The sequence below is a fragment of the Vitis riparia genome, chromosome 1, assembly GCF_004353265.1.
Source record: "Vitis riparia cultivar Riparia Gloire de Montpellier isolate 1030 chromosome 1, EGFV_Vit.rip_1.0, whole genome shotgun sequence".
In the NCBI taxonomy this organism is placed as follows: Eukaryota; Viridiplantae; Streptophyta; class Magnoliopsida; order Vitales; family Vitaceae; genus Vitis; species Vitis riparia.
In genome coordinates, this window is record NC_048431.1 from 17,104,186 (window position 1) to 17,169,172 (window position 64,987).

General features: G+C 33.6%; 2 protein-coding genes across 2 annotated transcripts in view; both read left to right on the forward strand.

Moving 5' to 3' along the window:
• Positions 1-7,316, forward strand: part of LOC117916721 (heat shock protein 90-5, chloroplastic) — an 11,208-nt gene extending 3,892 nt beyond the window's left edge. Inside the window, exons 12-19 of the mRNA XM_034832874.1 lie at positions 3,736-3,828; positions 3,982-4,059; positions 4,140-4,394; positions 4,790-4,892; positions 5,026-5,200; positions 5,299-5,404; positions 6,640-6,729; positions 6,837-7,316. Of these exons, the coding sequence (XP_034688765.1) occupies positions 3,736-3,828; positions 3,982-4,059; positions 4,140-4,394; positions 4,790-4,892; positions 5,026-5,200; positions 5,299-5,404; positions 6,640-6,729; positions 6,837-7,043 (1,107 nt within the window). The 3' untranslated portion in view covers positions 7,044-7,316. The remainder of the gene's footprint in view (positions 1-3,735; positions 3,829-3,981; positions 4,060-4,139; positions 4,395-4,789; positions 4,893-5,025; positions 5,201-5,298; positions 5,405-6,639; positions 6,730-6,836) is intronic.
• A 24,397-nt stretch (positions 7,317-31,713) lies between these two features.
• LOC117917597 (DNA-directed RNA polymerase 1, mitochondrial) lies at positions 31,714-56,909 on the forward strand. Its single transcript, XM_034833927.1, has 19 exons — positions 31,714-32,727; positions 35,788-35,997; positions 36,336-36,469; positions 36,593-36,659; positions 36,797-36,855; positions 46,619-46,736; positions 46,910-47,023; positions 47,205-47,336; positions 47,419-47,835; positions 48,287-48,337; positions 49,810-49,880; positions 50,761-50,845; positions 51,178-51,330; positions 51,530-51,604; positions 53,099-53,188; positions 53,294-53,341; positions 54,604-54,718; positions 54,855-54,958; positions 56,079-56,909. Exons 1-19 carry the CDS (start codon positions 31,945-31,947, stop codon positions 56,187-56,189), a joined length of 2,937 nt encoding a protein of 978 aa, XP_034689818.1. The 5' UTR covers positions 31,714-31,944; the 3' UTR covers positions 56,190-56,909.
• Positions 56,910-64,987: the final 8,078 nt, after the last annotated feature.

Genomic DNA, 64,987 nt, shown 5'->3' on the forward strand with positions numbered 1-64,987 from the left:
GTCATTTAATTGGAAAGGAATATAATATGGGACAAATTTTGTTTTTTAGTTTCTATGTTGGGTTTTGGTCTTTAAGGAGTTTGTAGGCATTTCATTAGCTTAGTTGTTATTGTGGGGCTACTTACTTGGGAAATAAGAGGATAGTGGAACTTAATTTTCAGTGGATTTCAAACTTAATTTTCTTGGATGTTCTCCATGTAATCACAATGAACATTGGAGAGGTTACAAAGGACTATTAAGATATCCTTGTTTGAACTTATTCTAAGCTTGCTAGATTTAGGCTTGCTATAGAACAGGAACATTTGTCCTTTTAGAGGATCTGAAATTGTCACCTTCCATGGGATTTTAATCTTATTGTAGAGGGATATTCTTCTATCATCATCTCTTGGGTTCCATGTGATGGTTGAAGCTCTTTGCTTTTGATTATCATATGGCAAGGCATTTGATAGTTTCCTGTCATGGAAACCTACATTGACTAATGAGTTGTGATGGGGATGAATCTCCAGGGTTGATTCAAGAAAAATGAAGAAAAGTAACTGATTAAAATTATTTAGTGTCAAGTTTAGTTTTAGTTGGTTTTTTGTTTCTTATTTAGAATTTTTAAAGTTTTCTTTAAAAATTTCCTGTACTTTAAGCTTTTCATTTTCAAAAAGCTACTATTATATAAAAACTTCGTTCTAAAAGTGTCTAAAAAAGCCAATTTTCTAAAAAGTCTTTTTTGAAAGTTTCAATTTTTTAAATATTATTTTTATCGAAAAGATCTTTCTTTCTTAAGTGGGACTCTTAAAAGGTCTTAGCGAGACTCTTAAGGCCCTATTTGACAACAATTTTTGAAAATGGTTTTCTATTTCCAAGAATAAAAAATTAGAAAACATGTTTGACAACTAGAAAACAGTTTACTATTTTTAAAAACAAAAAATAGGGTGTTTTCAAAGAATATCTTTTAGTTGTTTTTTATTATTTTCACTTGTTTTCTAAGGTTTGTTTTAAAAAATAATTATGCAAATATAAGAAATGATTAAAAATATAAAATTACAGATAGAAGTGATTTTTAAAACATATTTAAAAACATAAAAAACATCTTAAAAATATTTCAAGTTCTCAAATAGGCTTTTGTTATGCAAAACATAATAGAACAATTTTCAAAAATTGTTCTTAAAAATTGATTTTCAGAACTATTTTTGAAAACATTTCCCAAATAGAGTTGAAGTTCCTGATTTTTTTTTCCCTGTAGTTTATTTTCTTTTACCTGCTGCCATAGTTTTAGTTTATAATTCCTCTCCTTATATCCTAAAAGATTGAAGCGCTAGTGCACTCTTATTTGATTGTAGAAAACCATCCAAGGGTTGTTCTACATCAAGTTGTCTGATTGAGTTAACTGAGTTGGAATTTCAGTCCTCCGATCTTTTGTTGGAAACTCCTTTGTGAGGGTTTTGGGGGTATATGCATATGCCCCCAATCCTAGGATGGTTGTCTGCAATCAAATAAGGTTGTGCACTAGCGCTTCAATCCTTATGAGGGTTTTGGGGTTACACACACGCACACACATTGTTTTGGCATGTGGTTGTTACCTTCTTCTTGAGGCAGGATTCCTCATCTCACTTTTGCTCTCCTTTGTTTCTTAACCAATTTATTTACCTTTTTCTTCTTTACAAACACATTTCTTACATATGCATAAATTGAACTCTTGGTCAAACAGCTTGAAAAGGATGTACATCCATAACAAGTTCTCATATTCAAGGAAGTAGGAAACATGGAGTTTTACATGAACACATTAAAGAAATATAAGTATGTGTCTCCAAAAGTAGAATTGATGTACCACTTTCCATCTTTGAAGCCCTTAAGAAATATCCCAATTTATGTGCCCTGATGAGCCTCTAAAATAAAAAGTAATATATTGATCTCCATATTGAAAGCCTTAAGGGACAAGCAAAATAAAATTGAGATTAAAACTGAATGTTGTCCTATTTGGAAAAATGGCTGCTTTCTCGGAGGGAAGAGGAGTTTTGAAAGGTGGTAAGAGTTGGTTTGCAGTGGAATCTAAGATGTTCGAAATCTCCATTGAAGAGATCCGAGGCAAATGGAGAGGGATTATTTTGGAAAGGAGCAAAGGTTTTTCCTCTTAGATAAAATTTGGAGAAAAGAGCTTAAGTTATTTGTTGGAAGGTGTGGAAGATTGGTGCAGAGGAGAGTCAAGTTCGAAGTGCCTTAAGGTTTGGGAAGAAGGAGGAAGAAAGTTTAGGCTGGAATGTCATTCAAATGAAACTGGTAGGTTTTTGCTTTGCTCGGTGAGGGACTTGGAAGCTAAGAGGAGGGAGGGCAAAGATAAAGTGGTGTGGACAGCTTCTAGAAGTGGAGCTTTCTCAGTCAAGTCGCTTTATTCTATTCTGGTGCCCGGTGGTGCTTCCTTGTTCCCTTGTGGTAGTATTTGGAGGGCGAATGTGCCTCCTAAGGTAGCTTTCTTTGCTTGGGAGGCTTCCTGGGGCAAAATCTCAACTGTGGAGCAACTCAAGAGGAGGGGGTACTCTTTGGCAAATAGGTGTGTTCTATGCCTTTCTAAAGAAGAAATAGTGGATCACCTTTTACTTCATTGTGTTAAGACGCGGGCATTGTGGAGTCTTCTTTTCTCCCTTTTTGGTGTGGCTTGGGTTCTCTCTGGTTCAGTTGAGGAAACTCTCCTGGGGTGGCATGGAGCGTTTGTGGGGAAAACCCGTAAAAAGGCTTGGCAAATGACCCCCTTATGTATATTTTGGTCAGTTTGAAAGGAAAGAAATTTGTTAACTTTTGGGAATGAGGTGTTTTCGCTTTAAAGACTGAAATATTCTTTTGTATATAATCTTTGGTCTTGGGTTAGGGTGTTAATAGTTTTGAGTCCTTCTTCTCTTGTTAGCTTTTTTGAGTGGCTAGGCTGTAAGTAAGGGTAGGGGTTGTTGTTTATTTCCTTCTACCTTGGTTTCGAGTTTGTGAGCTGCTTTTGTATACTCCCTGTATACCTAGACACTAGATTGGTGTTTCCTCTTCCCGTTTTTTAATATTATTCTCTTTATCTATAAAAAAAAAAAAAAATTGAGATTAAAAATAAGTTGAACATGTAACATGTCACTACTTGATCTTCCAAATCACTGACATGCATAATATATGGTAATTGGGAAGTGGTATAATCATGGGAATTAAATGATTTCATAGATAGGTTTTCTTCTGTTTCTGAGGAAGGTAGAATCAAATAAATTTAAGTCTTTTGGTCTGGTAAGTGAGTTTTCTGATCTTTAAGTAAAAGATTGTACAATTGGTAATGTAGTTTAATACATGACATAAACATTAGTGATACATACATTAATGTTTGTTTCAATGATGACATGAAAATTGAGACAAAAAACTCTCGAAAAACTATATACTATATCTACAGTTGTAAAAATATTATCAAATGCTTGCTTTGATGTTTGCATGTCAATAATGTGATATATATTCAGTAACACTAAGACATAATTCATTCCTCATTCGCACATTTTTTAAAAATAAAATAAAAAAGGTAAGCACTTTATAAGTGTTGTGACAAATGTGAGATACAGGTGGAATATCCATCATGCCAGGTATTGGTAGCAAGAAGTTCCCTACACATCATGTGCATTTCATTTTAAGATAATCAATATTAGTAGTATTATCCTATATATCATGTTCTGTATACAATTTTAGGTTTCTCACTGAATGAATTGAATTTTGGTGCTCAATTTGCAGTTTCCACGGTACTTAAGCTTTGTGAAAGGTGTGGTGGATTCAAACGACCTTCCTCTCAATGTTTCGCGGGAGATTCTGCAAGAAAGCCGAATTGTAAGAGTTTGTTTTTGTATTCATATCAATGCAAGCAGTTGTAAATGAATTTTTTTTTTTTTTTGATGTTTTCTTTTCAGAATTTGTCTCAGTTTTCAAGGATATATTAAATATTTTGTATGGTGTTTTCATTTTTTTAAATCAATTTTACAGGTCAGAATTATGAGAAAGAGACTTGTCAGGAAAACGTTTGACATGATACAAGAGGTTTCTGAAAGTGAAAACAAAGAGGTTATGATTAAACCACACTTTTTTCTTTATTTGTACATGTATATGAGATATGCTGCTGACTGTGAAACTACTTATTCTAGGATTACAAAAAATTCTGGGAGAACTTTGGAAGGTTTCTAAAGTTAGGATGCATCGAGGACACTGGGAATCACAAGCGCATAACACCACTATTAAGGTTCCACACTTCCAAAAGTGAGGAGGAATTGACTAGCTTAGATGATTATGTTGAAAACATGGGTGAGAATCAAAAGGCTATCTACTACCTGGCAACAGATAGCTTAAAAAGTGCAAAGACTGCACCATTCTTAGAGAAGTTGGTTCAAAAGGATATTGAGGTATGCTCTTGACACTATTAAGAGGTTTTCGTCTGCATGATGTAGCACATGCTCATAAACTCCAATGCCTCTGTATAAGCTAATAGAATGTGACTGAAAGAGGAAAACAAATTGTTATCTAATACTAAATAACTGATTCATATTTTTCTATGAATTGTCAGTCGCTATCTTATTAAAATGAGTAAGGAAAAGGTTGGGCTGAAGTTGGTCTGGATACCTCCAGTATTGTTGCAATTTTCTTCATATTTTCAAATATATTATTTTTCTTAATTTTTTTTATTATGTTCCTTGCTCTTTTTTATTTTCTATTTTTAATTGAAATTATTCCTATAGTCGCTGGATATATATTACATTTCCTTTCTTTTGGATGCCTGATGTGGTTTCCTTTTTCTTAGGTTCTATATCTAATTGAGCCTATTGATGAAGTTGCCATCCAGAACCTGCAGACCTACAAAGAAAAGAAATTTGTTGACATTAGCAAGGAGGATTTGGAGCTTGGTTAGTACTTATTTATTTCCACTGATGTCTTAGGACAGGAATTAAGATATGTTCTAGTATTGCAGTTTCTCTTTTATGGTGCTTTTAGGTGTGCAAGGTGTCTCTTTCCTCATGATATGAGTTGTTATACCAGGTGATGATGATGAAGTCAAAGAACGGGAAACCAAACAAGAATATAATCTTCTCTGTGATTGGATAAAGCAACAGCTTGGTGATAAGGTTGCAAAAGTCCAAGTCTCAAAGCGTCTAAGCTCATCCCCTTGTGTTCTTGTTTCTGGCAAGTTTGGATGGTCTGCTAATATGGAAAGGTAAGTCTTTCAATGCTCAGAATAAGGACCAGATATATGCAGCAGATCATAAGCTTCACGCATGAAGGTTTTGATGAGCCTTTTTCTCTTTTTTGAAGGTTAATGAAAGCACAGGCTCTTGGAGACACTTCCTCTTTGGAGTTCATGAGGGGAAGGAGAATATTGGAGATCAATCCAGATCATCCCATCATTAAAGACCTAAATGTAAGGCCATTCTCCTCAATGCTGGTTGATTTTACTGATGCCAAGCTATATTCCTATGGAATTTGTAATATTTAGATATTTATCCCCCGATTTGTATTTGTTATATATATGTGTGTGCGTATAATGCAGTAACTTTTACTTTTAAAATATGGCTAGAAGTGGTCTGGGAAAAACAAATTGGAGATGACTAAGAAACATAAGGCCTAAAAACACACTAATTAGAATTTTTCACAGTTGTCAGGGGACATTGAGAAAATGTATGGAAGAACTCGGAACTATTAAGAGATGCATAAGCACTTTTAGAAGTTTTAGAAGCATTTCTGGTCTCTTGGGCATTTTAGAGCACCAGAAGAAATGCAAAGCATCATTTACTTAGTTTTTCTGTAGATATTTCCAGATCAGGCTCTCCATATGATGAATGGAGTTTGCATTACTTAAATCGTTCAACAGAAAATATGGCTGTAATGTGAGTTTGTTGTTCACTTTGTGTTGATAATGAAGTCTTGTTACTGTGTACTTTCTTTAAGAAGACCTGAAGAAAAATAACCTGGGACACATTCTTTGCATCACTTAAACAGAGTAAAAGGAGGGGAAAAGCCCCCTATGACTAATGCAATATTTGGAAGATACATATAATGCATTGGTCTTTCCATTTTCCAATTTGATCTGATCCATTTGTTCATGACTTCATGGTGCTATTTACTTGATTCGAAAGAAGAACCAAAAAAGAAAAAGGCCAATGGAAGGAAAGAACATAATGGTATTCATATTCTGAGTACTTTTTTTTTCTTGTTTTGGCTGCTATTTTAAGAGAACCCTGAGTGCTTCATTTAACACATCTTTTTTTTCCTTGTGTTATTTTTTCTTTCCAAGAAAATCTGGCCTAAGTGCATAGGTACATGGTGAAAAATAGGAGAGAAAATAGTGAATCTGCAAAACGAGATTGGGGCAGATAAGTAACTTGATGAGTAGAGAAAGTTGGAATCTCACATGTTTCTTGTATTAGCGGTGAGATCCATGATTAGAATGCTGGAATTTCCTGATCTTGGTTGTGTTTAAGGACATATAATAGAGACCCAAACTAAATAAGAATTCCACCTAGAAATAGTGAGGATTGTTTTAGAACTGACTCCTTGGTATCTTTGTTGGACATGGTAAGAGTTATGATGAAGCTGAAAATTAGATACTGTCAGTGACTCTGTCCAATGTTTGATTTTGGCTGTTTCATTTTGCAGGCTGCATGCAAGCTAGAGCCTGATAGCAGTGAGGCCAGGAGAGCTGTGGACCTTTTATATGATACAGCATTGATTTCCAGTGGATTCTCTGTAAGTGCAAATCAAAGATCTTTTTACAGGGTTTCTTGTAGCTTAATTTCTGTAACTTAAGTGTGATTCACCTTTATAATATAAAACTTTTGGGTTCAATGAAACAGCCTGACAGCCCAGCTGAGTTGGGAAACAAGATATATGAGATGATGTCAATGGCTCTTGGAGGACGATGGGGACGAGCAGAAGGGGAAGGGGAAGAGGAAGAGGAAGAGAAAGAGGCTGAAGTGGTGCAAGAGGATGCTACAGAATCCGAGACACAAGTGATTGAACCATCAGAAGTGAGGGCAGAGAGCGATCCTTGGAATGATTAATGATTGATAGAATAATTATTTATATATTAAAACTTAGCATTATTTGATGATTAGTGAGTAGTGGAAGGCATGGTGAGGGAAGTGATGGCGGAGAGAGTAGGTTCTGATAAATTGGAGGTGGGAAAAGAACAGTATGTTTGTGGTGTTAGTCTCTTTTCCTGCAATCCAATACTGTTATAATTTTGTATGGACTCCATTGGAGTTCAATGGCTACATGCAACCAAAATCTTTGCAATTTTCACCTTTCTTATGTTGGTGGGATCTTTATTTCTATTTCTATTTGAACTACAGATCTGGGTTCTGGAATGGGGGTTTGTGAACTGTGATGAGATTTTGCCACAAAACAAAGGAGAGAGCACCAAAATCACACCATGGACTTCAAATTCTCATCATAAAAAGAAAAAAAAGTCATCATCAAGTACACTATTGAACTATCATAAAAGATCTTATACATACACTATAAACATCATAAAAATATAGATCTTGTCAATGTATTAGATTAGCAAAATTAAAAAAGAAAAAAAAAAAAAAAAGCACTACGAATATTAAATAATGATGAGATAAAAATTATTTAAAAAAGAAATAAAATATAAAGCATAGAACTTACATGTTAGATGTGAAAAAAAATGGCACATAGAGATGTTTTGGATTCTTGAAGAAAATGTTTATGGTATTGTAACTTTCTTTATCTACATTAATATATTATGAAATTGTTGATAATAATATTGAAGAACCATGTCCATATGATTTGTTAGCTGATCATCATTCATCAATAAGAATCAGAGATTTCAGACCTAATCGAGCCATTGAGAGTTGTGATCCTTACAAAATTTCAATGTCATCTTGTTATCTAGTGAAGTTGAAGAAGTCCATGAATCATCTCAAGAAATGTAGAGTAAATGTGTTGAGAGTAGTCCTAAATGGTAATAATCCATGACCTTTTTCAACTTTACACTATGACAATGCGGAATTCAAATTTTATATGAATCATAACCCTTAATGGCTCCATTAGACAAATAAAATATGGTTTTGATCCATATATCATTATGATCTAGTGATAAAATGGAATTGACCTTCAATAATATTATTAGCAACTCCATAATAGACAATGAATAAAAAAAAACAATTATAACAATATAATTAAAAATAATATCCCCTTCGGTTGTTTTACCTCATTAATTTCTTTGATGAATATTCCTCCCAAAATAGATAATTAACAATAATATTTAAATGAAGATTGGATGGACACGTGTTACATTTTGAAAGAGTTGCATGGACAAGTGTTTCATTGTGAAGGAGCAGCATGGAAAAGTGTCATACTATGAAGGGAATGCCTTTTAACGTGTTGTTGTATAAACAATCTACACTTTTTGCCATTTATCTTCTATTTTGCCATTATTTACGATGAACCATCATGCCACAAAGTTGTAAACATGATCATTGGTGTTATTGTAATTATTCAAATATAAAACTATAAACCTAGTGTCACAACAAATTTTGGGAATCTTAGATTACTCAATTCTTAGATCTTGTAAGGTACATACATACTATTCCTAAGACTCTTTAGATCTAACATAGAGAAAACATATGACCAAAAAAAAAAAAAAATCATATTATGATAGATCTAGAGATAGAAACTCATACCTACAACCTGAATGTTCCTAAATCAAATCTAATTCAATGAAGGTGGTCTATAGGCATCATAGATCTTGTATACCCAGCTATCTTTCACTTGATCTGTTCTTTCATAGGCCTTAACACAAAAAAAAGGGTGATCAACTCCCTTTCTAGAGAGGTAGCTAGGATTTGCTCTCTAGAGTTTGCAATACAATGGCAAAAGTTGAGGCCTAAACCCATAAGAGGGTTTATATAGGCTTTCTTGTGAGTATAAGTGACTTGAACCCCACTTGGGTCATATCTAGTCCACTTGGGTCCTAAAATTAACTAGCCCTATTAGGCCCAATTACTAATTGGTCCAATCTAGAAATATCATTTATAAGATTCAATGCATCCTTGTGTCATTGCTAAAATACCCTTATGTACACTTATGAATTACAAACCTAAAAATATTCAAATAAACATGTCATCATAAATCAGGAGCTCGAGTGAGAACCATTAGGACCCATAGGAAAATACTAGGTCCCTCATAATTCAATTTTGAAGTTGACTCAACATTCTACTAAAGAAAATCAATTACACTCTAGTATCTTATGATATTATAATGAGGCAAATCTCAATTTTGTGATATATTATCCACTGCATGCAAATACCCTATGAATTGGTGTATAAAATTTAATGAGGTATGTGTTGTTAACCCCTCAAGATTACCTCTCCAATTCTTGAGTTAAAAATCCTTTTATTATGTGATCAACTAACATACTGTAGCTCACAAAGAGCACATGTCAATTTTCACTTAAGGAATTATTTTGGTTATAATTTGTCCTAACCACACGTGCTTATGATTACTCAATGGAATACACTGTCTTAATCTCATAAGATATCATGATGTCTCTATCGAGAATACCTATTACTACAAACCTCTATCAATAGTAATCCAATTTGTAAGGAATATATGACCACCTTAGGGTCTCACCCATAGGTCAAAGTCTTTTGTTGATTTTAGCACAAACTCAATATTCTTTCAAGGTTGAGATTTAATACAGTATAGTAGTTTGGTGAATCATGACTATTTGATGGCTAATGTAATGATTTATCATAGGTCCTATCCAATGTGTAATCATATTTAATAGTGCACTTGTCATGGGAAAACCATCCCGATGACCAAGATAGGTCACCCCTCTAATTAGGAGATAATGCACTATAGTCTTTATTGGATTACCCAAATCCATGAATCGATTATAAACAACTTTTCACCTTACAAAGAATCCATGACTTAGATAATCTATTCAAACCCTAATGCACCAAAGTCATTTGCAATACAAGTGATAGAGACGTGAATGCTTATATAACTAATTAATGCAAATAGAAGAGTCAAGGGAACTATAATCATAAATAAATAAATTTATTAAAGAAAATAAAATATGTTATATGATGTTGTGCTTTCTAGAGCTCTATTTTAACAAACTCCCAGTAGCTTTAAATCAAGTTGGGAGTAAATTTGACACTTATATTATCCCTATATCCATCAAAGACATTAGTAGATAAAGTTTTGGCAAAGTGATCCGCCAGGTTCCCCATAGAAGCAATCTTCTCCACAATGACATCTTCACTCATTACTATCTCACAAATCAAGTAGTACTTTTTCTTTATGTGTTTACCTTTTTGGTGGTTTCTTGGTTCTTTAAACTATGTTATTGCCCCATTGTTATCACAAAATAGTATCAAAGCTAGTACAACTAAGGGCACTACCCCAAGTCTCATGAGGAACTTTGTGAGCCAAATGACTTCCTTTACTACTTTAAGAATGACAACATACTCGGCTTCCATAGTGGAGTCAACAATGCAAGATTGTTTCACATTTTTCCAACCCTACCACCTAGAGTGAACACAAACCCAAAGGTAGACTTATAAGAGTCTCTATTAGACTGAAAGTTTAAATCTGTGTACCTAAGGGGTACTAACTCATTATAATGATACAAAAGCATACAATTTCTCACTCTCCAAAGATACTTGAGTATATGCATAACTGTTGTCTAATGCTTCGGTCCTCGATTAGACTAATACTACTTACCATTCCGACAACAAAGCAAATATTTGGTCTAATACATAGAATCACATACATAAGGTTACCTACTACTATGGAATAGGTGTGGACCCCGCATTTTAGCTCGATGACGTAACTCGCTTTTTGTTCATTTGGTGAAAATATATAATTTTTAGAAAAGACTTGGAGTCACCACTTATTTTTGTTTTATTTTTTTTAAGGGAAAACAAAATAAGAAAGAAACCCCTAAGTGTGACTCCTTATTAGGAAAAGACGGTCTGTGAAAAACCAAACCTGGGTTTGGGGGTCAGGTAAAAACCGTAGCACCCTTCTAAGCCCCTAAAAATGGGTCTCTACTAAATAAGGTGAAACATACATGGAAATTAATTAGGATATCAATAGATACTAAAATGATCATAGTTCAAAAGCAAGTCATGATAATGAAATGATAAACAAAGTGAGAGTGAGAGTGTACTTTGGTAGTAGGTAACAAAGCGTTGTCATGGAAACAAGGTTAGTGTACAATGACAAATGTAAAAAATCTCACACAAAACCAAATCAAAATAAAACAATATTAATCGCACAATTTACTTGAATTATTTTTGAAAGAAATGTCATGAATGTTGGGCCCCCACCAAAGCTCAATTTATTTTTCATGAATTTATCTCACAAATTCCATTATTTTTGAATTATGAAAATCACCTGCATGCTTATTAAAAATCAAGGAATGCGAAAAAAAAAAATATTTTAAAATCAAAGGAAAATTGTGAAAGTGCTTGCTTGAAAGGAAATGTAGCAATATTAAAAAAAAAAAAATGGGATTTTTAGTGACTTTAGAACCCTAATGAAGCATGAAAAGTAGTAGAAAAAAAATATTTGAAAATTGGAGTGAAATTAAAATTATTTGAAAGAAAACTAGATGATTCATGCCCAGTTGGGTATTTTAATAAAAAAAAAAATGTTTATAAATCCTATGACCTTATACTAGCGTAGCAAAGCTACTATAGTATAGCAGCTCTAGGGTTGAACTTTGGGATGGGTTTTCACTCTACCAGTGATAGACTAGATTATAAATTAAATCTGATGATTTCCTTTGTCAAAAACTTAAAGTTTAAAAGAAAATAAAATTTGTTTTGAAAGTGGTGTTTGGAACTAAACTAACATAGAACTAGGTAAAAATGGAAGAAAGAAAGTCTCTCGGAGCTAAAGGTTGCTAGGATCAAGTTCAGAATGCAAAGTGGGAAATTCCGGATTTTTCTCCTTGTATTGGGGACAACAACATAAAGAATGGTTGTTTCCCAAACCGGTATAGGTTTAGCAATGAAGATTTAATCCATAAAAAGTCAATAGAAATGGTAGTCAAGTTCCATTAATGGCTTTAGACACTATGGGTCTTCACCTTGAGCCACTTTCCAATGGCTCGTACATGATAACTAATGGTCTTATGTGGATCTAGCAATAAGTATCCACAGAGACCTAAAAGTTTATCATGTATTGGCCATTCAAAGTGATTCTAAGGGATTTTTAAAGCAAAACTTTAGATTTAAAAGCCATTTATGAACTCCAACTACCTGTATTTAAGGCACGAGAGTTTTCCACTTTTGCATCTGGACTTTTCACCTACCTTCCTTCACTCCAAGAAACCAAAGGTTTAGCCTCTCATCCTCTGGGAAAACATCCTTAGAGGTTGTTTGGCTTCCAAGAAAAAGAAAATAGAAGAGAGAAAAGGAAAGCAAAGAGAGCTCTGTATTTTTCCCCCAGAGGAAAATTTCACTCAGTGTAAAAATATACAAAAAAGTCCCCCTCCGAGAGATGATTTCCACCCATCTTATAGTCTTTACAAAGCAAAGCCTATGATTGGTTAATTACAGGGATAAGAAATGAATTTACATCAAAAAATACAAAAGAAAAGATCTCATGTGGAGTCGTTAGAACAGAGGAGATTTCGCACCAAAGTCGCATGAACAATACAAGGTGCGAAATTCGCACTCGCATGGGCTGGTGCGAAATTCGCACTTGCATGAACAGTACAAAGTGCGAAATTTGCCATTTTAAGCTCCTTATACGAATGGCAATATACCACTATAGGTACTTGATTTGTCAGCAATTCCGAGCCGGTTCCGAATATGGGATTCTTGAAAGGTGATTTTGCACGATGAACAAAATAGAGCCTCCCAAAGTGATAGTGCACGGCTACAAAAATTGCTTCTTTCCTCTGTTTTTCCTCTTTGCTTCTCTCCTTTACTTGGCTTGTCTTAATGATCCAAAAAGCTGTCAAAACACTAAAACTAGCCACAAATATGATTAGAAGTCATTGCTAGGTCCTTAACATGCCAATTGGAATAAAAATGGAGAACTACTACACAAAAGTGTTTAAAACATAATGAATTAAAGGCTCAAAATAACACTATTTGGGTAGTAATTACTAGAGTTTTGAAATTTATTTGAAAATTGAAATCTTGAAAATTAAACTTAAAAAAAATTGAAAATTTGAAAATTAAAAGAAATTTTAAATAATTTGAGAATGAGATTTTGGAAAATTAAATTTGCATATTAGAATTTTGGAAAATTATTAGAGAATTGAATTTCGAAAAATTAAATTTGAAAAATGGAATTTGGGAGAATTAAATTTAGAATTTGAAGTTTTTTTTTGAAAATTAGATTTTGACTCCTAAAAATTAAAAAAAAAAGTTAATGCACTAGAGAATAGTCATGCATAGTCGTGTACACGGGAGAGAGGAGAGAGAGAGAGGGGGGGGGGGGGGGGGGTTGAGTGCGAAGATAAGGCTACTTTGTGAGTGCTATGGACGTGTGAGGTGGCCATGTGGGTTGCATGGGTGCTGCACAAGGTCGTGGTCAACTACACTGACAAAACTATGCGTGGGTGAGGCTCAGTGTAGTAAAAAACACATGCTCTCTATGAGAAACATAGGCTCCTCAACCCATAATTGCACCATGTCGTTTATGAGTTGCTGTCAATACCCTGCAGTTCCAAATCTTCCTTTGACTTCTCATTCTAAGCATGCCCAAAAGATCATTACTACCTCATGCCCAACACTTGAAAAAACTGATGATGTTGTATGTGGTGTCGAATATGAGACGAAAATGAGGAATGTGGTGGTGAGTTTGATGGGCATCAAGGATAGCAAAATGGGTATGGTTATGAATTTGGTGGGTATGAAGGATGTAGAGAGATGAGGATGGCCATGGGCTACATGGGAATTGGTGGATGACTATGAGTTGCATGGGAGTTGGGGAATGGCCATATGGTGGCCATGGGTGAGCCGTGGGCGACATGAAGTTGAGGGATGGTCGTGGACTACATGGTGGTGGTGTAGAGGCCATGGGTGAGCTGTGTGGTGAGGTGTGGGCTGTAGGTGAGCTGTGAGGGTGAGGTGTGGGTTGTAGGTGATGGTGTGGAGGCCATGGGCGAGTTGTGATGAGGTTCGGGCTGCATAGATGAGTTGTGAGGGTGAGGTGTGGGCTGTAGGTGATGGTGTGGAGGCCATGAGTGAGTTGTGATAAAGTGCAGGCTACATAGGTGAGCTATAAGGGTGAAGTGTGGACTATAAGTGATGGTGTGGAGGTCATGAGCTGCATCATTCTATCCTATATGCTATTTTAGGTTTAAACTCATTTTTAACTTAAAACATCTGAAATCAACCTGAAACCATGGAGATGGGGCACCCAAGACTCAATGAGGTGCCTTAGTATTAATATATAAGAGAATTTCATTTGTAATTGCCACTTGTAGATAGAAAAGATGGATAGATACCTAATAAAATAGGATTTAATGGCAAGCACAATAAACCCAATGAAAGTTTGTTCAAAACCTCCACCCAAATGCGCCTCCCAATAGAAACAGCAAGACCAACAAAGCAAAACAAACTTCACTAGAATGTTAATGGCAAAATTAACTCATGACTTCATTTGCTACCAGTTTGCTCACTTCTTTCCAGAAACCATCTAAATCTTGCAAGAAGATGTTCAATTGGAAAGTCCGAATGTTTACTTCAAAACAACATTACTAAATATATCTTCACCCAACCATATCATGCTCAAAAAATCATTCCTAAAATATAGCAGGCAAATACAACATTAGGATGTCCAACCCAAAAAATGTAATTCCATGTTATAATCTGTCTTTCTATAGTTTCCCCAACTAAGAAATAACAGATACATGCATGGAGACTCTAGGAAGAACTATCATCCAAACTGTAGCATTGTTCAGTATCGCTTCACCACTCATCAAAGTAAAAACAATAACAAAACCTATGAATATTTAGCGGGGGCTAGACAGTAACACATAATGGAAGTTCCTGAACTTCCATGCATTCACACCCACCATGGAAACTTGGAAAAAGTAGAATTCCAAATTAGTTACTAATTAACCACCCAAGTTAAAGAAAAAAAATATACCTTGGAACCAAACCATTGAGTCTCATAATGACTGTGTCAAACCACACATCTGCTTATGAACCGCTTATTTCGAAATTCAATAATATGCATGCCCACAAATTAAAGAAACCAGAGGAAACCAAAAACTAACAACCACAACGCTCACCACCAAACATAATCTTCTATGAAACAATGCCAGAAATTAGGAAAGCTCAAAACTCCAGTGTTTTTCCAAGTTACTACAGTGGACTAGAGATAACCCAACCTCACTGATGGTTACAACTTAAAATACTACCATCTGATACTAGTGGATATTCAAACTCCTCTTAAACCACATAATTTGATGATTGAGATTCTTAATGCAAATTCTTCATGAAATATCATGAATAGATAACATCTAAAAATTCATATTTGATTGAAGCCCACACCATTCACCTTTCCAAAACAAAATGTCTGACCATGGTTACAAACAAAGCCAAGGGCATGTGTTTATTTTTAATGATGCAACAACCGATTAGTTCACACGACATGTATGATATCTCATAGTGGAACTAAAATAGAGTCAAGTTAATTTCCAGCAAAATCAAGAAGAATAGAAGATAAAACAATGACAACAAATCCATAGTCATTCCAGAGATCAATGAAAGTTAAACATATGGCCTGATATCCGCACCCAAAATAAACAATAACATCTAGAAACAAGATGGAGAAGATAATGAATAGGAACAATGGTGAAAACAGGGTCCCTACCTGAAAAAAAAAAAAAAAAAACCTCCCCTCAAGCGAAGCTTGCTTGGCTTCAAGCTCTATCTTCCTCTGCTCTCTCTTTTTCTTTCTCTTCTGAAAATTTTTTTTTTTTTTTCCATTTAAATGTCTCCCTTATTCTTATATCTCTCTTATCTTTCTCTGTTCCATCCCTAGAAAACTCTTCAATCCTCCTCTCGTAATCTGCCAACATTTCCTTTCCGATGGCCTTCATCCACCTCCCCACCAAACTTCTTTAATTTTCTAAAAAAAAAAAAAAACAATCTTCTTCTTTCTCCTCCCATGGTCTCTTTTACTTTCCCACCATTTTTTTTTACCTAAATAAAAAAGTATATAAAATAAGCATTTTAAAAAAATAAAAATAATAAAATAAAATAAAAAATAAAAACATAAAGTAAATAAATAATAATAATAATAATAATGATAAAATAATCAAAAATAAAAATAAAATATAATAGTAAGAATAATAATGATAATAATAAAAATAATGATAATTAAAAATAAATAAATAAATAAAATGACAATAATAATAATAATAATAATAATATACAATGACTATATATATATATATAAGTAGATATGAAAAGGAACAAATAAATAAATAAATATAAGTACGCAACACGTATTTATAAAGAAAACATGCAAGCTATGTAAGTCATGCAGACCATGTAAGCCATGCAAGCCACGTAAAAATGCAATCCATACCAACTATGCAAACATGCAAAAATTACCTGAAAGGCGACCTAAGTGGGCCTAAGGTGGTGCTTAATGTGCCAAGTATATCTAAATGAGTCTAACAAGGAATGAAAAAAAAAAACCTAAGTCCAAATTAAGGATGCCCAAAATCATAATGGGGTCAAATGAGTTCTTCAACCAAAGTCTCCAAGGTGGTGTCTAATGGGCCACCAAGGAATTGTTGTAAAGTACCAAACGAACATGTAATAAGACATATGCTAGTAGGACAAAATGGAGGGTTTACAATAGGGTGCTACATTCATATGATCTTTCTCCTCGGATGTCTTCAGATACTAATCCTAAGGAAGAGGTACTCCATGCCTGAAAGGTAGCAAACCTTTCTCGGAGTCCTACATCACATATTTGACCATAAGCTTGTCAATGTAGGTGGTTTGAGACAACACAATTTCCTTATTCTTTCAATCTCAAAGGTCCTTAATCCCAAGAATATATTACGTCTTACCCAAATCTTTCATTTGGAATCGAGTAGATAACCAGATCTTGGTTGATGATAATAACCTTACATCATTCTCAAGTAGTAGAATGTCATCAACATACAAGATAAAAGAAAAAATGCCACCATGCTTCATTTCATCTACTTGTACACACAAGGCTCATCCTCGTTTTGATCAAAATCCAGAGTCTTGATTGCCTGATCAAAACACTTGTTCTAGAAGGAAGAAACTTGCTTTTAATCCATAAATGAATTTATACAAACTTGCATGCAAGATGTTATTTGTATTTTGCTATGAATTCATTTTGTTACATCATATAGAGGTTTTCATCAAGATAGTCATTCAAGAGCATTGTCTTGATACTCTTTAGTCATATCTTATAATCAAGATGTGTTGTAATAGATAGAAATATTCTGATGGATTTGAGCATGACTATTGGTGAGAAGGTCTCCTCATAGTTGAAACCAAGTTTTTGACTGTAACACTTTGCTATAAGTCTAACCTTATATGTCTCAATATTTTCATCTACCATTTTCTTCATTTTATAGATCTATCTACACCCTATGGGTTTTATCTATTCAGGTGCTTCTACAAGATTTCAAACTTTGTAAGAATACATAGATTCTAACTTTACCTTCATAACTCCTTGTCATAGTTTAACATCAATATTGCTCATTGTTTCATCGTAGTATATGGGATCGATCTCATGTTCCTCTAGAATGGCCTCAAAAGACTCTCCCAAATATGTGAACATATTTGATTGTATACCAAGCCCACGCTTAGTATGATGAGGCTTTCATGTACTAGAACTATTAGGAATGGTTGGTATAGAAACCTATGGACCTATAGTTTTCTAAGCTATTATAGGAGTATCTTCAAGTGTTCTCCAGTCTATATCCTGTTTTACCATATTACTCATCATATAATCTTCTTCTAGAAATCTTACGTTTATGCTAACAAATACCTTTTAGTCGACTTGCCTATAACAATAATGTCATCTTGTTCCTTTTGGATAGCCTACAAGCTAATAAACCTCATATCTTGCTTCCAACTTGTCTAACTTTGGTTTTAGCACATGTGTTAGATACCCGCTACCTACATAACTATCCTCACATCAGAAGCTAGAGTCGAGTACATGTCCTCATCATTCAAACTTCTCTTTAGTTGAAATCCTTATAGAGAATTATAGATATAGTTAGTGGCTTTGGAATCTATCCACTAAGAATTGGTGGAATCCACCACTAAACATGATTTAGCTAAAAGCAAATGAGACATACCTTGTTTTTTCTTCAAGAATTATGGGCACTCATTTTTCCAATGGTCTTTCTTTCCACAAAGAAAGACCTTATTTTTTCCTTTGCTCTTCTTACTCATTTCTTGAATTTTCCATTTTATTTGGTGCTTTCAAAATTGTTATTCTTCTTTTTGCTAGAAAAACCTGAAGAACCCTTGATTGCCATATGATTACCACCCTTCTAGTCTTTTGAGAATCCCCTAAGTCATTTGGAGTTCCCTCATTAGTTCTAGTAAGCTTATTACTAACTTATTTATGGTATATTTAAACTGCCTGAAGAAAGTTGGTAAGGTTTCTAAGACCATATCGACCTCGATTTCCTCGCTGATTTCAACTCTAAAAATCATCATTTAGTTAAAGAGTCTGATCATACTAATCGTATGATATCTAATGAAAGTTCATTTTAACATCTTAGTGTCCATTATAGCCTTAAGAGTAGATTGTCTAGCTAGTCTGCCCTTACAACCAAACATCACTTCCAAACTCAAGAGAATATCATAAGTTGTGGCCATAGACATGTGTTGTTGTTGCAACATGTTAACCAAAGATCCAAGTATGATACACTTGGACTTCTAATTCGTCTTATGCCAACTATGATATGCATTCTTTCTTCTTGTGTGGAATGTTCATTAAGGGTATTAGGATTAAAATCCTGAGTTGCCCATTTTAGCTACTTTGATGTGAGTACTATGTCCAAATTTCTTTTTCAATCTTCATAGTTTGGTCCAACCAATTTATTAGTAATGAGAATGACATTAATAGGATTTTATGATGTGATTTCTATAATAAAAAAATAAACCATGCACTAATAAATTGAGTATTCACCACAAAACATGTAAATAAATTTAGGAAAAAATTAGAGCTATTAAGACTACATATCATTTTGCAAGATATCCTAGTATCATAAAAATCAAGCCTATGGTAGGTATCTCATGACCTTATTACTAGTTAAAGACCCTCTTAGATTGATCTTTCTACCTTAACCATGGGAAATACCTAAGGCAAAATTAACATACCTTTTTAGTTTGACCCTTGGATTATGAAAGTAGGAGCATAGTGGGTGATTCAACCACTTTGTATCCAAGTTAAGTGTATAACCATTACTCTTAACATCAATGTCACTAAGTAAGGAACCACACTATTGAGGTGGTTGCTCCCACTATAGACATATATAGTCTCGTTCATATGAAAAGTCTATATCCCTTTATTCCTTAGGCACAACCCACTATTGAGTTAGTGATGAACCCAAATCAAAATAAGCTTGACAATGGAGGTCATGGTCTTTGATGAGCATGAATTAAAGTCTATCCTCATTCTCTCAAGTTTGGAAAGCTTGCAAGACCACCTTAGGTGTTGTTCTCCTTCTTTTAGGGGGAGAACATGGAGAACCACCTAACTCCTAACAAGAGGAAAGTTCTAAAAAAAAATTTTAAAAATAAAAAATAAAAAGCAATCCAAAATAACAAGATCCAATTTTAAATAAATAATATTTGGAAATAAACCACTCATGAAAATTTATTTTCTAAAAGAAAATTCAAAGTTACCAATTGAAAAACATTTTACTAGATTTCCCATCATATGTAAGATGAATAATGATGAAAGATAATAAATAAAAAAGTAAGATTTCCATGGCCTTAGGGATTTTGTTGCTTATATATAAGTAACCAAAATAAACTTGCGACAAAAATTGGGGTTGGTGATCTTTTAAAACCCCTAAACTATTCCTAAAACCATAAAACTATCGTTGGGGCCACCAAGAGCATTGGATGGAAGTCTAGAGCAATTGATGTAGCTTTGGGCACTGGATACAATGTTGGAAAGGCACTTGAACACCCGATGATTAATCAAGCATTGATGTAAAAACTACAAAATTTGAGAGTGGATTTCTACAACTTTGGTCATTGTTCCTTCTAAAAAAACCTCATTTTTTCAGTAAAAGAATCTTCATGGGCACCTTGTGATTGATTGAAATGCCCCCATGCTCTTCATGGGTTACAAATATTAAAAAAAAAATGGATTTTTATGTAGAAAAGAAAAATCTTATACTCCTTTCAAACTAAAGTTTACAACTGATCTGCGAAAGAAAAAAAAATTTACAATCACTAAAATTTTTTATACCTCTTATGGGGTTTATAACCCATCTAGAAAAGCAAAAGCAATCATCAATCACAAGTCATTAGAATATTTGAAATTTATTAATATACTTTCAACTATTCATTCATCTTTGGGGCTATGAGATGCATAACATACCTTGCAAGAAAGAATAAGCACAACCTAAAACAATTATAAGATGTAAAAACCTAACCTATGGCTCTAATACCAGTTGATGGAAATTCTAAATTACTCTATTCTTATACCTTAGATCTTGTTAAGTACATGTAAATACTCTTAGGGCTACTAGATCCTATGCATAGTGGTAACAAAGCGTATAAAAAACTATTATAGGATATAGATTACATGTTTAGAGTGAATACCTTAGATTTGGATGTTCCCAAATCAAATCCTTGCAGTGAAGATCATAATTTGATAGCACGATAAAGATCGTAGTTTGATAGCGTGGTAGTCAAAAGCAATCTCATAAACCTCTAATCTTTTGCTCAGTTATTCCTCCTTGAAGCTAGGCACTTAGACAGTGGACATTTGAGAGTGAAGAATAGGGTTTTCTCTATGGAATATAGGGGAAAATGATGGAAAATTGAAATCTTAAACCTATAAGGGGTATTTATAGAGTTCCTACCGGGCTTAAGTGACTTAAGCCCACCTATGGCTTGGGTCACTAAATCTAGCCCACCTATTGTTTAGGAAAGTTAATCTAGCTTACCTATGGCTTGGGTCAGTTAATCTAGCCCAAAAAAGTGTCCTAATTAATTAATTAACCTAACAAGACTTCAATTAATCAATTAGCCCAATCCATAGATACCATTTTCACTAGTTCTTGTACAATCTTATGTAATTACTAAAATGTCTTTATGCATGTAAGTGAACCAAGAGTTGACCCAACCCTTATAAATCATGTCATCAAGATGTATGAGCTCAAATGGGGACCAATGGGATCCATAGGACAATACTGACTCCCTTAAAATCTAATTCTAAAGCTAACATCTCATTATAGAGAGTTAACTACACCCTAATACTCTATGTATATTACAACAAGACACAAGTTGTTCAAGTCACCTGTTATTTGTTGTATACAATTTTCTATGAATTAGTGTTTGTAATCTAACAATGTGAAAATTATCAATCTTTTAAGATTACCTCTACTATCTTTGAGTTATGGATCTTCCTATTATGTGATCAACTAACATGCCCTACTTCACAAAGAGCTTATATCAAGTGCTACTTAGGAAACTACTATAACCATAATTTACTTGAACACGCATCCTTAGAATCACCCAAGGGCACATGTACCCATCTCAATCTTATAAGATATTATTGTGTCTCTATTGAGAATACCTATTGCTACCATCTTGCATAAAAAATGATCCAATTCATAGAAAATATATGATCACTTTAAGATCTCACCCATCAGTCAAAGTCACTATTGGCTTTGACACAAACTCAACGTTCTCTCTCAAGGTATAAAAAGTAATAATAATAATAACATTTTAGGATCAAGAGGAAAGTCATTAAAGAACTTTACCTATGATTTGGATGTTCCCAAATCAATTTCTCTCAGTGAAGATGAAGAATAATAATGAATATGAAAGTCTTGTCCATCCAAGATTTTCTACTCGATGACCTAAACCACGATCTTGACACTCCAAAGTACGGGCTTTGGAATGGAGGATTTCTTGGCTCTCACTTTCTCTTTCTTTCTCTAGAAATGGAAGACAAAGTCATTAGGAAACCCTAATCCATAAAATGGTATTTACAGGGTTACCTATTGGGCTTAAGTGACTTAAGCCTATTAAGGCTTAGGTTATTTAATCTGACCTAAAATGAATCCTAATTGATTAATTAATCACATAGGGTCATCTAATTAATTAATAAGTCTAATCCAGAGACCTTATTCATTATCCCATGTGCAATCTTGTTTAATTATTCAACTAAAAAGAATCAACTGCACTCCAATACCCTATGTAAATAACAATGAGAAGTTCGAGTTTGTGACTTACTATATTCTACTTGCAGACTCCCCATGAACTGATGTCCATAATCTAACAAGGTGGTACTATCACCTATCAAGATTACCTCTTCAATTCTTGAGTTACAGATCTCACTTATTATGTGATCAACTGACAAACCCTAACTCTAAAGAGCATATGTTAAATTCCACTAAACGAATTGTTGTGGCCACAAATTTCATGATCACATGTACTTTGGATCACCCAAGATGACACACTGTCTCAATCACATGAGATATCATGATGCCTTTATTGAGAATACCTATTGCCACTAGCCTCTATTAACAATGACCTAATTTATAGGGATATACAATCACTTTAGGGTATCATCCCTAAGTTAAAAGCCTCTTGTTGATTTTAACACAAGCTCAATATCCTCTCAAGGTTCAGAGTCCATGCAGTATAGTAACTTGATGAATCATGACAATTGATAGTCTTGCATCATGATTCACCATAAGTTTTATCCAGTATACATCACATATACTAGTGCACTCACCATAGGAAACTCATCTTAACAACTAAGACAAGTCATCCCTCCAATTAAGAGGTGATGCACTACAAGCTCTATTGGATTGCCCAAAACCATGAACTGGATGTGGACAACTTATCTACTTACAATGAACCCATGACTTGTATCTTCTATACAACTCTTAATACACACAAGTCATGTACAATATACGAGACATGAGCTGAATACTCAAATCAATCTCAATACACCAAAATGATGGCAATGAAATAGTTAAATCTAACTTTGTTACACCATGTCTTGTTTTTAGAGGCTCAATACTATTATGTCATGTTAAAAGCATGACATAATGGATTGAATTTGGAATTCATTATTTATTTAATGATGTTTCAGTTTCACTTTTATTTATTCTTATTCCATGTAGTATACTTTATTAACATTATTGTCTGCATTTTGCATTATACGTGATTTAGGTGCATTAGGAGTTGCACAGAAGATCTAAGTCATGGGTTCCTTGAAAATAAATGACTTGTTCACAATCCTTTCATGGGCCTAGGCAACCCATTAGAGGCTATAGTGCACCACCTCCTCATTGGAGAGATGGTTGGTCTTGGTTATTAGGATGGGTATCCCATGGTGAGTGCACGACTTACAGTGAGTCATGACTTAAGGCTATCAAGTAGTCATGAACTCACCAAGCTGATTCATTGTATTGTCTTTTAACCTTGAGAAAATATTGAGTTTGTGCTAAAGTTAGCAATGACTTTGACCTATGAGTGAGATCGTAAGCTAATAATATATTCTTTATGGATTGGGTCATTGTTGATGTAAGCCGGTAGCAATAGGTATTCTTAATCGAGGCACCATGATATCTGTTGGGATTGAGACAGTGTGACTCATTGGGTAATCTTAAGGAGGTGTACTCATGGAAACTATAGCCATAGTAGTTCCTTAAGTGGAACTTAACATAGACACTTTAAGAGTTAAGATATGTCGATTGAACACATAATAAGAAGATCTGTAACTCAATGATGGTAGAGGTAGTCTTGAAAGGCTGATAATTTTCACTTTGTTAAATTATGGACATAAGTTCATGGAAAGATTGAACACAATGGATAGTAGGTCATGGACCTGAGTACTTGGTGTCTCGTTGTTATTTATATAGGATGCTAGAGTTCGGTTGATTTTCTATAGTGTGATGTTGAATCAACTTTACAATTAGATTTTGAGGGAGCCAGTATTCCTATAGGTCCCAATGGTCCTCACTTTGAGCTCATATACCTTGTTGGCATGGGTTATGAGAGACGGATTGACTCTAGGTTCACTTTTGTGCATAAGGACATTTTGGTAATTATGTAAGGTTGTAAGAGATAAATGAACAAGGTCTCTAAATTGGGCTAATTGATTAATTAGTAAACTCTATTGGGTTAATTAATCAATTAAGACTCGTTTTGGGTTAGATTAAGTTACTCAGGCCCTTATTAGGCTCACATTACTTAAGCCTAATAGGAAACCCTATAAATACCCCCTTAGGGGTTAGAGTTCTCATAGTTTTTCTAGAGAGTTGTCTTCCATCTCCAAAGAGAGAAAGCAAAAGTCATAGCCTCCACCATCCTTTCCATTCCCACCGGAAGTGTGTTAAGATCAAGGTTTGAGTCATCGGGCGAAAGACTTTAGGTTTACGAGACTTCTAGGATTTTGTTATTCATCTGCACCACGTGGATATGATTCGGGAACATTTAAATCTAAGGTGTGGTTTTCATTAGCACTTTCTAAATCCCTTTTAAAGTTTAAAAATGTTATTTTTCCACTATGCATAGGATTTAGAAAAGACCTAGGATAGTTAGGCATGTTTTGAACCTGATCCAGGTTTTTCCTATCAAATCCCAACATCATCAACTTGCAAGGAAATCATGTCTTAGATCTTCCATGTAACTCCTAATGCACCCAAGTCATGTATAATGCAAGAGATGTAGGCTAGAATGATCTTAAAAAAATAATGCATGGAATAAGGATAGATAAAAGCGTAACTAGAATATAATTAAATAAATAATAAATTCCAAATTTGTTACATCATGTCATGCTTTTAAAGGTTCTATCCTAACATATACATCTCCTTAGAAGTCAAAGGTACCGACTTGGTAATGTAAGTAAGATATAGTCTGCAAGGCATATCCCCAAACAGATGTGGTAAGTGATGAGAAACCTATCATCAATCTTACTATGTCTATTAAAGTTTGATTTCTTCTTTTCTTTACTCCATTTTACAATAGGGTCCCATGTACATTCAACTAGGATATAATCCTAATGTCTTATATGAAAAAAAAAAAATGAGTAGCAAAAAGATATCTAGATAAGATAGATAAGCAAAAGATTAGCTAAAAAAGTTATGACAAAGTATGGTGACTAGAACCATAATATACAACCATATCCAATGCTAGTATATGATGAATGGTATAAGTCTATAATGTAAATTTGATCTCACCCTCGACCTACTCATCAAACTCTAGGATGTTAATAAATGTAATGTCATCAAGTGCATCATCCCTTGAAATGTCAAGCTTGGGGGTTTTCTCATCATCTACCATCTTTAACATCCTTTAAGGGCTAATGCATGTTAACTCTATTGAGATAGTTGCAAACAACCAAGCCACAAATTGAAACCTAATCAGATAAATATAAAAGATTCAATACCTGAACAAATTTAAAATGCCTAAAAGTACTAAAAAGAATGAACAAACCTAAAAGATAGCAAAAATATCATAAAAGCAATTTAAATACGCTTAAAACTAAAAGAGGATGAGCTAGGTTCTAAGGCCTACCCTACCCTAAAGAGGAAAGTGAGGTAGCAACCTATCCTATACCTACTCTCTCAAAAACCATTACAAATTGGATGACTCATTTGTCTATTTGATGCATTACTTTTATGATAACAATAAAAGTAACTAACCTAACAGAAGTTAGAACCTAATTCTATTAACATCTAAAATTAATAGATTATCTAAGTAATTATCAAAATATGAAAAACCAAAAACAAAAATAGACCCCATATCTAAAAGCTTCTCAAGCTTTGTCTCATTTAAGCCACGATATACTATCTATTCTTTATGCCAAATTTACATTGAATAATTTGCTAATCATGATTACCTTCAATGTCATACTCACAAGAAGCATTGTCAATATATTCAATATGAGTTTGATGAATGTCACCTTATTCACTATTAATGAGTTCATTGTTAATGAACTCTTGCACAATTTCATCAAAATTTTCAAATTGAAGATCTTGTGTAATGTAAGAAGGTCTATCATATCATGCTCATCATTATTTTCTATTAAAGGTAAAACTAATTGAACAGTTTTTACATTATCATCAACCATGTTATACATATAAAGTATTTGTATCAAGCTCAAACTTATTTAAAACTTGAGTTGTTAGGTTAGTCGATTCATTGAAATTAACATTGAATTTTTCTAACTTGGCAATGATTGCTTTTGAATTATTCATCAAATCTAGTTGGTGTTTCATATATTCTTTAAACACATCCTCCAAACCTTGTTGATCTTCTAGTACTATTGAAAAATCAGGAAATGATGATGCAACTAAGGGAGATTAGAGATTTCCCATCCAATTGGAGTTTACATCACATTTCAGTTATCTCTTCATAACTAGGTTTATGAATTTTTCTTTTTATAAGATTATCAAGTACCATCATGGCCATAGTTGGTTCCATTTCAACAAAACTTTCCTTGTTTAAAATGCTTAAAACTTTGCAAGACTTTTCAATTAAAATATAATAAAAATTAGAGATAACTTGCCAAAGTTCAAATATGTGCTATGGAAAAGAGTTCAATAACATGGACTATCTTTCCTAACATTGGCATATCCCTTCATTATCAAATTGTTTAAAATATGAAGTGTTTTCCATAAAAAGGGAGACCTATGTAGAGAATTATACTTAGAGCTAGGAAAAAAAAATTTGCCAACTAGATTGAAAACCAAAATTAAAGTGAGTTATGAAGTTAGAATGCTAAGCATTGAAAAGTGAGAGACGAATAAATGGAGGGCTAAGATAGTCTCTCCTTAATTTATAACATTTAATAGAGTCGAATTAGGTGATTTCTTTTTACTATAAAATCTTATACAAGCTTGGGACTTAGGTAATCCCTCATTGCATTGTAAATTGGTGCAGACTCAAATAACATTCCAACATTGTTATATAAATGTTGTGTTTGGTATTCCATTGTAGTATTCAAATTTTGGACTTTAGCAACTTGACTTCAATGAAAATCCAAACACAAAACAGGTGAAATCCAATAAAAGAAAATATAAATCAGAAAAATAAAAATCTAATCTAACTTAATAGAAAATAATTAATTTCTCTAAACTATAAGCAACTAAACAACATTGATTCCCGACAACAACAACATTTTCTTGACCGCAACTCTTTGTCGTAATTAAAATACTAAAGCCAAAATACATAATAACTCTAACCAAGAAAAATTAGAGTTACCACACTTTGTACTATTATGGCTTGTCGTCTTTTGGGATTAGCTCTAATGTGTTAAATTGTTTTTATATTAGAAAGATTAATTATTTGATAAAGGGAAAAATATTCTAATTTAAATAAATCATAATAAAATATGGATAAAGATTTCCTAAAATAAACCTATTTAAATTGTAAAATTATTATTATTTTTAACTCAATTAATCAAGTTAGGGGTTCTACAATTCAACTTTGAGTATAGACCTTTAGGCGAAATAAAAGTTTATAATTTAATTAATTTTATGGCAATCATAATGCATGATGTAATGAGGTCGACCTAAATTCCAATATTGATATGGATATATTATTATTTTTTCCTTTCTTCAAGGCCTCATTGGGTTTTAGTAGTAAAGTTTTGAACGAGACAATTTTAATGGTCAAATCATTTAGGCTATGTTTGGTAAATAAGATAGAATAAGATAAGATTTGTATATTTTAGGATATCATATCCTATTGGATGGAATATGTATATCTTATGATATGATTTTCAATGGGATATGATATCATTGGAATATTATATATAATAGAGTATATAATATCTAAAGGTACCATATATCTAATGAGATATTTTATGTTATGTTTATTTTTAATTTGTGTAATGAATAAAAAAATGAAAATGTATTTTTCAATTTTTCGATATTTGTTTAAAATAAACATTATATTACATTCAAATATTTGCCATCAAAAAAATATGAAATTTCTCTTACATGTAGTGATATTTAGAAATTGTTTAATAATTTAAAATTTAGCAAATAATTATTTATTTATTAATAATATTCATGATTAAAATATTTAAAATTTATAAATAAATTTTTTTATATTATATTATTCAATATATAAAAATTTTATATATTAAATAATATTGTAAATTATATATATATATATATATATATATATATATATATATATATATATATATATATATACATATTTTATAACTATTTTTAGTCCTTATTTTTAACTACAAATTTAATTTTTTTAATAAAAAATTGTTTTACAAAATAAGTAATATAAAAAATAAAAATTAATGAAAAATATATATATATATATATATTTTTTTACAACACTTTTTTTTTTGGATCTCCACTCCTAGCCTTTCACATCTTGCATGATTAGTTATTGCTTGGCTTACTTTTTTATCCTTCTTCTTTCTGCACCATGTTTGGTAATGGTTGGAACAACATGATGAATCGCTTATTTAGCGAGCTCTTTTTACTAAGGGTAGGGACAATTTTTGTTAGTCTCAGCATAAAGACTCGTACTGGATAAGTGTTGGGAACCCCGAATAACTCTATTCCCATGCCTTGGATCTTGAAGGGTTCAAGATCCTCTAGATCTAATGCAACATAAAATAATGACTTCAAAAACCATTATAGAATAAAGATCTATAGATTAAAGACTCATACCTATGATCTCAATATTCTCATATCAGCATCCATCTATTGAAGAACATGCTTGGAAAAACTGGAGTCCTTCTCCTTATGTAGCTGCCGATGTGCGCATCCTATGCGATTCTCGTGCATGCATCTTGTGCACATCTTGTGCATTATAGCTCTACATCCAAGGAGGTTTTGTACACCCTAGATTTTTCGCCCAATGACTCAAACCATAATCTTGGCACTCTAAAGTGTGGGCTTTGGAAATTATGAGGGTATGACTCTCTCTCTTTAGAGGTGGAAGATGACTAACTGAAAGTCATTAAAAAACCCTAACCCTTAAAGGGGTATTTATAGGGTTGCCCATTAGGCTTAAGTGACTTAAGCCCATCAAGGCTTGGGTCATTTAATCTAACCTAAAACATGTACTAATTGATTAAATAATTAGTCTAATCTAGAGACCTTGCTCATTAACCCCTGTGCAACATTACATAATTATCAAAATGCTCTTATGCACAAGAATGAACGTAGAGCCAATTTTGACCCTCATAAATTGTGTCATCATGGTATATGAGCTTAGAGCGGGAACCACTAGGACCTATAGGAGTACTGGCTCCCTCATAATCCAATTATGAAGTTGATTCAACATTCCATTAAGAATCAACCGCACTCTAATACACTATGTAAATAATAACGAGACAAAGTTCGAGTTTGTGACCTATTATTCATTGCATGCAGATTCCCCATGAACTGATGTCCGTAATTTAACAAGGTAGTGTTATTACTTATTAAGATTACCTCTTCAATCTTTGAGTTACAAATCTTACTTATTATGTGATCAATTGAAATACTTTAGCTTCAAGGGCCATATGTTAAATTCCACTTAAGGAATTATTGTGGTCACATATTTCATGATCAAATATCCTTTGAATCATTCAAAACATACTGTCTCAATCCCATGAGATATCATAGTACCTCTATTGAGAATACCTATTGTCATTAGCCTCCATCAATAGTGACTAAATCCATAGGGATATATAACCACTTTAGGGTCTTACCCGTATGTCAAAACCTACTATTGATTTTGGCACATACTTAATATCTTCTCAAGGTTGATAATTCATGCAATATAGTAACTTGGTGAATCATGACATTTGATAGTCTTATGTCATGATTCACCATAGGTTTTGTCCAGTGTGCATTACATACACTAGTGCACTCACCATGGAAAACTCATTCCGATGCCCAAGACAAGCCATCTCTCCAATTAGGAGGGGTTGCATTATAGTCTTTATTGAATTGCCCAAATCCATGAATCGATTGTAGACAACTTATTTACTTAAAAGGAACCCATGACTATCTTCTGTTCAACTTCTAATATACTCAAGTCATGTACAATGTAAGAGACGTGAATTGAATACTCAAATCAATGTCAATACACCAAAATGATAGCAAAGAGACAGTGAAGTCTAACTCTATTACATTATGTCTTACTTTTAGGGGCTTAATCAAATAAAGTGCTTATTCACGAGCACTACCTTTCCAACTGCCCTCATTCCCTAACTGCTTACCTATTCGTGCTTATAGCTTAATCGGAGGTCCAAAATAGAGTGTTGTCTGATGGAAAAACATAAGTTGCCCATATCAAGTGTCTCTCTTACTGCATTAGTTAGATATGAACATCCAACTTACTGTCTTAACTTCTTAATAATTGTATATTCAAATACCAATATCACACATAACTTGGAGACTATTCCCACTCTAAAATACTAGCCTAAGCCTAAGTCCTTTTATTCCTTCTTCTTTTATTCCTTCTTATGTTGCTATAAATCAATGCCTTTGGTGTCTTATTTGTTTTTTATTTTTTTATTTTTATTGTCTGTAATTTTCTCTCAATTCCCATGACTTCAAATCGTATTTAACTTCCATATTAGTCATAACTCATATTACATTAATAGTCAAGATACTTTTATTATTATTTTTTTATGTTCAATATATAACTTCAAAAATTTTTTACGTGCAATATTATATTTTTATTTAATGTAATTGGTGATATCAATAAAATTTTAGAAGTAATATATTCATAAAATTTATTGTTACAACTTTACAAAATAAAATATCCGAAGAATATTGAAGGCAAGAAAATATTGTGACTAAAATAAAAATAACAAAAAATATTAATATAGAAATGATAAAAACTAAAATGTATATTTAAAAAAAAATTAAACAAAAAAAATATAAATGGGTAAAGTTTTAGAAAATGATTTAGAATGAGAATTATCTATGATAAATAAAAAATTTTAAAATATAATTATAAATGAAATAAATTTTAATAGAAGAGTAGATTTTTTTTTTTTTAAAAAAAAAAATCTAATTTTTAATTTTGAATATAAATATAATTTGATTTAATTTTTATTTAGTGATAATTAACCAAGTAATGCTATAAGATAAAGTGATAGAATAATTTAATTAGAAATTTTTATTATTAGGAGGGTATTTATGAAGCTATTAATAAGAATTTGAAGATTAAAGAGAAAATTTTGGCTTAAAGTGTATACGAATAACCTTAGAATCCGTTTGATAGTGATTTTATGAAATATTTTTAATATTTATAATACTTGAAATTTTTTATTACTTAAGTATTAAAAATGTTAAAAACGCTTTCTAGAATCACTTCTAAAAAAACTCTTAATTTTGTAAAAAGGAAAAAAGAAAACATCCAAAAATGAAATGGATTTGATACCGGTTGAAAGATGTGGTTGGCAGTGGGTCAACCCGTTTTACAAAACCCGTGACTCGTCATCCGGTACCTCCAATTTACGGGTTAGTATAGAGGGAGGGGGGTGTAGGTTTAAGGAGGGTTTAAGGCGGCTCTGTCGCCGTACTTGTTGCCTGTTGGAACCCCTCCTCTCGATCTCGAACCCTTCCTAGTTTTATTGCCCTCATTCTTGCTCCCTTGATCTTCCGATTCTCAGCTCCTCAAAACTTTCTTGGCCAATTCGAGAAAAGTTTGATGTCTGCCATTGAACTGCTAGCTTATATATCTTTCGTAATCAGTTAATCACAATAATCCGCTGAGAATGTGGAGGAATTTAGCAAAACATGCCTATACGAGGAGGCTGCAACTCTCCTCTCAACACTCTTCCTTCTCTCCTTCTAATTGCACCAGTCGTTTTTATTTCCCTGATAAAGCCAGAGCTCTTGAGTCCCAAGACCATGTATATTCTTTGCGCCCAGTTGCAGATCTTAGGCGAATTGGGGTACTATCTTTTCAGAAAGATGAATTGGGAAGACCCGGTTTTGGGGTTACCAAAAAACCTGTTAATTTTTTCGGATTGTTCGGTTATCAGAAAGGTTATGCGAGTGCTGCGGAGGCCATTGCTTCAGAAGAAGATATGTCAGGGGTGGATGAAGTTCAAGAATTAATGGAGGAAGTGAACAAAGGAGACAAGCTCGAAAAGCAGCCAAAATTGATAGGTGGGGTGGCGCAAGGCAAGCACAACGTGCTGCGGAGGCGACAAATAAAGATGGAGACAGAGGCGTGGGAAGAGGCAGCTAAAGAGTACCGAGAGCTTCTATCGGACATGTGTGAGCAAAAGCTCGCCCCTAATTTGCCATACATAAAATCTTTATTCCTCGGATGGTTTGAGCCGTTGAGGGATGTAATTGCTGCTGAGCAAGACTTGTGCAAGCAAGGGAAGAACCGGGCTGCCTATGCCCCCTATTTTGATCATTTACCAGCGGATATGATGGCAGTTATTACAATGCATAAGTTGATGGGGTTGTTGATGACAGGGGAAGGCAATGGCAGTGCTAGAGTAGTTCAAGCTGCTTGCCACATTGGTGAAGCCATTGAACATGAGGTGGGTAAGCTTAGAGGTGTTCTTTTTTTTTTTTTTTTTTCTCTCCTTTACATATATTTTGTATCTGGGTTACCTTTGATTTAGCGAAAAGCAAAAGAATAACCATGTGCTTCCATTTGGAACTGAAACTTGGTCTCATGGGTAAATTTATCCTTGCTGAAAGAATTATCACCAAATTTGTTCTTGCCAAAGAAAAAGAATGTGGTAATAGTTCAAAACAAAGTGTGGAACTTTAGCATTAATATAAGCTTTCATACACTGCCTGGCCATAATTTACACTCTATATGGTGGATACAATTCAGTTTACTTTGATAGTTATGGTAGGAAATAGTTAATAAGGCTTTTACTAGTGCTTAATGAGACCAATTTTCATTCACTCATCACAAGAAAATGGAACCTTGGCCCTACAACAACCACCTCTCCAAGGCATTTCCTAAAATAGATTTTCACACTGTTCTAACTTTGAAATTTAGCACCTGTTTCATTTTCTTTGTTTTGTTTTGTGGTTTTTGTTGTTCTTCTTCTTTTGTTGACAGCCATCTACTACATGGAACAATATAAAAGAATTTCAACACTGGCAAAACCAAGCCCAATTACTTGGGGAGGCACTCAAGTTAGATTCCAAGAAAATATAGTGTGAAAAGAATACAAGAGAATGAAATGCCTCTCTACCCCAGGAACCCAAATTCCCTACGAAGTCCAGAAAATATTATTTCTTCTATTATGATAGCCTCCACCATCCAAATCATAGGCCGATTCATCAGGTTGTAGAAGGGGGCCTGGAGGGTTCATTTCGAATCTTCCATAAGGACACTTTTCTAGAGGCAGAGCTTGGAACAGGCACGACAGCACTGCATTGCTTGCAAACACACTTTGATGGTCAAGTTGGTTTTCCCTTTCTAGAGTTTGGCTGAGTTTAAAGTAAGGGCAAAGGTTTTTTTTGTTTATCTTCTTATTGTCTAGACTAGGCGTATTTTGTATACTTCATGTGTACGTTTGTGCGCCTCCTTTAAGGCACTTTTAATATATTTTCTCTTTTGCCTACTAAAGAAAAAGGAAAAAAAAGGGTTTTTCCTCGAATATATACCCAGCAGCTTAATTTACATGCATAGGATCAGCCTTAGTTTCCTTCAGTTATAAGTTTAATTAAGCTGGATATGCTAATTATTAACATCTTCGTGATTGTTTCTTGCACGGAGGAGGATGTGGTTGTTGGGATGTCAGGTGGTGGGCATTTGTATGTCTGATACAGCATAGGTATTCCTCAATTCAGATTGAGGTCTGTGCTACAATGCCTTGTCATTCCCTAAGCTAGGGCTTGGACTTAGTTCATGTTGAGCTGCCAAATCAAGCTTATCTTATGATTGGTGCTCTAACTTGGCATTCTTTAGTTGTCCCATCAATGTTTGAGAAGTGATGCCTTAAGTGTTAGAGGAGAATCCTCCTTTATCTTTTAGTGGGTACCATGCCAACTGTTATTGACAAGTGAAGTTTCTGCCCACATCTTTGACTACCTACGTCTTCCTCTGGGGTTCTTCCATAAGGAAAAATCCATTGAGATGGTTGTGGTGGGGTTTGAGAGGAGGTTGGTGATTTGGAAAAGCTATTGTCTGATAATAGGAAGAAAATTGAACTCTGTTGAAGAGCACCTTTGTGAGCTTCTGTTGTATTTCATCTTTTCCTTCATCATTCCATAGTATTAAGAAGGTAGAGATTTGAAAAAAGCTTCAAAAAGATTTTCTTCCCTTGAAAAATGAAAGGAAGTTTCCCTTGGTTGAGTGGATGCCTGTTACATGAGTTTGGATGTGGGTGTTGATGTGGGTCATGTCAAAATGTATGATCTTTTGAATTCTCATGTTTTAGGATATGAGGTCTGAGGAGTCGGCTAAAAGGGATTTTAACAGTGGGTATGGACACTTGGACATGGTTGAAAAATTAACTATTTGTATCATTGGGATTTGCTTGTCTTATTTAAAGCTATATCTATTTTATTTTCTTTTGTAAAGCCAAAAACTCTGTTTTGCCCAATAAGAGATTCAATATGTGTTTGGATGATTTTAAATAAAGGTGTTCTTATCTATAAAAAGAGCTTAAAATGAGAGTAAGTAAAAGTTGCTTCTCATGATAGTCCTTTTTTAGCACACATGAGAAGGTAATAGTTTGGGAGCTTCTAGGGATTGAGAATCTTAGCTTGAACTTCCTTGTTTGTTTTTCCTGTTTTTGTTTGTTTCTTCTTTTCACTTCCTGTCTTCTTGACTGCAACTTTGTATACGAAAACACAATCCCATAGGTAACTTTGTATACTGTGACACAATCCATAAAGTATATAATTGGCAATTTGAAGGTGCTTGCAACAGATCCTGAGGAAAAAGTGTTGCTAAATTTATAGTATCTACTATTCCATATGTGACTATGTTTTGAACTGAACAAAATACTTCTCCTTATTAGGACTGATCCTTTGCACATAGATCCAAAATTTTAATTTTTTGGATTCCTTCGATTTTTCTTTTTCTCATTCCTGTTAGATCAAGATGTCGATGTTATATCCCTCTCTAGGAAACTGGATATCTCCAGAACATTTAATTTCAATCCTTTAGATTACGTAACTTTTACATTGTTAAATGAAGCATTGAGGTTTCATGTTTTGTTTCCTTTTTCTTTATGCTTTGGTAATTAAATGTTTTGTTTCTCTCCTGGTGAAGCTCTTGCTTAATGAACCTTAGATGCCAGCATCCATTCAGTATCAAACTTCTATCTAGAAGTACAATTAATTAAGATGATGTGTGTTTCTAAATATACCCGTTTTTCTGCCTGATTGAATGAGAGAGATTCAAATTTGAAGTAATAATTCTCATTACTGGCATATGAATACTTGTTGATAAAGAATGTCATTAGGTTGCTAAGTTTTAGGGATTCACAGTTTCTCATCAAAATATACCAATCAAAGCTTTTTGTTTTGGGCATAATATCATGAACTAGTATTTGTATGCATCAGTGCGTTAAACAAACTGCTACCTTTCATGACTGAGGGCATTATTATCATCTCTTATTGTGGATCAGGTGAGGATACAGAGGTTTATGGAGAAGACCAAGAAAAAGAGTGCATCCAGCAACAATCCTGATGGTGGATCAAATCCTGTGACAAAAGAACAAGAGAAACTGCGGAAAAAGGTTTCTATGTTGATGAAAAAGCAAAAGCTGCAGCAAGTGAGGCAAATAGTGAAACGACAAGATGACTCAAAACCTTGGGGCCAAGATGCTCATGTTAAGGTTAGTGAAATCTATAGTGGTTTTAAATGGAAATCTCCTGGTTTGCCACTGCAGCTGCTTATTATTATCATCATCATAATCTTTTTCTATATGTTGTTATTATTACTTGTGCCTGAGGGCCACATTGCCGCTGCTCATTATCATCATCATCATAATCCTTTTTCTATATGTTATTATTACTTGTGCCTGAGGGCCATATCCTGCTAATAATCTTCTTCTTCTTCTTCTTCTTCTTCTTCTTTCTATGGTGTTGTCATTATCACTTCTTCTTTCTTTCTTTCTATGGTGTTGTCATAATTACTTATGTTGGATGGTCATATCCTGCTATTGCTTTTCAGGTTGGGTCTCGTTTGATTGAGCTATTAATAGAAACAGCCTACATTCAACCTCCAGCTGATCAGTTAGGAGATGGGCCACCTGATATTCGTCCTGCATTTGTTCACACCCTCAAAACTGTCATAAAAGAAACACAGTGAGATACTGTTTCAATTTAAAATTCGTCCCTGCCCCCGGCCACCCCCTCCCACACCCCGTGTCCCACCTTCTTTCTCTCTCTTATACAATGTTACCATGTTTTATGGCTTTCTTTCAACAGGAAAGGCACCAGGAGATATGGAGTAATAGAATGCGACCCACTAGTTCGCAAAGGTTTAGAAAAAACTGTGAGTCAATACAAAGTTTTCAGGATGTCTTGTTTTGCATGTTTTTTGGTGTTGTGTGTGTGTGTGTTTATTAAGGTAGGTAAGCCTCAGATTTTGAGGTTCAGGCAAGGATGATAATAATTTTTCTGTCAAAACAGGCTAGGCACATGGTTATTCCTTATATGCCAATGTTGGTGCCTCCACTAAACTGGACAGGGTACGTATTCTTGGTTTCTGCTATCAATTATTTCAGTTCTTTCTAGTGTTCTGTTTAATTAAATGGCTAGATTCTTTTCTATGATAAGCAATAAATCAATGCATTAAATGGGGCCTAAAGGAGGGGGGCATCCACTTACGCAAGATGTGTACAAGCAATGGTTGTGAAAACATGCTTACAGCACTTCTAATCTAGCCAATCCAACATTGTCTATAAAGTCCAGAGAGGGCAACAAATGAAATCCCATATCCCTGCAAGACCACCATTCATGCCAGACCTTTCCAATCCTTCAAATGTTCTCCTATTGCTGTGCTTGCTTATCAAAAAGAAAAAAAAAAAAATGTTCTCCTATTGCTCTCTTTCCATGTAAGAGATACACACTGGAATCATTCTCTAAACAGCCTTATGGTTGGTTCCAACGAATGAACCATGCAACTAAGGAGGACATCTCTAACACAGTGAGGGAATTCCCAATCCACACTGAAAAAGAGAGAAGTAGGTTCTAATTGGTAGCATTCCATTTTCTAGAAGAATGTGGACTAGTTGATAATCACATAAGACCTTTTTTTTCCCCTGTCTTTATGATTTGAAAGAAAAAAGAGAGAAAGAGTTTGATGGGTGGTGTTTGTGTTTTGGGATGGGGGTTGTGTGTGGAGGGCGGGGGTGGGTGGGATTTTGGGGTGTGGCTTGGTTTGCAGTTGGGGGTTTAGAAATGAAATTATCCAATAATTGTAACTACTCTTAAGGGTTAATATAACTTTAAATCTCAATTTTTTGGGGGTGGGTAAAGTCTTTGTCCTCTATTCAAATTTATCTAGGATCATGTCCTTTGTTAAATTAAGAACTATCATCTATTTTCTCATTGCTTTAATGCAATTTCCTTTGTCTCTCTCTGATTGCTTTATCATCCTTAGTTGATAATCACATAAGATCTTCCTTTTTCCCCCTTTCTTTTTAATTTGCAAGAAAAGAGAGGGAGAAAGAGTTTGGTGGGTGGTGTTCATGTTGTATGTGTGTATGTAGGTAGGTGGGGTTTTGGGATGTGATTTGGCTTGCAGTTGGGGATTTGAAATGGAATTAGCCAATGACTGCAAATGCTCACCATGGTTAACAAAGCTAAATCTCAACGATTTTGGGGGTGGCTACCTTGTCCTTGTCTTCCATTAAGCTTCATCTAGGGTCATATCCTTTGTTAAATTAAAAACTATCATGTACTTTCTCATTGCTTTAATGCAGTTTCTCCTTTGTGCTCTCTCTCTCTCTCTCATCCTTCTAGAACCTTTGACTTGATTTAAATCATTTGATTCCCTCCTAAGAGCCACATATATTTGTCTACAATCAAGCAAGTGAGCTAAGGTTTCAATCTTTTAAGGTTTAAGGAGAGGAACGAGGAATAAAAAATCATGGTAACAAACAAAAGTAAAATAAAAAATAAAGAAAGAAAGATAAAAAAGAAGAGATAGAATCTTAGAATCTCACTAAGGCCTTCTAGGAATCTCACTTAGAAAAAATCAATGGAATCTCACCATTGAGAATTATAAGGTATACAAAGAAAATTTAATGTTATTGATAATCAATACTTAACCTTGTTTTACATCAATTAACCTTATTTATAGGCTTTAGAAAACATAAGAATTTGAAAAAAACTATGAAAAGTAAACATAACCTATGTAGTAACTAATTAGGACTTCTATTCATTTCCTAGAGCTATTAAATCTCCTAAAAAAATTGAAAAAATTAGAAACTTACTCTATTGAAACTTCTTGTTGTAATAAAGTTCCAACCAAGGTTGCATTCTATGCTTGGGAGGCTACATGGGGGAGGGTGCTCACTCTTGATAGACTTCAGAAAAGAGGATGACAGCTTCCTAATCGTTGTTTTCTATGTGGTTGTGAAGAAGAAACTGTAAATCATATGCTTATTCATTGTATAGTGGTCAGAGTTCTGTGGGATATTGTTCTTGGGTTATTAGGTGTGCAGTGGGTCTTTCCAGAAATTGTAAAGGAGGTCTTAACTAGCTGGAGGGGCCCTTTTGTGGGAAAGAAAAGGAAAAAGATATGGAAATCCATTCCGTTATGTATTTTTTGGACGGTTTGGAAAGAAAGAAATAGGCTAGCTTTTAGGGGGGGAGTGTTAGATATCCAAAAGCTTAAGAATTCTTTTGTTTGTAGCTTGTGGAGCTGGGCTAGATTGTATATTGGTGAGGAGAGTGTGTCCCTTATAGGGTTTTTGGAATGGTTGGCGTCAAACTAAGGGGTGGTGAGCCCGTCTTGTTTTCTTTTTGGTTCTGAGAGGGGGTTGTTGCTTTATATACCCCCTGTATACTTGTAACTTTCCGCCTCTCCATTAATATATCTTGCTTTACTTATCAAAAAAAAAAAAAAAAACCTTATGATAAAAATATTATTTTAGAAAATAAAAAGTTTAGAACTCCTCCATGAGGAGGAGGAGACCAGTGACCATCTATTTTTGGTTTGTATTAAGGCTAGAATGTTGTGGAATGTTATCTTTGCCATTTTTAGTGTGCATTGGGTTTTGCATTCCTCTGTGAGGGGGAACTTGCTTGGGTGGCATGGAAGCTTTGTGGGTAAAAGAAGGGAGAAGACGTGGAGGGCTGTACCTTTATGCTTAGTGTGGACTTTATGGAAGGAAATGAATGGGAGAGCGTTCAATAATGTCGAATGGTTCAATCAAGCTATCAAATATTTTTTTTTTGGTATAATTTTGTGAATTGGGTTAGGGTGTATATAGAAGATCACACTTTGTCTATGATTGACTTAAGGGGATGGCTTACTTGTTCCTTTGCTGCCTAGTTTTTTGGGCGTTTCTTTGTATACATCGTGTGTATTGTTTTTGCCATTTCTAGGCATTTCTAATGCAAGCTCTTATTTACCTATTAGGAAAAAAAAAAAAATTTACAACTCTTAAAGAGAATTAAAAAATTCCCAAATTCTAAATAAAACTCAAATATCAATTACTAACTAATCATGACACCTAAAAACTATAAAATTATCTAAATACCCTTAGTAAAGTAATTTAGGATTTATTTATTTATTCTTTTCTTGAGTAGATCTTGAAGATTCGTTGTTATTAATTCTCCCCAACTTCGAAAAAACTCAACCTCGAGTTTTCTTGACTTTCCATGGTCCATGGAAATCTCGCGCAATGCCTTTCTTTCTTTCTTCATCGACCTACACAAATGAATTGATAATTCTTAACAAATAACTTTTCATTCAAGTTTTGTTAACGTATTACTAGATGCAACCACCAACTGAGATCTTTCAAGTGTGCATGAAGTTTATTATTTGCCATGATGAATAGGATCTCAAGATCTCTTTATCTTGTTTAATTTTATGCAAACAAACACCAAGCTCCCAAGGATTTTCCTATACTGTGAGACAAGTTAGTAGTTCTTGAAATAATTATGTGTACTCAATAATCTAGTAGCAAGTCCTTTCCCATGCTCTTCTTGTAACCAAGGATGAAAATATCGGTAATCATGGATATATTGGTATTTCGATTTTACGGATATATCGGATATGTCGGAGATATATCGGCGGATATTTTGGAAAAAAATATCGGTAGACTTAAAATTGTTAAAAACTCATGAAAATGTAAAGAAAACCTCATAATAATATAATTAGAAGTATAATAGACATTTTAAAGTTATTTTATTAAAAATTTTGATATATGTATAACATGATTTATCATATTTAATAATAATATCGTATGCATCGATAAAAATATGAATTTTATAAGTGTACATTTATTATTAAATTACATCTAATATTATGATATTTGATTATAATATGTCTAATTTTAAAATATATATTAATATTAAAATTATGATCCATTTAATTCAATTGTATTAAACAATATAAATAAATTATGATATATATATATATATATATATATATAATTTTTTAATATTTAATTAATTATTAATGATATTAAAAACATTATGAAGAAAATTATATAATTTTTATATTTTTGGTAATCAATTAAAAGAAAATTTTGCATTTAATTATAAAATAATTATAATTAATTTGCTCTTTAAAATATTCTTTTAATGTTTTCTTTATATAATGAGTTTAAGTATATATAAGTTTAGTGCACAATATATAACAAGGGCAAGTTTGCCCAGATGGCAAGTGGAGTGAACCCCAAACCTTTTGGTTTGGGGTTCAAATCCTCTCAGAAGCAAAAGGAGAAGGCACTGTAGTGGCACTATAGCACATTGACTTCATTGTAGCGCGTTTGACTTCCGTTGACCATGCGATATATCGAGAAAAATCGTCGATTTATCGCCAAAATCGCCGATATATCGCGAGATATTGCTGATTTCTCTGGATTTATCCCGAAATATCACCGGACTGATATTTCTCTATGAAATATTGTGTCGATACCCTTCGATACACAATATATCGGCGATATATCGCCGACATATCGCGATATTTTCCTCCTTGCTTGTAACCTATATTCCAGAAGAATAAAATTCTTAAGTTCTCTAACTTCAAAACAAGTTTCAACAATCCTTATTATTCCATCTTAAGATTCTTCATTTTTGCTACCAATCATAAAACTCCTTTGCTTTGGAAAGTCAAGCACAAACTTGACTCGAACTTTTACAACTCTTGAAATGTAAACAATTGGCATATGAGTTATGAATGCACACTCTTCAATATTGGCAATTAAAAACCATGTTCAGACTTGTGTAAACTTGCTTGGTGCATTGGTTAATTCAAAGATTATGACTAATTATTCATATAACTCATCTTTCCCAAGGGATAGAACTCTATAAAAACTTGACCTTGCTTGAATAAAGTCTTTAGTAGACTACTTATTAGCTTGTTCTTTAGAGTCCATGTTCTCCTTGTGGTGTGTATGGTAGGCATGTAAATTTGGGAAAGAAGAATTTGAAAGTGGATCAATAGCACATTGTAGGTTTCACATAGCTAATGACTCCTTTGATACCATGGGAATTGTGTTACTAGAATCAACCAATATCTATTGCACTTTTTTGATCTCTTTTATAGTTTGTTTTGGGATCGATTCCATTATATCTTGCATTCTCGATTCATCATTGACAGCTTCTTCCTCATTACTTACAACTTCAAATTGCTTCTTAACGGGAGTATTTGCTGATTCTTTTGGTCCTAAGCTTGGTGATTTCTCCACTTGTTGCTTAGATTGTGGAATTTCCTGCATTAAACAAAGAATTTTTGTACACCCATTATGCACAAGTGTATAAGTATTCTCATGGCCATCATATTTTATCAGAAGGCCAAGACCTTCCAAGCATAATATGAGCAACTTTTATCGGCAAAACATCACACCATACCATTTGTTTAAAATTATTACTAACAAGGAATATAAACAAATAACAGGAACTTCCCAGATCAGATACATCATTCACTTGTGCTTCTTGATATGGATTTGAATCCTTTTCTGTTTTTAGATTAAGCTTTTGAACAAGTTCTTGTGAAACTATATTTGAATGACTTCCTCCATCAATAATTAAGGTGCATAGTCTTCCTTGAGAAGAAACACGAGTACGGAAGATGTTAGTTCATTGCTAATCTCTTCCACTTTTGCTATTGGAGCAACCGATAGATGGTGCACCTACAAGGTTATAACTTTCAGTTAAGGCATCACAATAACCACCTTCTCCTCCAGGTTACTCTTTGCTGTGGCTCTCAGCTTCCTTTAGATCGGCTTCAGATTCAAGTTCTGATTTTTCAATACAAAAGTATAATCTTTCATTTGGACAAATAATAGCATAATGATCATGTTCCCCACACGTGAGGCATAATGGAACTGTACCAACCCTTTTTTCTACAACACCCATTGGAGTTTTCCCTTGTTAACCTCTCTTTTAGCTGCATTTATAGATTGTTGATGGCTGCCTCCATTCACATGATGAGTGTTGGTATTTGTTGTACTTAGAGGTTTGCTTGTTGGCTGATTAGAAAAAGACCTCCCACTTTGTGACTTCAATGTCTAGAAGCTCAAAAAGGGAGTTTGGGTGGAGAACGTTCCTTCCAAGTTAGCGTTTTTTGCATGGGAAGCTACTTGGGGGAGGGTTCTTACTATTGATAGGCTTCAAAAGAGAGGATGGCAGATGCCTAACCGGTGTTACCTATGTGGTAGTGAGGAGGAAAATGTAAATCATCTTCTTATTCATTGTACAGTGGCCGGTGTGTTGTGGGGGATGGTTCTTAGTCTGTTTGGAGCTCAGTGGGTCTTTCCAGAAACTGTAAAGGAGGTGATTATCAGCTGGAAGGGTTCTTTTGTGGGCAAAAAGAGGAAGAGAATTTGGAGATCCATACCGTTATTTATTTTTTGGACGGTGTGGAAAGAAAGGAATAGATTAGCATTTAGGGGGGGGGAGCTAGCTATACAGAAAATTAAATATTCTTTTGTTTGTAATATGTGGGGGTGGGCAAAGTTGTATAATGGTGCGGAGTCCCGCTCCCTTATAGGTTTCCTGGAGTGGTTAGCCTCCAGTTGAGGGCTGGTGGGTTTTTTGTTTGTTTTTTGGTCCTATGTTGTGAGGCCGTCGTCGCCTCGTATACTCCCTGTGTACTTTGCGGCGTTTGCCTTTGCTAATATATTTGTGTTTACTTATCGAAAAAAAAAAAAAATGTCTAGAAGCTCAAAAATTGAGTGATTATTCAAATTTAAGGACTAGTTGATGAGCATCATCTCTGGTGTAAGTCTGTGCTATCATCATCTCAAGTTGAATCTCCATTCAAAGTTTAGCTTTGTGGCAAGCTATAATTTGAGCCTCATTTTCCCTTTTCCCTTATTGATTTTGAATACTCAACTCATGAAATTCTTCTTTGTATTCTTCAACTGATTTATTACCTTGTTTGAGGTTAAACATTTTGGTGTACAAGAGTTGTTCATGATCAATTGGAATAAAACACTCTTTCATCCTTAACTTCATGTCATTTTATGTGTTTATAAGTGGTTGGTTGGTTCTATTGACTTGATCTTTAGTACTATGCCATCATAAACATGTTGTATCTTTTAATTTTGCGTTCACAAAATGAACCTTGACATTTTAAGACAGCATACTAATTGAAGTTATCCAATTACTTTTAAAAAAACTCAATGCATACCTTTTTTTGCCACATCATGATCTTGCTCAAAGTTTGTGAGTCTTTCCATGTCTATATTACGATGGATGTCTCTTATTATGGCCCTTGATTGATTACACATCATAAAATTACCTCGCTCAATTAGGTGATTGGTCATACTAACGACTCCCATCGCCTTTGTCATTGGATTGTTTTTCTTGACTTCTTTCCAACAGTCTCACTATCTTATCTAGCTGGTTGAGTTTTATGATGACTTGTTTTTAGGATTATTGTGTAGCAAAAATTTCTTCCAAATGTGTTGAAGTAACATCATGATTAGGACTCTTGGAACTCATGCTTGAATAATTTTTTTTTTTGATAAGTAAAAAGAAAGTATATTAATCAAAAAGAGGAAACACCAAAAAGCCAATGCCCTCGAAGTATACAGGGAGTATACACACCACCTTCCCTAACTAGGAGCCTATCCAGTCTAAAAAACTTACAAGAGAAGGACTCTCTACTAAGGAAACCTTGACCCAAGACCAAAGATTACATACAAAAGAATATTTCAACTTTTGAAGCGAGAGTTCTTCATTCCCAAACGCTATTCTATTCCTCTCCTTCCAGATTGACCAAAAAATACATAGAGGAGTCATTTGCCAAGCCCTCTTACGCCTTTTCCCCACAAACCCTCCATTCCATCCAAGAAGGGTTGCCTTCACTGTACACGAAAGAGTCTAAGATACACCAAAATGGGAGAAAAGAAGGTTCCACAGGACCCGTGTCTTGACACAATGAAGTAAGAGATGATCCACCGTTTCTGCTTCGGATAGACAAAGAAAGCACCTATTTGCCAAAGAGAACCCCCTCCTTTGAAGTTGCTCCAAAGTTAAGACTTTACCCCAGGAAGCCTCCCAAGCAAAGAAAGGTACCTTTGGAGGCACTCTTACCCTCCAAATTCTTTTGCTAGGGAACATAGAAGAAGAGCCCCCCCTCTCCAACATAGAATAAAGAGACTTAATTGTGAAAGCACCATCATTTGAAGCTGTCCAAATCACTCTATCTTCCTCTTCCCTTTGAACCCTGAATGTATGGATCTTCTGCAACAAACGCTCCACCAAATCGATCTCCCAATCATTAAACGCCCTTGCAAAAAGAGGAGTCCAATCATCCCCATCTCCAATGGGGTTCCAAACCTCCGAAACCCAAGCATTCTTAGACTATGGAGAAAAGAGAGGAGAAGGACTCACAAAGTGGCCCATCTCCGCACCACTTGTCTTTCCAGAATCTCACTCTTTGCCCATTACCCACATGGTAAGCTAACCTACCATCTAACAGCCACCACTTCTTCCTAATTGCTTTCCAAAGCCCAACACCATTTCTCCCAATTACATCCCGAGTACGCCATCCCCCCTCCTCTTCGCCATACTTGAGGCTAATTACATGCCTCCACAATGCCTCTCTCTCATTAGCATACCTCCAATTCCACTTGCACAAAAGAACACTATTCATCAAAGCTAAATTTCTCACACCTAGCCCACCTTTCTTTTTTTCCAAGCAAACCAAGTTCCATCTGACAAGTCAAGACTCCTTAGTTGCATGCACATTCAAGTCAAGAACTTTCACTCTTATACCAAAACTGATATAAGACAAATAAAATAGTCTACAATCAAATAGGTGGGCTAGAGTTTTAAAAGAGGAACAAAGAACAAAATATTATGGCAATAGATAAAAGTAATAAAATATCAAGAAAGAAAGAGAAAAGAAGAAGAAATAGAGCTATAGAATCTCATTGAAGCCTTCTAGAAATCTCTCCTAGAAGAAAATTAATAGAATCTCACCATTGAGAATTGAAAGGTATGCTCAGAAAAAATTAATGTTATTAATCATCAATATTTAACCTTGTTTTATATCAATTAGCCTTATTTATAGGCTTTAAAAAAGCACTAGAATTTGAATAAAACTATGAAAAGTAAACTATGTAGTAACTAATTAGGACTTATTCATTTCTTAGAACTATTAAATCTCCTAAAAGAATTAAAAGAAATCGGAAACTCCTTTTTTCAATCAAGAACTTACTTTGTTGAAACTTCTTGCAATGAAGTTTCTAATAAAGAAGACCCTAAGATTCAAGGACTCAAAATAAAAATTTTATGATAAAAGATTATTTTAGAAAATAAAAAGTTTTTAAATTTTAAATAGAATTAAACAAATTTCCAAATTCTAAATAAACCTCAAATATCAATTACTAACTAATTATGACACCTAAAAAAATTGTAAAATTACCTAAATATCTTTGATGATGTAATTTATGATTGTTTTATTCATTTATTCCTTTCTTGAGTACATGTTGCAGTTTCATCCTCATCACCATTGGCCTCCCTGCACATGTCTTTACTATCTTGTATGGTTCTCCTCATTTTGTCCAGTTGGTGCCACCAATAGGCTATCAGATACATCAATTTCTTGTTTGTCAATGTTTACTTTTCGAAAACCCATGATATTGTCTCACAGGGGACTAATCATATGCTTTTTCTAAGTCAATAAAATTATGTGAAGACCTAAACCCTAAATTCCAAGCCTTAAGCCCCAAACATGTTCAGTCAACTACCTAATTAATCCCACTCTTGATATCCTGAGTTTATTTTGCACATTTGGTCAACTTTTCTATATCTTGACAGGTATGACAAAGGAGCGTACTTGTTCTTACCATCATATGTCATGCGCATTCATGGGGCAAGACAACAACGTGAAGCAATTAAAAGGGCTCCAAGGAAGGCATTGGAACCTGCATTTGAGGTTTGAGAATCTTGTGATTTGTTTCTTTATCTCCTTCAGTGTACTGTGCTGAAATTCATGTTGAACCTCTGTTACAATCTCTGAGGAACCGGCACAACAAATTTTACCTGTTTGCATTGAACTCTTTGCCATTTTCTTTACTGTAATGATGGTGTGTTTGTTCTGTGAATCAGGCCCTTAACACCCTTGGCAATACTAAATGGAGAATAAATAAGAGGGTACTTGGTGTCATAGACAGAATATGGGCTAGTGGAGGTCGTCTTGCTGATTTGGTTGACCGCGAAGATGTGAGTTGCATTCTACAAGCCTAATCTTCCTTTTTTTTAAAGCATTATTGTTTTCCATTTTGAGAAAGGAAAACATCTAGTTCAATGAAAGTTTGATACTCACTTGAATAAATGTCCAATTCAGCACCATGCTCCTGGTTTTATTTTTTATAATCTATTTCTATATTTTTGGGTATGGCAGGTTCCTTTACCAGAGGAACCAGACACAGAAGATGAAGCAGAAATCAGGAAATGGAAGTGGAAAGTCAGAGCTGTGAAAAAGGAAAATAGTGAGAGGCATTCACAGCGGTGCGATATAGAACTTAAACTTGCTGTAAGATGCTTCTATATTAATTTTATAGTGCTGTTGAATGCTCTGATAAATGGTGTATTGATGCTTTTTCAAATGGGAGCAGGTGGCTCGAAAGATGAAGGATGAAGATGGCTTCTTCTATCCCCACAACCTTGATTTTCGAGGTCGTGCCTACCCCATGCATCCATATTTAAACCATCTTGGCTCTGATTTGTGCCGAGGTATCCTGGAGTTTGCAGAGGGACGCCCTCTTGGGAAGTCAGGCTTACGTTGGCTGAAGATACATTTAGCAAATGTATATGCTGGTGGAGTGGACAAGTTATCATATGAGGGTCGGGTGGCATTTACTGAGAATCATTTGGAAGATATCTTTGATTCCGCAGACAGACCTCTGGAAGGAAGACGCTGGTGGTTGTCTGCTGAGGATCCTTTCCAATGCTTGGCAACATGTATTAATCTCTCAGAAGCATTAAGAAGCTCCTCTCCAGAGACTACTATTTCACATATGCCTGTCCACCAGGTACTTCATTTTCAGCATGGTCACATTCAAACTGAGAAATTTTTACCAAGTAAATCAAATTAATCCCACCTCCTCCGTACTCCACCCAACCCAACAACAAAAAGGAAATCTCAGAACTAGCTTTTATTGGAATTCTGTTCTATGCAGACATATCATGTTTGCCTAGTGTATTTTTTATGAACTCCTCCAGGTAACTATTCAGCTCTTCTGCATTTACACATGCAAAATGACAGTAGCATGATTACTCATATCCTTCAGATTACCTATTTGTTGTCCCATTATTAGGAGCAGCAATAATGGATTTGCCACTTCTTTCACCTGCTGTAGTAGGATTGAGAGGCTAACATTCATTTCCCTGACTTTACTTTTACTTTCATATTAAATGCTTGGATTCAGGTCATTTGTTTGTCCAAAACTTAATTTAAGATTGTATTGTTCTATCTTTTTCAAGGATGGTTCGTGCAATGGCTTACAACACTATGCTGCGCTTGGAAGGGACAAGGTAATGGAATATTCTGCTTTTGGTCGTCTGTTGTGGAAATCTGATATGTGATATGGAAGTATGGTTTTTGATTAGTGAGGCATAGTTTTTCACTCTTTTTATGCTTTGAGGCTAAATTTGTCTCAGCTTTGACCTTCTTTCTTTTTGATAGAAAAAAGGACCTTTGTTAAGGAAAGATGGTAAAAGGATAGGAGTTTTCCACTGAGAGCCCTACAGAAGAGGAAATTGAAACCCAAGAAAGAAACCCCTCTTCTAAAACAAAGTCAACACACTTTGCAAGGGTCAAAGGTTCTGAATTTTTGGAGTTTTGATCTTCTGGAGTTTCTTCCTCCAAATACTATTTAGAATGCAAGCCCCTTGATATGTCCTTTTGGTTGGTTGCTCACAATAACCTTAACACTATGGCATGCTTCACTTGTCTTTCCTTTACCCTTTCACTCCTTTCCGGTATGGCAGGGAGTGCTCAATATTGATTATTTGAGCTGGATTCCCTTCTAAAGATATTCAATTGATTTCTGTTATTGCATTTTGAGGCTTTTGTAGAAGAAGTTAAATTCAAAATTTTGAAATTTTAGTATGTCAGCTGCAGTGCAATATTAAGGTTACAGTATTTTGACCGACCTTTTTTTTTTTTTTTTAACCAGTTCTCTGGGAATACTGACCAGGCTTTTATTTTTTTATTTTGTTTTTATTATTATTAGGTCCATTTTGTCCAAATACCTGAATGCATTTGGAACCCTGAATTAATAATAAAACTGACCTCAGGCAGCTCTGTTATGCATGGTGGTATATCTTTTTAAGCACTTCCAAAATGATTACTTTATTAATGGCACTTTTAACCACGATGACATGGAAAACTTGTTCAACTGAGCATGAGCAAAGAAAGAAAATGTATGTCTAAGTTAGCATGAATATTTGATTAAATATGAGTATAAATATTAATAAAAGATAAAAAAAAGGTAAAAATAATCATCACAGACACATTTTATCTGCCTCTCTCTGTGTGTATCTGTTTATGTGTGTGCTTGTAAGCTCAACCAGTTAAACTTCTCAGCCATTCTATAAATTGAGTGTTGTAGTGTACATGTGAACTCAATCAATTAAACCCATAAAAAAATGTAAACTCAATCACTTAACCCTTTTAAAGTTGCTATAAATTGAGAGCATGAACTTGCCTGTTTCATAGTAACAACAAGATGAATATCTCCTCATAAAAAACTCTTTTCATGATATATGATTTAGGGGACAAGTGTCTGCAAGCACTGTATTTCGGATTGGTGAAAAGAGTTTCTGGCCTAGATTATGTTGAGTTAAAATTGCTTTCTGTATATTACTAAGCACCATTGGAAGTGCTCTGATGTCTAGAAAGTGCTTGGGTTTCATGCCCTCGTCGCAGAAGAGTGTTTCTTAATTAGCATTTGCTAGCTTATGCAATTTTTCTGTTTCTTAAGGAAGCCACCTCATTATTTCAGTTAGGAGCAGCTGCTGTGAATCTTGTTGCGGGAGAGAAGCCTGCAGATGTTTACTCAGGAATTGCTGCCAGGTAAGTTATTGTCTGTGATAATTTTTCCTTTTTTATGCTTTACATTTTCCAAAAAATATGATGGGGTGCTATGGAACTTTGTATGCTTGGTATCAACTCTCTTGTAGATGCAGTTAATTTGAGAGAGTCAGCTGCTCAATTTGTCTTGCTAGGGACTTTGGCAGTTATTCTTAACTGTTAAAGTTATCTGATACATAATATATCTTTGTTGAGGGGCACGTGCTTTGATAGTCCTGAAAGATGGTGTCATAACCTGTGAGGTTCTCTTCTGGGAACCTGCTTACTGTGTGCTCTTTTCACCTCCCTATAAACTTAGAAGATATCAGAAGGTATCCAGAGCTTACAGATGCGAAATTTTGATTCTAGTTTATTAGTCAATTGTGGCAATGACTAATCTTATAGCTGAGGCTTGTCATTTATATGGATGTGTTTCATTTGTAACAGGGGTTTTATTTTTAGGAACAAAGAAAGAATATCATTAGAGATTTTATTCTTGTGGAAACAGAGAAAAAAAGGAACAAACCAATAACAAATAAGACTAGATTTGAAAAGAACAAGCTGCTTGGCTTCCAACAACAAACCCTGGTTAGGATGGCAATGAACCCCCCTTTTGGGCTTGTTCTAACCAAGCCGCTCCCCCCCCTCACCCTCTTCACTAGTTGAGTGCTTTCACAATTCTGTATCTTTGTGTTAAATAAGTTCAACTATATCTATGAATTTATTTTATTGTTTCATAAGTATTTGGATGGTTCTGCATGGTTTCCATACTTCTTCCAGACTGGTTGCTTATATTCAAGGATTTGTACAGCACAATGTAAATTTTCCTAAACAGAATATGATCTCAGCAATCAATCTGATTAAAATTGTTGTGGCAATGCAGAGTTCTTGATATCATGCGGAGAGATGCACAGAAGGATCCTGCTACTGAACCAAATGCTTTGCGTGCTAGACTTTTAATCAGTCAGGTTTTTTTATTGTTATTTATTTATATATTTTTTGGTTTGTGTGTGTGTGTGTGTTTGCTTGTTTTTATTTTTCCTTTTGTTTCTCATGTTTATTAGTTTTGGATGGTACTGGATTGTGCTTGAGATGTTGCAATTGTATTAATGTGATTGGACTTTTTAAAACCATAAATGGTTTTCTAACATTCCTGGTCATTCAGTGAAACAACTAGATTAGATTGTACGAAATATCAGAATCTTTGTCTCACTGAGATATAATTTTCCTTGGCTATACTGTTGGATGCCCTGATTGATATCTGCTATTAATCCTCTGCCTTCATAACTGGGATCCTTAGGTGGATAGGAAACTGGTGAAGCAGACAGTGATGACATCAGTATATGGAGTTACTTATATTGGTGCTCGTGACCAAATCAAGAGGAGATTAAAAGAACGTTGTGCCATTGCAGATGAGGGAGAGGTGTTTAGTGCATCTTGTTATGCGGCTAAAGTAAGTACAACAAACTGTGGGAGATCTGTGGTTTTGTTGAGTTGGCTTTTATTTCATATAGATTGATGGTGGTTACATAGGTGTTTTCATGGAACGTCCATGGTGTTCTTTTTAATATGGAAAGTGTCATTGATTTATTTATTTGTTTATTCTTTTTGGCTACTTACATTAGTTTGTATTGACTATTTCACTACAACAGACCACCTTGACTGCTTTAGGAGAGATGTTTGAAGCTGCACGTAGTATCATGAGCTGGCTTGGTGACTGTGCAAAGGTGAGTTTAAGCTGTTTTTGGTCTATTCACTTGATAGTCAAGATTGTATAACAAGAACAAACTACATGTACTAATTGTTATTATGATACTTGGTGGGGAATGCTATTCAGTGTTTGGTTTGATTGCCAATATCCCTTGACTTGTCACATTTCAATCGTCCCTGTTGTTGAGTGGATGTAGTGAACTGATAAGTGATAAGATATCTACCAGTTTTATTTTTGTAGTACTCATATAGCATAATATGATTTTTTTAATATCTATATGTTTGCTTCAAATCAATTTTATGTTTTTCCTGGATTTGAGCTCCATAATGTATGGGCCAAACACAACTCAAATGTTATTCAGCATTCAGGATCTCAATATGGATATGGAAATAACTGTCAGTCCTACTGAAGATGAGGCAACTTGTTACCTTTGAGTCAGAAACAGGTAAAGAACCTGGATGCTGGAGAAATTAGTGTTGTAAGACTGTATCAGAGGGCTGTCTAAAAGGTCAACTGCAAATTCCTCCCATATCCAGAGGATAATAAACCAACCAAGGAATTTTCCATAGCCAAAAGCCAATTTACTACTATCACAGGGCCATTCTCATTTCCATCAAAATTACATGTGCTGTAGAACTCATTTTTGCCCCTCTTTTGGGAGAGTGTCTATCATCAGAAAGTTTCTATTAGATAAGATGTTTCCTTGTCTATTATGCAAGCCAAATATCAAGTTGATTGGAGATTAAGAACTATTCAATTCATATAATGCTTTAATTGGAGTTTGATTTTAGTTCTTGTACAAATGGCGTTACAAGATTGGTGAGAACTCCTATGGGGCAGGAAAGGATCTTTATTTCCCTCATTTATTTATTTATTATTATTATTATTATTATTTTGCTTCTTGTCTGTTATCATCACACTTCACATGCATAAGCTTGTTGATATAATTGTTTTATGCCAATGTATGTGGAGGAATGGCATTTTGTGTGGGTGGGGAGCATTGATATTGATTCAACTTTTTTGGTGGATGTGGATAAGATTAGTGTTTCTTATCTTTGATGATGTTTCAATGCTTCGAGTGAACTCCCAGTTTAAAAGTCAATTTGAGCAGTAGCTTTATTGTGGATGTGCCAATCTTGATGAGTTTATGATTTGCCTATTTTTAGACAGCTACAGAACTGGAAAACTGCAAAGAAATTCTGCATTTAGGGTTAGATAAAGAACCAAAGATCATTCAGGTGGCTGACCAAGTCCCATAACATCTGGAATATAATGTGGTTTTGATAAATAAAATCTTAGCTCTCAAGTGGTTGTGGAGGTGTTTTATGGAATCTCTCTGAAGACTGAAGCTTTGACATTTGATTTATTTATTGATTGGTGTTTTGGGAGAGAGGCAGGGTGGTAGGAAATTTGGTGCTTAAAATTCCCCCTTATTCTGTATCTTATTTTTCAAACTAATTCTGTGACATTTCTGTACAGTCACTTCCTTACATGATTAAAATATTTGCAGGTGATAGCTTCTGAGAATCATCCAGTGCGGTGGAATACTCCTTTGGGACTTCCTGTTGTGCAACCCTACCGCAAATTAGGAAGGCATCTTGTAATGTTCTTAGAAATATATAGCATCTAAAACATTGGCAATATCTTTATTCCATCATATACCATTTCAAAACAAACATTTAATGTTGATGTGCCATATATGCAGATTAAGACTTCACTTCAGGTGTTGAGCCTACAACGAGAAACTGATAAGGTAGTTCACCAAACTTTAATTCTTTTCTCCTTTTCTGCTTTTTCAATCTTTATGCTCTAGACTACATTAATGGACTTAAAGTACGAGTAGGATTTGTATGAACATGACATGGCATGGCAAGGGTTTGGGCATGGCATATGTCTCTAACACGTCTATTGGTAAGATTTGTAACGCAGATATATCTATCAAAGAAGAAGAAGAGCAAATTCCTATTTTCTTGTTAGTAACCTTAGTGTCACGGACTTAGTCGTTTCCTAAGCTCGTGCGGCACTTAGACAAGTCAAGATGCTTGATCTTGCTAAGTCAGCCTTACTCCCAACGCTTAGCTTGTTAGGCTAAGATGCTCACGACTCGAAAGCTTAAGAAGGCGTAGTAGGCAATTCTTAAGGAATAGAAGCTTTATTACTCAAGGAAGCCTTTACAAGTGCTTTAGGAACTCATTTGCTTGGTGCCTTGGCCAAATGAGGCCCTCACCTATTTATAGGCACCAATGGAACTCTCTGGAACCTTGGAGGGTTCTTTACAATTCAAGAATATTCTAGAATGTCCTACACCATTCTATATACAAACCTATGTACAAGAGACCCCTAGAATTCTCTAGAAAGCCCTGGACTCCTCTCATGCCTTCCACCATAATATAGAGATGTGTGGACTTCTCTAGGCATTTCTAGAATCTTCCACACTCTTCCCACCAATAGCTAAGTGTAGGAGTCCCAGAAGCTTCCTGGGCTCTATATAAACCCATGGGGAGGCTCATTTGAAGCATCTTGTGACATTAGGCTCATGTTGGATCTATCTTAGTTATACATGACAATTTATGCCCTAGGGTATAGAATGAAAAGAAAAAGAAATAAATTATCCGCATCTTTGTGTCTTTAAATCTAGGAATTAAATGAATCCAATATTTAGATACCCCAACCCTGACAGTTGTGCTGGAGTGCACAGAATTGTAGGCTCTAATTGTAGAATAGCTGTTGAGTAAAATGTGTATGGAGGATTACTAGCATCTTACTTCATTCACATTCCTTCTCTTTCAAACTATAAATTTGGCTTAACTACAGGAAAAGAAAATCCTTGGGGAAATTGTTGAGTTTTCTGGGTCATAAATTTGTATCCTGTTTGCTCCTTCATGTTATTATCCTTAATATTAATGTTAATCCTGTCTGCTCCTTCATGTTATTATCCTTAATATTAATGTTAAGCTAAGTACCAAAATCTTAACCACAATTTGTTTTTTCTTTTTCTTTTTGTGGTTATTGTAGGTCATGGTTAAGCGTCAGAGGACAGCTTTTCCTCCGAATTTCGTTCACTCACTTGATGGTTCCCACATGATGATGACTGCCGTTGCTTGCCAAAAGGCAGGCTTAAATTTTGCAGGTTTTGTAGATACTTTCCTTGTACCCATTTTCTGCTGATTAAAACACAGATAAATTCATGTACACTCACATATAAATATATACATACTATTTGTGTTTTGTTTTTCTTACTGTTCTGCACCAATGTTTGGTCACAGGAGTCCATGATTCATACTGGACACATGCATGTGATGTTGACGAAATGAACAGGATACTTAGAGAAAAGTTTGTTGAACTCTACGGGACGCCAATACTTGAAAATGTAAAGTATCTTCCTTCTAGAATGCTTTACAACTTAAGAAGCCTACTCTAATAAGTGATTTGTTGATGTGTCTTGTTTGTTAGAAAAGGTTGGAGCAATCAAATCACCCTTTAAAAGTTGGTCATGCTAATCTGCTTTTATAGAAAATGAGAAATAAAATGAAATGAAACAAATCACTGCAGCAGAATGGTAACTTTTCTATGAGAATTAGCAAGGATCTTGATTCCATACTTAAGTTCTGTTTGTCCCAGTGAAAGTCATTTCCTTGACAGAAAGTACATATTTCACTTGATTATCGCTTTTAAGAGCTAATTTTAGCCTATTAGATGGGAATTTGCTAAGTAAATGCTTTCTCTTTCTGCCATTTTCTGTGTTAATCTAGATGAAAATTTTGTGTCCCAGAATATAGTGGTAATTTATATTGAAATATTGTGCCGAAGTTCATTTAACCACGACTGCCCTTATTAGAGTGGCACAAGTTTTGTGTAATAACTATTTGAACCTACAGTCATTGCTCTTTGCCCCCACTCACCCAAGGAAATATGTTTGCTTGGTTGTGCTCCAGTTGGATCTCTGAAAGGACTACTTGAAGGGATAAAAGTAGGGAGGAATCTAAAATTCTGCCTTCAAGTTTTCCATGAGAAATATAAGAAAAAAATTGAGTGTAATGAATATTATCTAAAAACTTGCTCATTTTAAATTTTTTTCGTTTTTAATATGAATGGGATAAAACTGAAGGATGGGCATGAGAAATAATTTATTGAATTAAAACTTATTTTTTTCTTTTTCCTCCTCTCACACTCTGTATTCAAATGGAGCAGAAGGAAAACAAGGGAAAAAAAAATTTATTGCTTTGGTAACTTGTATATGCTCTTTTATGACACAATCAAATTTGGATCTTCAAACTTCTATGGTATATGGCCATAGCAGATTGATTAGTTTTTAATTGTGAAAGCATTTATGTTCAATATCCACAAAGCCATTCTCATTTAAATGCTATTGAAGAAACAAAAGAGCTTAACTGGTGAAAGTTTTAAGAATCTTCTGGACAGAGAATTGGACTTTGTGGGTTGTGATATTGTGAATGAGTTTTAATTTTGGTTGCTTTGTGTTTTTGCAGTTGTTGGAGGGCTTCCAAAAGTCATTTCCTACATTAAATTTTCCGCCCTTACCAGAGCGAGGGGACTTTGATCTGAGGGAGGTTTTGGAATCTCCTTATTTCTTCAATTAGTTTACATGATTCTTTGCTGTTACTTGGCAGCTGCAGTGCAATCTTCACTTGTTGTACCTTTGTCACTGATTCAATTACAAGGTGAAGGTGGTTATATTCATATACATATATGTTCGTCCATGGGCATGGTTAAGTGTTGCCCTCAATAAGGGGATAGTAAAAGGAAAAAGAAACTCGAGGTTGTTTTTGTACATATGTGCCCGTCTTCAACCATTAGCTGTAGAGATTTCCATTCAAATTTCTTTTGCCCAATCTTGGACACATCTTTGTCAACAGGATTTGAGAGAATAAGATGTGAAACATGCGGAAGTAGATGAAAAGCATCTCCAGTGATTTTGATATCTAGTTGGTTTAGTTGTGAAACAGAAGGAACTGAAGCCTCAGCAGTGTATAGGGACACTTGATTTAATGAACCTCATTCAGAGGAAAGGCAGCACAATGAGGAAGGCCTCTCTCACAATGGATTCTGAAGGTTTTTAATATACAGAGAAGGTAGGTGAGTTGACTGTTAGAATGGGTTAGTATCCTCCTTTACTATTTTTTTTTTTTCTGTTCTCAGGACACGTTTTTGAGACTGGTGTTCTGGGCATTCCTTGTGTTTGCTGATCTAGTGTGTAATATCAAAATTTCTAATGGATACAAAAGAGAAAAAAAATCCACTCTGGAAGCATAGTAGAAGGATCCTGAATTAATTTATAAGCAGTTCTTTGTTATATTGTATGTTTTTCTTTCCTGTTCCTGGTTATTTATCTGGAAGCAGAGAGAGCTGAAGCATTCTAGCCTTAAGAGGCATCAGTGTTGGCAACAGTAGAGAAAAGATAGGATAAACTGATGAGTTTTTAGCCTTTAATTTTGTGTTCCAAGTTCAGCAGATGTTTTCGTTTTCTTGAGCCACTGGGTTGATGGTCACACAAAAACCAACCCCTCTGGTGTTGTGTAATTGGCCTGCCCTTGGAAGTGAGGGTGATAATTCATGTTGGTGCTCGGTATTCTTATCATGTCAGGACTCAGACACTTGATCAGCTGGATTAGCCTTAACCTAAACATGATACAAATGGTAATTAGGTTAAAAACATGAATTCAAATTTGTCTTAATTATTAACCCATTTAACAATTAGGTTATATTAGATTTTATTTGAATTAATATGATTAATCTTTCATTGTGACAACATGATTTAATTAATTTATTTATTTATTTAAAGTCAAATTTAATTCATTAATTCGAGATTTTGTCCCAAAAAATCATAGATATTTTATTTTCATGTATTCACCTACCTCCAACGGACAAAATTAAAGCAAGCTGGTGTAAGGGCTAGGATTTCACCCACCCCTGTATTTTAAATTTATATTGCTTTTTTATTTTATATTATCCATCTATTTTTAATTATTTTTTATATTTATCACATTAATCCTATTTTAGAAAATTACACTCACTTGACTTTTAATTTTTTTATGTATATATATATATATATATATATATATATATATATATATATATATATATATATATATATATATATATATTTATCCTCTAATTTTGTTTAATTCTTAAATGTTTTAATAAAAATAGTTTTAAATTTTCTTACATAAATCAATATAAATATATTAAAGAAATTTAAGATATTTTTTTCTAAAAAATTTTATAAATATTATTAGAATTTTTAATATAGATATTTTTTTTTTAGAAAGAATTTAAATTTTTTGAGATTAGTAATTTGACTTAAAGTCAAATTAGAAGAATTTTAAAATTTTGGTAAACATGGGAGATTGTTATTTATTTAGCTTTCCTATGTAATGATTAATTTATTGTAGATATAGATTTATTATTCTATCGAAGAGAATATGTTGTAATAAAATCTTATTTTAGCAAAATACTGTCAATATCTTCCAACAAAATTATTTAAAAAATATAAATACATTGTATTTTAATTTTTAAATATTGAAATACAATATGTTGTCAATGACATAAATTTTTATTTTTATATTAATATTCTTTTAGTCTTATTTATATCATTAATTTTGATATACATACATCACTTTTATTTGTTTAATAAAACAACCTGAACACATGTATTATTTATTTTTATCATTTTTATCATTTTTTTTAGTTTTGATTAATTTTTTCTTACCAATATTGTGTTGAAATATCCACCTATATTTTCTAATATATCATAAATTTTCTTTTATATATATTCTAATATTTCTTGATATAACTTGATGTATCTATCAAATCAAGTTATCGAACCAATACATTTCAGAAGTGGCAACAATTAGAAAAAAAAGAAAAAAAAAAAGAAAAAAAAGATTATAGAGGAAGTCGAAATGGAAGCAATGAGAAAATGACAAAAGAAAAATGGTTTCTCAATTTATTTTTCTCCATCCCGACATATACCAAAGTGAAGAATTAAAAAGAAATTTGAAAATGTGTACAAATTTATATATGATTTTCACAATATTTAATTTTTTTCTTCTTTTTTTTTTTTTTGGTGAAAATTTTACGTTCCTTCTTACTTTCTAGGAGTTTAGAAGACATGTCAGTTTATTTTCGTTTGTTTTAAGAATTGAAAGCCTCATTCCCAATTTTAAATTTGAATAAATTAAAAATATTCGAATTGGTTTGGTAGAAAATTTAAAAACAGTTTTCAATTTTAAAAAATAGACAACAGTTTTTCAAATTTTTTTTACATGTTTGTGTTGTAAATGCTTAACAAATATGGTGAGGGGAATGACCACCACATGTATTATTTAAGGAATAAGCACTTTCATTTACTCATCTTAAATATGAGTATTAAATAAAAGCATTTTGTAAGCCTATAAAAGGCCATTTGAAATGAAAAAAAAAAAAACATCCCAGGGTAAGAAGAATTCACTCATTCTCTCAACTCTCTCAATTCTCTTATTTTATTCCTTCCTTCCCATTATATATTATTAAAGTAATGCATATTTTTTTCTACTCTTAATTGTATTGCATTTATTCTTGTTTTACAACATGCTATCAACATGAATTGCTCTAAAGGTAATTTTCATATCTTAAACTTAAAGTTGTTTATATAGAATAAATTTTTCATATTTATATTATTATGGATTTTATTCATTTAAATCGTGTCATATAATGTTAGAAGTTATAAGCAAACTATTTGGTTTTGATTATAATTAAAAGTTATATTAATGCTATCAATTTATTCTGACTTATTCTAATAATATTATTTTGTCATATATATGAAGTTTTTTTGACAATGTCAAATCTCACAAAACTCGAATTGTGGCACTTGACATATTGGGAAAAAAATTATCTATCTTAGATCATTGATACTGAAATACACCTTGATGCAATGAATCTTGGAGGTATGATCAAAGAAAGAAATCAAGCATCCCTACAAGATTACGCACAAGTATTGATTTTCCTTTGTCAGCATCTCCATGAAGGTTTAAAAAATGAGTATCTTACAATAAATGACCCTTTTACTCTATGAAATGATTTGAGGCAAAGATATGACCACTAGAAAACTATGATTATCCAAAAACTCGATATGACTAGATGCACTTGAGGTTGCAAGATTTTAAAACTGTTAGTGAATATAACTTCACATTTTTCAAAATCATCTCTCAATTAAATCTATGTGGAGAAAAAATCACAGAAGAAGACATTAGAAAAAAACTTTTACTACATTTCTTGCCTCGAATGTGCTATTATAATAGCAATATTGAGAGCATAAATTTACAAAATACTTCGAATTAATATCATGTCTTCTTGTTGTTGAACAAAATAATAAGTTTTTGATGAGAAATCACCAATCTTGTTCAATTGGTTTTGAACAATTCTAGCAATGTGCCAAACAACATATGGTAACTAGGGCTACAACCCGAATGGGATGGTTTGAATTAGTGATTCATCCAACTTATAGATTAACATATTTGACACTACAAATAATTTTTCATGGTGTGTAATCAAGTAACCACAACTTACCTAAATGTCGACTCATGGTGTGTACTAGAAAACCTATACAAGGAATAAGGGTAACCAAAAGTCAAAACTACAGATTTCCTTTTGAAAATTCCACTCCAATTTGAATTCTATGAATTTGGTTTCATGACAAATCCTACACTATATCAACCTCAAACAATGTTTTTCCTTGCACCCATCACTTGAAGATAATAAAAAAGGGAATGACATAAAGTTGAAAATTCCAATACTTCCATGACAGTTATAGAAATGAGGAAGGCTTGATCCGATCTCAACAAGTAACGATAAGAACCCAAATGAACTCATAAATCCATTACATTCGTACCTGGGAAAGCTCATCTCCAACAATGTTTTACTCGCTTCAAGTGTCTTATGTCCTCTTCCAAAACCAATGAAACCAGTGACCCACCTAAAATGTCCTCATCTGCTCTCTCTCTCTCTCTCTTTCTCTGTTTCTTTTTCTCCTCTCATCTAGGGCCACCTCTCTCCGTTTTCACTATCAGCTCCCCTCGTGAATTATGACTGTGAAAGAAAGTGAAAGAATATGGGTTTTTGGAGTTAGGGTTTGGTTCAAGAGAGAAGAAGGGATTTGGGGGGTAAATCTCACTATCCATTTTGTTATGTTTTAGCAAATATTTTTTAAAAAATCAATCCACGTGGAGTGTTTAGTTAGACGGTGACATGTACATGAGTCATGTCATTGGCTTAAGTGGACAACTGATTTAGACCTTTGCTTATATGGCTTTTCCAAACAACTGATCCAACTAGGAGAGCTATTAAAGTCCAGGAAGGCATTTTTGGAAGGACCTCAACATCACTATTACAGTGTATGAAAGGTCATTTATTTTGCCCAAAATCCACTGAATTTGAAAAGTAAAAAAGCAAAGTTTCTGAAAGGTAAAATTTTGCCCTTGGTGTATGGTTACATAATTTCCTTAAAAGTAAAAGGAAAAGAGATAGAGATGAACGTTACCAATGGTGATGGGTTGGACCTAACCTACTATAACATTGATTTCTTTGGAGGTCCTAGTAAAAAAACTAACCATTTAATAAATGATGAGAATACTAACATTGATTGGTGTTACTTTATTTATCAATTAATATATTATTATTTGTAAGATTTTAGTAGTCAATTGAGGGAGTTGAATTTATGCCACATCAAATTTATCTTATTATAATTTCTTAGGAAATTAGAAATTGAAGTTTATCGAAAAATAGGAAAGTTAAAAAAATAAATAATATAAAATTAATAATAATAAATTACAAGAAATTAAAATATATTTGTGTTTTGAATTTAAGAATTTATTTAGTGAAATGAAATTAAGAAAATAAATAAATAAATGAGTCAAGTAATGAAATAAAATAAATTGATAAAAAAATGGAAAAAAAAAAAGTTGTAAATTTATGTGTAAAGTGGTTTGGGCGTGCAAGCCACTTTAGTGGCTTTGTTGTTTTAAAAAGAAAATAAAAGAAAAATGGAAAAGAAAATGGAGCAAGAAAGATTCTTATAGAGGCTAGAAGTGGAATCCCATCGTTTTCTCCTTTATTGTTTAGCTTATCAAACGACTTCCATTTCATGTGAAATTTTAGAAGGATACTCTATTCAATGCGAAAAACACTCCTACAAAGTCATATTTAATTTTAATAGTTGGATTTTCCGATCTAGGGTGCATGTAATAATTGTGTGTTTTATGCCACGTCAGAATTTCAAGTTCAAAAATTTTTCTTTTTGGTAATGGTTGAAAAGTCAAAAAGGCAAATTGAGAACACTTGTCGAATTTGGATTGACGAAATTCGAAAGATTTTAGTGGTTGAGGGAGTTGAATTTTGTGTCACATCAGCTTTACTGTAGGAAAATTTCTTAGGAAATTAGAAATCGAAGTTTACCAAATAATAGGAGAGTTAAATAAATAAATAAATAAATATTAAATAATATAAAAATTAATAATAATAAATTACGATAAATTAAAATATTTTGGATTGTTTTTAAGAATTTATTTAGTGAAGTGAAATTGAGAATAAATAAATAAATAAATAAATAAATGAGTTTAAGTGATGAAATAAAATAAATTGATAAAGAAGAAATGAAAAAATGAAGCAAAAGAAAAACAAAAGAAAAAAAAAAGTAATAAATACATGTATTAAGTGGAAAATAATTCCAACAATTTTTCTTCAATTAAATCACCACAAAAATGAAAGAAAATTCTCAATAATCTATATATAAGTAGAAACATAATTTATACTCTAATCATATAAATTTTATTTATTCCCAACGAGTTCAATAGTTTTCAACACCTAACACAACCATTTTTCTTCTATTAAATGATTCCAAACATTATAAAAATCCCAACATAATTTTTTTTCACCTATTTATCTCCCAACAACAAAACCCATAAATATTAAATAAAAGTTTTAAGGTTAAACCATCCTACCCTAGATCAGAAAATTCAACCATTAAAATTAAAATCCGACTCTGTAGGAGTGTTCCTCACATTGAATAGGGTGTCCTCCTAGAGGTTGTTTAGTATGCTAAATGGCGAGACGAAGACGATGGGGCTCCACATCCAACCTTTGCGAGGACCTTCCCTGGTCCTTTCTTTTTTCCTTTTCTTTTCTTCTTTATTTTTCTTTTCTTTTTAAAACAATAAAGCCATTAAAGTGGCCTACACACCTAACCCATAAAAATATTTAATTTAACAGTCCACTAGTACAAGTCCTAAAATAAACAAAACATAAAGACTAAAAAACCCTCTAAGATGCTTCAGAACCTCTTGGGGCATTTTGGAACCCTCCTTACTCTACCAATTGGTCATTAGAAGTGACATCTGCATCTAAAAAGTTTTAAGAAAGAAAATGATGAGCATTTTCACATTGCTCAATAGGGTATCTTACACCTAAAGGGATCAATTGATATAACTATCTTTCAAGGATAAACAAAATGAGCATTTCAATCTTAAAATAAACATTCCAACATTTTATTTGATCTAATTAAACAACATAAATATTTCTTATCAATTAAATAAAATGCACGTGGAGATGTACTACACAGTCATACAATGCAATGTTGTTCTAAGGGTTTCATCGAATGATACACATCTATCTATTCAATACAAGGAACGCTCTTACAAAGTTGGATTTTAATTTTAACAGTTGGATTTTCCAATCTAAGATAGGGTGGTTTAACCCTAAAACTTTTATTTAATATTTTTCTTGGAAAAATTTATGAAATTTGATATTTGGAGATAAATAGGTGTTAATTGTGTTATTTGAAGTATGATCATTGTTATGGGTATTTTTATTTTGTGATTTACAGACTATTTTTAGAATTTTTGTAATGTTTGGGATGATTTAATGAAAGAAAAAAGGTTGTGTTGGTTGTTATAAATTATTGAGCTTGTTAGGAATAAATAAAATTTATATGATTAGGGTATAAATTATGTTTCTGATGATATATAGATTATTGGAAATTTTCTTTGATGTTTGTGATGATTTAATTGAAGATAAATTTTTGTATTAATTGTTGGAATTATTGAGCATGTTTGGATTAAATAAAATTAAGTCTTGGAAAATTATTGATGATAATATGTGAGTTTATTACATTTCATATGAATTATGGTTGTGTGAAGGAAAAGAAAAATTGTTGAAAGGTTGCACACTACTACAAAAATAATTTATGGTGTCACTTTTAAAATAATGACACCATAAGGTTTATAATTAATAAAGGTGACACATCATATTAAAAATCTTCAATTGAGGTAGTTAGATGATGTTAGTTTTATATTAATAGTGTCATTTTTCGGGAAGTGACATCATATAAAATAATTTTTTTAAAATATTATAACTTAATGAACCTACTTGAGCCCACTTTTAGAATTAATAATGAGGACCAATATATAAAAAACCCATTGTTTCCACATGACACCCACAATCCAAAAAAATCTCAATATACAAACCCTATATATAATAAAAATCATAATCTTCTTCTACTTTTTCTCTCACCCATAGTCAACACGCTCACAATCGACATTTTTCTCTTTGTGGACTCCCAGGTAAGCCAAAATCTCTAAGATCTATCATTTTTTTTTCTTTTATTAATGTCATTATATTGATTGTTTCAACATTTTTGTATTATGGTTTTTATGAATTGTGTTTTTTTGAGTTGTAGGGAAGAAAAACTTAGGTTTAAAGTTCTAGCATAGAAGAAAAAACCTGTAGATTAATTGATTTTTTAATCTAAACCAAACACACGATCAACTCCATAAAAACAAGTGGAAAACAAGAAAAAAAAGAATGATTTTTAATATGTCTTTGTGTGAGAACGATAGGTACAAATTTTTTTTGAGATATACGCCACATAATCTTCATCCCTTCTAAAAAAACGAGAGATAGAAAAAAAAAAAGAATGATTTTTCTATTTGTATCTAAGTGAGAATGAGATTTAGAATTTCGTTGAGAGTATCCAACCTCAAAAGGACCAATCTGGGAAGACAATATCCAAGGTGTCATCACTTGCGTAGTAGCGAAACAAAGACAACACCTTCTTATGCAAACACATTAATTTTATCTCATATTGCCATGCTAGACCAAATCAGCCCTTAACGATAGCCACACTATTTTGGGGGGGCTACTTTTGTTTCATTATATTTAAGAGGCCGTTTGGGGTTGTCATAGAATCTTCAAATCCATTCTTTGGATTAATCTGCATGAGGAAATCTGCTACTGTTAGTGACGGAAACCTGTTACTGTTAGTACCGGAGTCAATTGTTTGACTAGGTGGGTTCCAATCAGACCCTAAGGAATGGGTCCAAAGGTCATCCATCAGAGTTAATGGAAT

Bases quoted from the DNA above. Each gene is read 5' to 3' on its own strand.
- LOC117917597 (XM_034833927.1), top strand. From the start codon at position 31,945: ATGTGGAGGAATTTAGCAAAACATGCCTATACGAGGAGGCTGCAACTC. The intron at 36,660-36,796 runs GTGAGTCAATAC...CTGTCAAAACAG, and splicing joins GCAAAGGTTTAGAAAAAACT to GCTAGGCACATGGTTATTCC. The intron at 47,337-47,418 runs GTAAGATGCTTC...AAATGGGAGCAG, and splicing joins ATATAGAACTTAAACTTGCT to GTGGCTCGAAAGATGAAGGA.